The sequence below is a fragment of the Aplidium turbinatum genome, chromosome 3, assembly GCF_918807975.1.
Source record: "Aplidium turbinatum chromosome 3, kaAplTurb1.1, whole genome shotgun sequence".
NCBI classification, from domain to species: Eukaryota; Metazoa; Chordata; class Ascidiacea; order Aplousobranchia; family Polyclinidae; genus Aplidium; species Aplidium turbinatum.
Genome location: NC_137474.1, coordinates 30,105,804 through 30,177,892, shown reverse-complemented (window position 1 = coordinate 30,177,892; position 72,089 = coordinate 30,105,804). Strand labels below are relative to the sequence as shown.

The window sequence follows — 72,089 nt, the reverse complement described above, 5'->3', positions numbered from 1 at the left end:
GGATGCGTCCGAGGCGTAACCGGTTCGAGCGCCGAGGTATTTATACGTCTCGCCTTTGGGGATGACTCGAATTTCCTCCCCGGCAAGGGAGAAAGGTTTCGGGTCGACCCGCAGACGGGACGCCGACACATTCCCATAGTACAGGGTGCCACACTTGCGTGGGTTGAACCGTAGCCCGGACCAGGAGGAGAAGGGTTCAGTAGCAGATAGGAGAGAGATCATCTGCTGGCGATCGGAAGAAACGAGACAGATGTCGTCCGCATAGGCCATACAACGTATTTTAATATCTTCTTTGGCAGGAAGGTTGTAGCCGCAATCCGTTTTGTCACGGACGCCCCTGAGGAGCACCTCGATGACCAAATTGAATAGCAACCCCGACAACGGGCAGCCCTGACGGACTCCCCGCCCCACAGGGATACGGTCGGTTTCACCATTGCCGCAGCGGACGGTGCAGGTGTTGTTGACGTATATGTCGGAGATGCACTCAATAAGGTCTGTGGGGGCGTCAAAATGACGCAGGACCTCGGCTATGCATTCGTGCCGGACACTGCCAAAGGCGTTTCAAATGTCCAGAAACGCAACCGACACAGGCCTTTTGCGTGACTGTGCATCCGAGAGGATGGTGTCGAGCATGAACACATGCTCATAGACGCCCTCTGTGGGCATGAATCCCATTTGCTCTCGGCTGATAACATTCCCCTCCACCGCCCATCGCTGCAGGCGCCGGGCCAATACGGCGGCGTAGATTTTATAAATATTTCGGCAGATGGAGATGGGCCGCCAGTTGCTGACGTCGTGCAGGTCACCCTCAGGGTCTTTACATATGAGTGTGATCCTGCTGGTTCTCCACTGGTCCGGTACACGACGGTTAATCCGGCAGGCCTCGAAAAGGCTGGCCAAGAGTCCCCCTCTTGGGTCCAGGGTCTTCCAGAAACCGTAGGACAATCCGTCAGAACCAGGGGCGGAACCGACATCAAGCGACTGGAGGACCGCCTCCACCTCCCGGGCCGTAATGGAACCTTCACCGTCATCGATGAGGGAGAGGTTTACATTGCCATACTCGTAACGGTGGGCGTTCATCCACTCAGGCATCTGCGAGCAACTCCCAGCTTCAGGAGCGGTCATGTCGCGTCGAAATCTCTCCTCAATTTCTTGAGGTGGGATTTCGCAACGACGGTCACTGTTTTTTCCTTCAACGATCCGGCGGACTGTTCCCTTCGCGTCCCGCGAGAAGGCGGCTCGCAACTCCACGCCTTTACGATATCGGGCTCCGTTCCCGCGCGAACCCCCGCCGTCCGACCGAGGAGAACCCCCGTTCGAACGACGGCGAGCCGTGCGAGCCCGGGCGCCACGATTGAAGCGTGGTTTGCGAGGACGTGTCCTCTTAGGCGGCGAAGTGCCAGCGGTCCACTCTTCCAATTCAATGCAGAACCGGTCGAAATTTATGCCACCCGCTAAAGTAAGGTTCACTAAACTGCAAAGAGCCCGCCTGGAGCTTTTCGTCTTACTTTCCCTGACTGGTTCAACAGGGTCTTGGATGGATCGTTGAATGTTGGGTGAGATGGACATCCCTGGGGTAGTCTGTGGGAGTCCGGAGTCAATCGTGGCTTGGTTGCATGTCATGGTGTCACTTCGGGTCGAGTCAAGGTTTGGGAAGAGATAGTTGGCAGGAATTTAGAGTGGGTGGTTTGGGTAGGTGGGATAAAAGGTTGGGCTTCAGCAGACAGCGTCGAGGTACAAGGTTGTATAGGACAGATGGGAGCAGGATTAAAGGGTAAGGAGGAGTGAGATGAATAGCGCTGAAGAGAATTAGGAGAAAAGGTTTGCAAGGGCGGCTTGGAGGAGCTGATGGGGTCCCCAGCTTCAGCTCCGGTGGTAGCCGTCAGGGGCAGAGAAGAAGAAGGGCGCGAAGCCGGCTTGGATAAACCGAGCGAGTCCACTGCCACGGCTCCGGTGGAGGTCGGCTTGCGCAGAGGTACATGTAGAAAAGGGTTCGCGCTAACAGTAGGGCCGTAACAGTCCGTGGTCGGGCTATCGGGCGAAGAATTGGAGGAAGAGGAAGGAGATTGGCTGTTCGACGAGTCAGACGAGTCGGAAGAGTCCCCACTTTCCGACCCAGGTCCTGCCGAAGACAGATGAGGAAGAAACAACACATCTAGGTCAGGCAAGCTGTCAGTGTCAGCAGGGCTGAGCGAAGTCTTGCCTGGATGAGATAGAACAGTACGGAAAAGTTCAGAGCTCAAAGTGCTAGTGTCGAACCGACCCCCCGTCCGCAGGTCACTGGCCAAAAAACGTCACAGGAAAAAGGGTTAAATTGTTGTCTGTCATTGTGGTACGAAGCCACATGTTTACTCGCCTCGTGGCGTTAAAACTGCGTTGAGCATTCAATTTTCCTAATTTGACGCTATTCATAACGGCTTACTTACTCTTTCTTTCTAAACAATTTTAACTTCCAGGTTCTCACACTCTTTGCTATGCTAAGACATTTATACCATTCCTTAACTTTCCTACAATTCTGTATCACTCAGATCTTTTTTCTAACTAAAACCAAGACCACGACAAACATTTTCTTTTCTCATAAGTCTGCCATCAAAAATATCCCGACCATCCAGCCCTACCTTTAGTCCTATGCAATGCAAAACGGTCGTTCTTGGTGCCTCGAATCATTGGCGTTTGATTTTCACAGCTGGTGGTAGCCCAACATCAAACATAGGCTAATTGTGACAAAACTGTCTTTGAAAAAGCACAGGAGTGGTAGAATTTCAATAAATTATGTTTGTGACCTACGCAATAGCGCATTATCGAGTAATGATACAAGAACTACATACCGGTGTACAAAGAACAATAGCACGAATGGGCATCATGCAACCTACTGTGATACAGAATTTGTGTGTGAATATTATTTTGAGTCAAAAATGAAAGATTGTAATTAAGCTAAAAGCGAATAGCAGAAATTGTTATATTGAAAAATGTGCAGTAGCTCACATGACCCTAAAAGAGCACCATTGCCCCCCTTTCCCCCATCCACAGAAATTTTGAGAGCAGGGAGGGCAGGCCTGGCAGTTTTGCATACTTGTAGGGGCTTTGAACCACTGACGCAACGCAGGCCCGGTCACCAAGATTGACAGAGTGAAGCTTCCAATTGTTGAAGTCTTGTTGTTTTCCTACCGTAGGCTAAGCTATCTGTTTAAGAAACATGTGTAGTCTAAAAACATGAAACATGTGTAGGCCTAGTCTAAACTAAAATTACATTATTTAAAAAAGACGACAAACCAGTTCTCTACGGCACCTGAAAAGCAACTTAGCCTACCTCTACAAACAAACACTGACTTATTGCCGTTTATTGTTTAATGCCATTCAGGGGCGTTGACAGGGGGGTCTAGGTGGTACTTTTGGACCCGGGCCCGGAATATTTAAGGGGCCGGGATTTTAAAAATTCCCGCGACTTCAAACATTATCAAGATCTTGATATAATCAGATCTAAAGGAATTGCCATCAGAGGTTAAAACAGCCGCCAGATGGTAAAGTACCGAGTCCCCTTCTGGGTACAGGGCCAGGGGCGCCGGAAGCGATGGAGGGGCAGGGGGGCAATGGTGCCCTTTTAATGTCATGTAAACTACTGCACATTTTGCAATATAACAATTTCTGCTATTCGCTTTTAGCCTAATTATGATAATCTTTCATTTATGCCTCAAAATAATATTTACGGCACAAAATTTTGCAACACAGTAGGCTACAGGCCTTAAAACTCGTTTTTTTTTCGGCAGCCATCGTGGCCTACCGGGAGCTCCTTCTCGGCGGCCAAATCTGCGTGCTTGGAGGCCAAAATACAAATTAAAAATAACGATGGCACAAGTAAATAGAATTAAACTTGCAACAATGCTAAAATGATCACATTAGCGTTGTTGAAGTCTGGGCCTGGGCGACGTCCTACAATAGAATCATTGCACCACGCAATAACTGCTTTATCGGGATTGTAATCCAGTACTGCGGGACCATCTAACGACACTCGCACGAGTGCCTCAGTGGCTTAGCTAGGGCGGGGCGAGGGGGGCGGACCGCCCCGGGCGGCACGTCTGGGGGCGGCACTTTCAGACTACGATTTTTGATTTTGATTATAATCTGATAAAAAAAAGCATTTCATTTTCACATGCTTTTTCTTGAAGGGGCGGAAAAATCTGAATCCGCTTCGGACGGCACATTCCCTAGCTACGCCACTGGAGTGTCTCCAATGTGGCTGATTTTAAAGGTTCGCCACTACCCTAGAATTCTTTTTAGCAACGAAAAACAACGTTCAACATGTGTTGACGATAACGGCAAGGTAATAAAATAAGTATTTCAATGATGTGAAGGACATTACTAAAAGAAGCATAATTTTTGCATAATATGATCAAAAAATATTTTCTCCTCGGATGTCAACTAATCTAGTTCTTCTTTTTAACAACGATTCAATGTCCGACAACATCGAATCGACATAAAAACAACAATATTGCCAGCCGACGTAAATTAGCACTTCGGATTAAGACTTTGTTAAATTAAACGTCGAGAATTACAAACAAGACTTACAGCGCTGGTGATCGCAGATGGATATATTCCATCAATAACAAATATTCCCGCACAATGCAACAGTGGCAATTATGACGCGCTGACCTAATTTTGCGTCACTCTTTGATACTACATGTTTTCGACAGTTAATCCACAATCATTTTATTGCAAAATTAAATAATTGGTTAGAAAAGACTGGCGGCCAAACTTAGCCGATTGAGGAGGTAGCACCGGCTGTCATTCAAGCACTACTTAGCGGCCATGGCCGCAGGCTGCTTTAAGGCTTGACAGTAGGTTACATCATTATAACATAGCATGATGCCCTTCTTTGTATACCGGACACTTGTAGGCTATCATTATTCAATACATAGTGAGCTGATAGATTAGCATTATCGCTATAGCTTATCTTAAAACTTGAAAAAAAATTGGCCTTTTAGTAAACAAAAGTGCCCTTTTTTCGTAATCTTGCCCCCCCAGTCAAAAATCGTTCCGGCGCCCCTGTACCGGGCCCACTTCAGCTTTCTGGTGGTAAAATAGCCACTTCAGCCACCAAACAGTAAAAAAAAAATTTAGTCTAGTATAGTGATTTCCCTAACCACGAATATTACCCGAAACACGAATTTCAAAATAAACAGGCTAATATTTGTTCAAACTCAAAAACTGAAATGGCACAGGTAAGAAGATTGCTAATCCTATTTCTGTACTAAAAATTAGACCAAAACCGCTTTTCAGATTGCAGCAATCAGCAAATGTTTGACAGAGGCCCAAACACCTTTCCCATATCAAATTGAAAAGTTTCTGACTGTCTGCACTACCTTTGCTGTAAATTCTCTTCTGGTGAGTCTAGAATGACCAGTGAAACATCAATGGAATCGGGAAGTATATAATACTCTAGCGCCATGTGACAAATAAAAGTTCAAAAAAATAACCGCTAGGTAGAGATAGTAAGTTTTGCGGTTCAATAAATTATAGATTGCACAATATTTTGTTAAATGATCATGCTTAAATGACATCAATAGGCTAAATGTTTGTACACAACCTTTATATTTATAACATTGTCGATGAAGGGGGCCCGAAAATAAATTGGTACCGGGCCCAAGAAATCCTGCCAACGGCCCTGATGCCATTAGCTAATGCGAGTGCTTTCTTCAATCCATTTGTGTCTTCATTAATGACCATTTGGGAGCAGCTGACCAGACGACCAATTGGTCTTTCGCTGCTCCTGGTTAATCAGATTGAATTTGTTAACACTGAGTGTAGGCTACTTATGCGTTCCTCTATGTTCATGAACTGTTTGTTATTGTGATGTAAGCTTATTGTGTATCGTAGGCTACTTTTATAGAATCTGATTGGCAAATCTGTTTTATTATTATTTCTCTGAAATTATTTCTCACTTTCTCTCTCTAGTCCCCCACAACCCACATGCCTGCAAAAGTTTCCAGCTATGCATAAATGAGAATAAAAAACCGGAACAAAAGAAAACGGGAAAACAAAACTGGTCAACCACCAAGTAAGAAGTCTATACAGATCTCATTGAAGAGCTGTAGCCTATGGTGCAAGTCCAGCCTAAAGTTACAGAAAAACAAGGTGAAGAAACTAAGACGGCTCTGCATTTCAAAATAGTTAAACCTATAGACTACAGAACCACAGCAATTTCAACATCGATGATGAAGCAAGTAGCAGCGACACTAATGTTGACAGGCATGAAACAGATAACTTTTTTGCCCCGTTCTTAGAAAACATAAAAAAAAGGAAGCGAGTGCCGCAAAAACTTAAATGAATTTTACGAACGTAACCCAACAAAGACGGTTACCCCAATGACGCTATGAGGCGTTTGTTCTTGCAATATCATACCCTTATCCCCTCCAGTGCTGCTGTTAAAAGACTGTTCTCCCTTGGAAAAGACATGTTGAAGCCAAAGCAAGCTGGACTTGGCGATCAACATTTTGAAATGCTGACGTTTCTGAAAGGAAATTGATGTTGTGCCTCTTCTCTCATTTTAGATACCCCCTTGGTCTTACGCCTATAAAAAATATTGACACGTCTTACTGCTTATCAGTGGTGCCGAAGTTAGTTGAGGATTGGGGGGGATAAATCTACATTTTATCACATTTTTGACAATTTTGAACATTGGGGGGATGCAAATTTTTATACACAATTTTAGTGGTAGGCCTACTGGTATTAAGTTTATTAAACAATCACCGAACCTTGATAAATTAGCTGCTAACAGCATAATATACAGATAAAAAATCATGTAGCTAGATAAAAGTGCTACCAGTGCTCTTGTGAATGGCTGCTGCAAGATTAAGAAATAAGCAAAGAAAAATTGGTAGACCTACCTCCATCGGGATTCGAACTTATGACTTTCCTAATGAGTACTTAGTTTTAGACCTAAGACCTAATGAATAGCCTACCTACTTCGTTTTTCCAAAAATAAACAGAAGTTATAGCCTACTTTTCTTCATGCCCTATCAGTTCAGTTCAGTTCAGTTGTTTTTATTTCTGACCATCATATCAAAAACAATACACGTCAACATAGCAAAGGTCGAGAAAAAGGTAGAAGCGACAAAACGCGAACGTTAAAACGTGCTTGTGACCAAAGTAAGTTATTGAGTTGAAAAAAAATTTGGCACGGTCGCAACACCTTCAGAAAAATTTAAGATGTAAAGGGAAAATAGAAAAATAAAATGTTACAAAAAAATAAAATAAAAAAACATAAATTTAGGCTATAGCTTTATTAGCCCACATAGTTTTACCTGATATAGGCCTATTTAAGATTTGTATGGACAGTTGCTATGAAGATCGGCCATGGTGCGTTATCAAGAGTGCTGATGGTCGTAAGGGGAACACGTCTTGATGCGTTTAGCTCATAGCAAATAAGAGCAAGGCAGGCAAAGAAAACCCCACAAAGAAATCCTACCACGGGCAGAGCCATTTCAAGCGCAACGCACCATAGGCCTTGCACGAATCACAAAATAGATAGGCCATAACTTGCTGACGACATGAAAACAATGACAAAAACAAATAAAACAAACTAGCAAAAACAACATCATCATCTTGCGGAAATCCAATTATACCCAGGAAAGTACTTATGTCTTGAAGATATCAAGCGTGCTTTGTTACAAAGTTGCGTTGATAGAGCGATAATTTTAGACCCCAGTCAGCTAAACTCGTCTCCTCCACACCGATCCAACGTTAGCAAACGTTGAATTAATGCAAAAATGACAGGCATCGCTGGCTGGGATGTAGTAGTGGGGATATATCCCCCCCATCTCCCATACTTCGGCACCACTGCTGCTTATATATGGAGTGTCCTGCGCATCAGTGGCGTATATTCAGGGTGTTCAAGGTGTTCACTGAACACCCCAAGAAATCCAGAAAAAAAGAAAATTTCCATCGGTTGGCGATGTTCTTTACTGTCATGATATTCTAAACATCTTGCTGCATGCTGATTGCTTTCTTTTCAATTGCAAAACTCGTCCCCTTCTAATTTTAATACTCCAACGTTTGAGGTCATTGCCTTTAATTTTTTTCGGTCATTACCTTTAAGCTGGGTGTGCACTGACAGCTTGGCGAGTGCTATTTAAAATAAACAATTAAAAAAATGACGTCACAAGGCAGCGAAAACAGCAATGGTTTTAGTTCAGCCAGGCTGTTCAGTGTTCACTCGCTGATCTGAACACCTTGGCACGTCATTGGGGAAATCCCAAGCAATAGCAAGTTTTAGCTTGTTGGATTAGAGCAGTGGTTCCCAACCTTTTTGATCTTGCGGCACCCTATCAAAGAGATAAATAGTTTGCGGCACCCTGGCAAAACTGGATCAATTTTATGAGGTTTCTGTATTTCAAATAACTGTATGAATCAACACAGAATGAGTTATACAGTAGCCCAGTGGTTCCCAACCTTTTTGATCTTGCGGCACCCTATCAAAGAGATAAATAGTTTGCGGCACCCTGGCAAAACTGGATCAATTTTATGAGGTTTCTGTATTTCAAATAACTGTATGAATCAACACAGAATGAGTTATACAGTAGCCTATAGCGTGCGTAAATAAATGTATTTATTCAAAAGTTTGTGTGAAATTTAGGCTGGACTTCTTGCACAAAGTCCCGTAATATCTGGGGGCACATTCGGTAAAGCCACCGCATTTCTTCCTCGATATAAGTAGTGGTTCTAGTTTTTTAGTTTGTTAATACGAAAATCCACTTTCACATAGGTATGACGTGGAAAACTGCAGCAAAAGCACAGTAGCTTTTTTTCCACCGCAAGGATATTTATTTTGAATTTATATCCAGAACTCGTCAAGAGGTATCTGCTTGTACATAAACTTAAAATTTCCATCATTACGAATGCCAATTAATTCTTCTTCTTCTTTAAGATTCAAAACAATATGAGAGTCCAGAAATGGATTTCTTAGCCATGCGTAATTTTCCGTGGACAAGCTGGGAAAATACTTCTCAATTTTTTCTTCCAATGATTTTAGGTGCTGAGTTATTAATGAGACAACTTCTTTGTTTTTCATTTCAGAGAAATGTGAAAGCATGTCAAAGTTTCCATTCTCCACTTTTAAGGAACACATTTGCAGTTTTTCTCTCAGTGCTTTCGTTTTATCGGTTGAAGGAGAGTTTCATTTTTGCCCTGCATTTTGGCATTCACGTTATTTAAATGGTCGAAGATATCTACTAAATACGCTAATTTGGAGACCCAATTGTAATCGCAAAGCAATTCACAAAATTCCTTTTGCTTTTCAAGGCTGAAAAAAGAGAGCATTTCACCCTTCAACTCATATACTCGTGACAATGCTTTTCCACGCGACAACCATCTTACTTAGAACAGCAACGAGTCAAAATCTCTTTCACGCTGTTTTTCCAGGGCGAGAAAACAAACGCTTGCCGCGGATTATCTATTTACCGCCAGCGACTTCCCCACTAAGCAATTCTACAGAAAGGAGCCGGGAATAACTGCGAGACACGAAACTTAATACACGCTGAAACTTGATTAGAAATAAATAAATTCCACACTTAACGGGTTAAAGTTAATATAAAGAATGGGCCACAGTATTGCAATATCTCAATATCTCGCGGCACCCTTGAGCATTGCAATTGGCACCCCAGGGTGCCGCGGCACCCCGGTTGGGAACCACTGGATTAGAGTTTGAGGTGATCAGAGTTGGAAACAAGATAAGATAAAATGTTTTTTATACACCAAGTGCCAGTAAATTAGGACTAGCTTGTCTGAAAGCAAGCTGACTGAGCTCGCTCAGCTTGCTTTCAATAAAGAAGGAACTTTTGCTAGAACTGAAGCAAAAGCAAGCTTTCTACGACGATGTAATTCAAAAATTCATTGCACAAACAAGAAGAATCGAATTATGCTATAGATGAATTTTCCTTCTGTAGTCGAGCTGTCGAGGTGTTAAACATTTTCGCTTTTACTAAGTAGTACGGCGGATAAAAGTACAGCCGACCAACATAGCAATCGACTTTCTTTTCTTGTTTATTATCGAGTTGCTTTGCTATTGTTTTTTGTTTGAACTTTCACCTGTTTGTTTTTAATTCGCTTGTACTGCCTAATCCTTGCATGAAGTAAATCATTTCCATCTCGAGCACGCTTTAACTTTCGCGTTTTTTCAGACTCCTGCTGTGTTTGTGTTATGGCAAGTAATATTGTTCGTTTTGATGGTCGGAAATAAAAACTGAACTGAAGTATGTGACTTTAGAAATGCAACTTAATGTTTGATATTATTAAGTCTTTCATTCAATAGGTGCTGTCAAATAAATATCTATTTTGTATTCCTCTCCATTCCGACAACATTATTTTTGTCAGCTCTGTTCATGTTCAGAATTTGTGCTGAAAATGCTCTCAGAACGCACCAAATTCAATGTTAGTTTTAAAAATTTTCTGGGGGAGGCCCCCCAGACCCCCGCCGCTGTTGCTTTGCCGTCACTTAACACCCTGTCAAAGTGGTCACGGTACGCCACTGCTGTGCATACCATTTTTTGGTTCATATTTGGTAGGCGGACGTTTTGGTCTTAGATTATGGATTTTTAGAAGAATTATAGTAGGCCTACGCTATGTGGACAGCTAGCAGAGCGTGGTCGCTGTTTTCTACTTAGGCAACAGCTACGAACAAAGTATCATCATGCTCTTTATCATGTATTTTTCAACTTGTAACCTACTTCATGCGAAGAAGAGTAGTTGTAAGTCAGAAGGCTACACATCCATTTTCTTTGAAAAGTAACTGTAACTGGTTACTTTTTAAAAAACGGTAACTGCAACTAGTTACTTTTTGAGCGAAGTAACTGTAACTCAGTTACTTTGAAAGTAACTAGTGCCCACACTGACCAGCGGTCTCGAACCTTTTTTTCTCACGAAACGATTAAAAAAAAGTGTCGCGAACCGGCCATAGGAAAAACGAAGTTTGAAATTTAGGCTATTTTCAGAATATTTTTTTTATAGCGGTTTAAACACACTTCTGGCAAGGTTCGTAAAATAAAATAGACAATGTAAAATCAAAGTCGGAAAACACAACTGGTTTAGTAGGGGCCTGGGAGGATTTGGTTCCAGAAATTTTTGACTAACTTAACAGTGTTTTCATCGCTTTTAGTGCACTTGTAGGTCCGATATAATCATTTGATCAAGACGCACATCTTGGATTTAATAAAAGACCAATATCATAAAAGAAAACTAATTTTTTTAGAAGTTTGAGTAACAAGGTTTCATTTAATTGAGAAATTATTTTTTTAAATATATTCACGACTACAGAAGGATTTCAATAATTTATTTGTTGAAGGTTTGTATAGTTATAGTAGGCTAATTGTGTGAGCTTGAAGTGAAATTTCGAAAATCCATCTGAGGTTCCCCACTTTTCGTATGGGCTTCTAACATATTAAGTTATACAAGACACATTTCACTTCATACATGAAATAGGTGAAATTAATTGTTAGGTAGTTGGTGAGCAAGGTGTTTACTTTAAAATATTTCATTAGTATCATACTTTTTGAGGGCCCTTTAAAACTATACCTGCACTATTCTTTAAATTCAATCCTGAAACTATGCGTTCACAAAGCCACCGAAATGGGATAGAGCGAGAAAATTATGCAAAAAGTAGACAATTACCTTTCTTGTCGATTTTGGGGGGTCACGTGACCAAGTACCCTTCCTTGAATCTGTTACTACTTAAATTTTATACAAAAGAGTGTAGATAAAAAAAATTGCGCGTATTTAGTGAATAATCAATCTATTCTATCACTAAGAACATAGCCTCCTTTCAACCATTCTCCACTACTGACCACCATTTAGGACGTGTGTTCTCGCGGCCTGGTGACTATTGAAGGCTACGAATCAGTAGAGTTGACAGGAGGTACTTTCGGACTAGAGCAGTAAACTTGAAGAAACCACGGCGTATTCTTTGGATAGTAGGCTACATTTTTTTTCGAAAGTGTCTTGATTTGGGACCAGATAAGCCCATTGGTACCGGGCCCAAATTACCCTCTCAACGACCCTGCTTAGCCAACCTTTGAACGGATCATTAAGTGCACTGCCTAAAACACAACCGCGTGCTTTTGGTGGCTAGCAACTTTTTAAATAACACCCTTCCATAAAAATAAAACTGAAACAATTAGACTGCAATTTTGAATTTAAACACATCGTATAGCAGTTCATTTTTTTCTATTTTATTACGTAAACTAACACAAATGAAATACAAAACTGTTTACGGCATTACAAAGGTCACCAAATAATGCAAGTCATGCCAGACGTGCATGCGTGAACATGGGATGTAGTTTATATTGCGGCAGACTTGTTACATAATAAAATAATCTAACTTGTTTAAGCAACACAAAATCGTACAATTCTGAAATCAACTTCGATCGGTAAATTCAATCCTAAATAGACATGCGATGCGATGGAGCTACATTAGACGCAATATCTGACAAAACTGTGACAGAAACATCATTTAACACAAAAACTAGCTCCTCTAGTATAGTTTGAGTATCGATATCACTTGAACAGCAGCTTGCTCAGGTGGTGTGTCCTCAAACTGTATCGCAAACGAACGCACAAACGTTTTCTCAGAGACGAGGGCTGAATTGCCATCCGGAAGAATTTCAAGTTTGGACAAGTAATTTTATATTTACTTAAAATTGTTATTGCAAGTTTGAGTAAATGGAATATGGATATATTAAAATTCGTCAGCTTTAAACCTCAAGCCGCATCAAGCCCAACTTCAACCCAACCACGATAACATTTAAGAATTTGAACGTTAAGATATTAACCAGGATTGACAAGTCTGGGCAACAAAGGGTTAAACTTTTTACCAAAGTTGAAATCTTACTCATAGTCCCAAGTTGGACCACATTGAAAGTTACAAACAAGTTGCGCATAGCCGAAAAGCTTCGTAAATTTTTTATACTTTTTCCATATTTTTGTAGTGGGAGAGCTCGACAAGACAGTGTTGTTTTGTTGTCAATGCCAACCTTGAAGAGGATCTATTCTAGATCGTCTTTCGCATCCAAGCAACTTTTACGTTTCGTGTCATCATCAGTTGGGAGAGTCCTGTAAGCAGCAGTCAGAAAAGTTAGATGATACTTCATTCAAGGAACCAAATCAATAGCACAATAAATTAAACATTTGCGCTGGCGAGTAATCCATGCGCAATAATTGAAGGTGGGTTGCTGTACAGTGTACACTAGGGTGGGTCAATAAAATCTTTTTCTTCCAAAACATGGCGGCAACCCCGTCAGTTCAGTTTATTTTGTTGGCGAAAAATAAAAAAACAAAACAAAAATACAAATAATTCGCACAACAAGAATGGCAGCGAAAGACCAAAAGGTCACCAAAGTCAGCTGCCACCCAAACATTTCAACAAAACACCCAAAATTAAGAACATTAACACATATACATTATACAGTATAATATATAGCACAATACCAGCACTTTACATAATACATTAACAGTGGAGTAACACAGGGCAACATAAAAAAAAAACTGTGCAGAGAAATAAGCAGATGATATGTTTCAGGAGTGATCATAGTACAAATTCTTTAATAAACATTTATATTTAAATTTAAAAGCATTATAAGACTTTTCTTGTATTTCTTTTGGTATTTGATTCCATAGTTTCACTCCATTAAAACATAGCATCTTCTTACCAGAGTTTGACGTTGCAGAAGGCACAAATCATTCTTTTGGTTCTGACGAGTTTTATGATGGTGAATTTCGTTTACAAAAATAAAGCAGCCAGCAAAGGCCCGGGGCAGCATTTTGTGCACATATTTGTACATAAATTTTGCAGTCTCTAATGTAATAATATCGTCAATTCTGAGCACATTAAATTGGTAATAAAGAACAGTTGTATTTGTTGACCTCGGCAAAAATAAGCAGGATCGGATGAACTTGTTTAGTAACACTTGCAGTGGAGTAAGCAATGTAGAGTTTGCTCTTCCCCAATTTATAATCGAGTACTGGATCTTGGATTGAAACAAAGCAAAATATAAAGTTTGTCATATTGTTAATGGAGCAATGTATCTCAGCTTAAATGCCATGCCGCAGACCTTTGCAAGCTGCTTTCTAAGATTAATAATATGACTAATTGACTATCCCATGTCAATCGCTCATCCAAAGTTACACCTAGGTAGTTTATACTTTTCTTCCTTTCGATGGATCGGCCGCTGATGGACAGACTAAAATCTTCTGCTGCACTTTTTTTGTTGCAGAGGATCATATAAGTAGTTTTACTATAATCTAATGAAAGTTTATTGGATTTCATCCACACATCAATTTTTCCTATTTCTCTATTGACATTTTTTTGTAGAGATGACAGGCATTTATCTGACATATGAAAGTTTGAGTCATCAGCAAAAAGTGTAGTTGAAAAAGAAGATGCATTTGGAAGATCATTCACATAAAGAAGAAAATGCAAGGGACCAAGTATTGACCCCTGTGGGACAGTGGGACACCACATTTAACAACATTGAAATTAGAATTCTTACCGTTAATTTTTGTACTTTGCATTTTAGACGAGTCAATATAAGGTTGAACCCCAAAAAAATTGATACAAAAGGTTTTTCAACGGATTCTGTTATCTATGGGCCTACTAAATAACATACTAAAAGTCTACCAAAATCGGACCTCCAGAAAGGGGTCATTTTCAAGATGGCGTCCAAGATGGCCGCCGGGATGTTACATTGCCTATATCTCAATTGCTATTTAAGCTAGAAAGGCGGTTGAGGTGTCTATCCCTAGGTTTTCGGGGTCAATGAATCGAATTAAATAGGTTAAATTACGATAGGCTGATTATCTACTGAGATACGTATGATTTGTATATAACATACGACCTGGGGGAGCCCGGGGACATTTCGGACGCAGCGATAGGCCAACATCAGACAGAGCAGAGCACGATATTAGCAAATTCACTTGAGGCTTGTGATAAACCGCAAACAAAATCATCTTGACTTCCATTATGCAACACGAGCTTGAGAAAAGTGGTTTTCCAACATTTCAGTTTCTATACTTTTGGCAGCTTGATAAGCCGAATAGTGGTAAAATTTTCAGCGACAACTCCTCACTTTTCATCTGAATAAATTCCATATGTATTGGTGCAAAACGGTTTCCAGTGCACTTTAAAATAAAACATTTTTTCGACAACAAAACACTCGAAAATCCGTCCGTAGTATCCCCAATCTCGAATCTCGAATATGATGGAATTATCATAACAGCATATTACATGCGGCATAACAGGTACTATCAATACAGGCATCTAAGAAAAACTGCAACCAACAGGAGGCTCATACTTGGCCTCCTACAGTAGATGAATACAGGGGATTATCTGTTCTAAAGAATGGCGTACCATTAAAGTCTGGACACAGACACATGCAGAAAATCATTGGAATTACAACACTAGGCTACAAAGGTAAATCATAAACCAGGGTGATCAGCCCGTTTGTTGTCTTATTGCCTAAGGCCGTCTCTATTCATCATCTTCCGACTCGTCTAGAAGAAACTTGTTATGTGGATTGTCACATCCTTGCAGTTGGCATGGTCTACATGCAGCGGTACATGGTAGTCCGTATCCTCTACAGGAGCAGCGGAGTGTCTTACAGGCAGTGGAGCAGTTGCAATGAATGACCTTCAAGAGACTGTCTGGAGCAGCCTTCATTTTTGACATAAGTAGGATGAGCCGATTCTTTTGCAGGTTCTACTCCCAATTCATGACATCCATACTCTCTGCTTTTCCCATCCAGACCATTATCTGGTAGTAAACTCGACGACAGTGAAATTGGGTAGCAGATTCAGTTGGTGGTTGACTCTCGGGCGTTACAAAAGATGAAGCAGAGACAACTTTCTTGCTGAAGGTGTTGTATCGCATTGTCGCAAGGGAATCTGTGCTCTGGCCATCAAAAAAGACAGCCATAACTTGGCACCCAAGGTCATCGATTATCTCTGTGGTCTGGTTTGGGGCAGTGAATGATTTAGCACAAGACCGAAGAACAGGATCTCCGTGCACAAGTTTCCGAAAAGCAGTCTTCTTGCCAACACCGAATATCCGAGACGTAGTGTCACAACCAGTCATGGCATGGATAAATATCAACTCAGAACACATGTCATGTCCAAAGATTTTTTTCAAACGGTTGATGTTGTATACTTTGGTACTGCCATCAGCTTTGGACTTGTCTGACCTGAAATAAAGGCCCTTACTATCTTCTTGTGCATAGTAAACAATTAACACAAGGAGATCGGTATCTTCTCCAATCAGCGTTGTTGTCTGGAGAAGAGATGTCTCCACTGCGGCCTTCGCAATTTCTACATCAGCATACCCAGATGCATTTACCACGGTGCAATTTTGTTCCCGAAGTTTACCACTTATCATCCAAACCAAATTTTGTTTATTGGCATCTTGTGAAAGGAACTCCTCCTTCTTGCTTGTGAACATAGTCTCAGCTGTAAAGTTGACAACGGGATGAAGATTACGTCCTCTTCTTTGATGCATGTTGTCTTTAATGGTCGGCCCTTCTTCATAACCGTCAAACACAATGGTCGTACCGGATCCATATTGCGGGATGGTGAAATCAACGTATGACCGTGCTATTTCACCATAGCTTTGTCCAGGCTGCCATGGCATGCGGTGAAGGAGTGAACCGCCATCAAGTACGTGGCACTCCGTTTTTGGCACAGAATGTAGGATTGCATTACTTGCGTGATCACAGATCGTGTGTGCTAACTGTGGCTTATCAGCTTTTCGGAATACATGTCTCGATTCAAAGAGAGCAGGAGGGAAAGGACTAAGCTCGTAACGCATAACTTCCTCCAGTGATAGATGTCCAGCTTGGGAGACCACCATGAAGCGTTGAAAAAGAAGTGCAGTATCAATGGTTCGATGAGAAGCGACCTTGATAGCAGATTTTTGCCCAAGGGTCCTGGCTTTATCCTTTCTACTGAATGAGTATGCGAATGCAGGTTGTCCTGTCATTTTTTGTCCAACAGTCTCATATTCGTGCACGTTCACACTATCATCGGCTACAACACCAGTGACAACACCCACTACGGAACGACAACCGAAAATACCGCTTGATTCTGTACAAAAAACGCCAAACTAGCCAAAGTCGGCGGGAAAATAGCACGCCTGGCAGAACTCTTGCAACTAGCATGTTGCTCCAGGAGGGTCAAAATAAAACTATGCAGCAAATATCGCGTCGATGGCGCGATAAAATGTTGCTTTTTTTCATAACTAACTTTCTTAACACTATTAGCGTTTTAGCACTAAAATATCATAAAAATAGCAAAATAAAAGCCTATAAATTATGGTCTAAAAACCCCAGACTCAAAAATAAAACCACAGAAGTGCATTAAAAAAACAAGCTATGGCAGCCCTGAGTGACTTTGCCTGAATAAATCTTTTTGACTTTAACAACGATTGTAACAACCAATTTTTGTAAGGTCAATAACGGACCCTGCATCCAACAGCTGTGCCTTATTTTGCTCGACAGGAACGGCTACCATTTAGGCCTCAATTCATCACATCTGACTCAAGCCGACCAATGTTTATTCAAGTACACAAAAACACTTACTTGTAATCCACCCGATAGCTCAATTGGTTAGCGCGTCACTTCTGGAACGAAGAAGCTTCAAGATCAAGCGGCGCTGGTTCGACTCTCGGGGTGTGCGCTTGAGCAACGCACGTTAAGGACTGCTCTCCATTCAGCGGCATCTAATGGATGGAATAGTTCCCCGGCAACAAGACTTCAACAATCGGAAACTTCACTCTGTCAATCTCGGTGACCGGGCCTGCGTCAGTGATTCAAAGCCTCTACAAGTATGCGAAACTGCCAGGATAAAGCTCTGCAAGAAGCTTTCCCAGTCCGAGGATAAAGATTCAATCAATCAATCAATCACGCACACAAGCCAACCATCATCAGAAGGAAATTATTGAAAAAATATGCCCGACCACCGCTCTAGTCCAAACGCAAAAGAAACTTTTCGATAAATGAAACAGGACGGAGATTCAAAACTCATGCGGCTGGAGTTCACTGAAGCATGAACGCAAAACAAGAACATTCAAAATAAGAAAGGGATCGCATAAATCGTTTCTACAACGATAACTTCGTTTGCATTGTGATGCAACTATGCATGCATTCATGTGATTATGATGTCACAAACACAAGAACAATAACAACTTGAATACCACCAATACGCAAAATTATTTAGAAATATGCCGTATATTTCCTTGAAAATGACCCTTTTCTGGGGGTCCGATTTTGGTAGACTTTTAGTATGTTATTTAGTATGCCCATTGGTAACAGAATCCGTTGAAAAACCTTTTGTATCAATTTTTTTGGGGTTAGGTGCCTTTTTTCCGTATATTGACTCGTCTATTTTAGTTGTTAGATAAGATGTTAAAACGTTTAAAAACTTGCCACGAAAGCCATAGTGGTTAAGTTTTTTGAAAAGTATGCCATGATCAACTGTATCGAAAGCTTTACTTAAATCAACAAAAACCGAGCATGTGCATTTGTGATCATTCAAATTAGAAAGTAAATCATCATATATTTTTGTCAATCCTAAGCTTGTTGAATCATTTTCACGAAAACCATGTTGAGCTGGAGTTATAATATTATATTTTTCAATAAAATTCATCATCCGTTTATATAAAAATTTTCGAAAATTTTAATCCTAGAAACTCACCAACAAAAATTTGAGCAGGTTTGTTCAAGTATTCGCCAAGCAATGGCCCTTTGAAGTTTTCAGTATAGGCCATATGGGAAAACGCATGGTAAATTTTTTTTTAATTTTTTTTGGGGGGTTTTTAAGTGATTTTTTTTATCTCTATGCCCTTGCTAACATCTAAAATAATCATTTCTGACTGAAATCACCACATATCTGGTATCAATCGATGTTTAAAAGACACAAGAAAAGTTTAATTTGATCAAAAATAATAGCAATATTGTGCCTATTTTTGTAAGAGAAATCTTAGTTGAAAGCCTGAACATCGCGTCAAGGTGTCGCCCATCATCCAGGTTTCTCTTATTTGCTGTTAAATCAGGCAAACGAAACTGAACTAAACTCCCAATACGTCATTAATTACATCTTGGAGGATGACAACGTAGCTTTTTTGAAATCTGAATAATCCCATCTTGCCCTTTCTACGCAATGAATTACATTTCTTTCTTCTGCATCCTGGGTTAAAACCCCTTTGTACTCTTCCATAATTCTCACCTCTCAGTCTGCCACATCGTTTACAACTTTGATACTCTTTATCACTTTTTCCAATCTTTTATAATTCTGAAACTCCGGCCATCTTTCTACTGCATACTTCAAGAAACCAATGTCTTCCATACTGAATTGCAGCCTATGAAACAATAAAGCAGATCTTGCACCAACAAATTCATGCAATTTTGTGTCTATAGACACCGAAGGAAACACTGGCTTTTGTGGAGCCAAATGAACAGCATGATTTTTTTGGTAGTTGTGTGATGTCAACTAGAGAAGGTATTCCACCGTCCGTAATGTCAACACCTATTTACGCATTGAAGATTCTGTAGTTGCGAAATCAACTAGACTTGAAGCCACACATTTTGCAAAGTCTTTAACAATTTTGAAAATTTGTTGCTATTTTTTAAGCTCCTTAATGGTCCCAATGTCCCATTGCTTCTGAACCGGCTGTCAATGATTTACGTTTTTATAAGAAAATGATGGAGTATACTTTTGTAACTGAATTTTCAGGAATTGCAAATGTCGCCGTACAAGCCTTTACGGCCACATGTGGTATTTCACAGAAGAGCTGGTACCATTCGCTTTATGCTCACATCAGCTTTCCACAGAGGACAAAGAAATACTTGCTTAATGCTTACAAGCTGTATCACAACTACCAAAAAAATCATGCTGTTCATTTGGCTCCACAAAAGCCAGTGTTTCCTTCGGTCTCTGCTGACACAAAATTGCACGAATTTGTTGGAGCAATATCTGCTTTATTGTTTCATAGGCTGCAATTCAGTATGGGAGACATTGGTTTCATGAAGTATGCAGTAGAAAGATGGCCGGAGTTTCAGAATTATAAAAGATTGGAAAAAGTGATAAAGAGTATCAAAATTGTAAACGATGTGGCAGACCGAGAAGTGAGAATTATGGAAGAGTACAAAGGAATTTTGGGTCCACGTCTTTTAGGCGCTGACAGTTAGGCGCTGGTCTAATAGGCGCGCACACTGTGGCGTCTGGATATTTAGGCGCGTAGCACTGTGGCGCCCGGTCATTTAGGTGCTATTACTAGTAAAGTCTGTAGATTGTATCAGCTTGGCAGGTAGGGGCTTTTCACACAAAATATTATATTAAACAGGAAAATATATTGTTCTGTTAATGCGTGTGTGTTGTTGGTCATGGCTTCAGTGAGTGAAGCTGCTTAAACCGGGAATGCTTTTTCACACAAAATGTTATATTCAACAGAAAAATATGTCATGGCTTCCGTGAGTGAAGCTGCTTAAACCGGCAATGATTTTCATATAAAATGTTATATTGAACAGAAAAATATGTTGTTTTGTTAATGCTTGTGCGTTGTTGGTCATGGCTTCAGTGAGTGAAGTTGCTTAAACCAGCAATGCTTTTTCACACAAAATGTTATATTCAACAGAAAAATATATGGGTGAAGCTGCTTGAACCGGAAATGCCTTTCACACAAAATGTTATATGATTGAAATAGTCTACCTTTTAACCTTGGACGTAGGGATACTTCCTTGGGCATCATGGCAAAAATCCCAAGACGTGTGTATACGTCCGTGGTCGCGAAAGAGTTAACTAAAAATGAACTCAATAATGTTCGGAAGCTTGAATAATTTATTGATAAAGCTTTCACCAACGCAAACTTGGACTAACAACAAATAAAACAATAATAAATCAATAAAACAACAATATATTTTTCTGTTCAATATAACATTTTGTGTGAAAAGCATTGCCGGTTTAAGCAGGTCTTCACTCACGGAAGCCATGATATAATTTTCTGGCAAGCTGATACAATCTACAGACTTTACTAGGAATAACACCTAAATGACCGGGCGCCACAGTGCTCCGCACCTAAATATCCAGACGCCACAGTGTGCGCGCCTATTAGACCAGCGCCTAACTGTCAGCGCCTAAAAGACTTGCTCCCGGAATTTTAACCCATGATACAGAAGAAAGAAATGTAATCCATTGCGTAGAAAGGACAAGGCGGGATTATCCAGATTTCAAAAAAGCTACATTGTCATCCTCCAAGATGTAATTATTGACGTATTGGGAGTTTAGTTCAGTTTCGTTTGCCTGATTTAACAGCAAATAAGAAAAACCTGGATGATGGGCGACACCTTGACGCGATGTTCAGGCTTTCAACTAAGATTTCCCTTACAAAAATAGGCACAATATTGCTATTATTTTTGATCAAATTAAACTTTTCTTGTATCTTTTAAACATCGATTGATACCAGATATGTGGTGATTTCAGTCAAAAATGATTATTTTAGATGTTAGCAAGGGCATAGAGATAAAAAAAATCACTTACAAACCCCCCAAAAAAATTTTTTTTTTTACCATACGTTTTCCCATAATAATGGCCTATACTGAAAATTTCAAAGGGCCATTGCTTGGCGAATACTTGAACAAACCTGCTCAAATTTTTGTTGGTGAGTTTCTAGGACCAACCTCATAATCTGAAGAAGTTGCCGCCATGTTTTGGAAAAAAAAATTTTTTTGACCCACCCTAGTGTACACTGTACAGTACACCCTTTCTTCCCACTACACAGAGTTGAACTTTAAAAAAGATGTAGTTGTAGGAAGCTGTTGAACGCAGAAAATTACATTTTTGGGCTCAAATCTTCGGTTTTTCATCAAGTTTTCTGGCAATGCGATGCTTAAAAGCTTTATTTCTTTATTAAAGAAAGAATTTACAAATTCGGTTTAAAATTATTTCAAAAAACATTTAGACTCCCTACAATGGGTTATTTTATGACTGATTATCACAGGTTAACAAAATTTGAAAAAAATTTTTAATCGAGAATGAGAGTAACTTTTCTTAGACCACAATTTGCTGCTGATTTCAAATCTGGCGCTAGTTTCGCTCTAGCACATCAGGTTTTAAAGTTATTGGTCTGAAAATTTTTGACCAGAAACGTCAATATTGCGTTCAAATACCGATTTTGTCGCTACAATTTTCAAATTTTGATTAGCTTCAGAGAGCAGACTGTTTCAGATTTGTGCATTGCTTTCACAGATTCAACACTATTTAGTTGCATATGTATGCATACTAGACACTAGAGTGCAAAAAATGCCTCTTAAACCTTGTCTGAGGTACTAAATACTTGAGCTAGCAAAATACTGAAGTGTCAGGTTTTTAAGCTTCCTGTATTATATTACAAAACACAAGAAAAACGTTCAGCATGATACCAAAGATAGTGTTTAAAATGTTGCAATGACACTTAGACACTGCTGCATTAAAATCGCTGGGCATAGGTGTACATGTTGGATCATCGCGATGCAGCATCCAGCAGTAATCACCCATCATTCTTTCGTTCCAGAACCCTTGATAGCGTGCTTTCATGCTTTGGATATCTTGGTGAAACCTTTCACCTTGTTCATCACTTACTGCACCAAGGTTCTCAGGGAAAAAGTCCAGGTGGGAATGAAGAAAATGAATCTTGAGGGACATGCGGCAGCCCATGTCATTGTAAGTTGAGAGCAACCTTTCAAGACCTTTTCTGAAGGAAGCAGCCTTGAAATTTCCCAAAAAGTCAAAGCATAACCATTTAAAGGATTACCATGCTCGACATTCTGATGAAGTGAGTGATTTTTTAAAGTCAGTATCTTTTAAAACTTCTCGAATCTGTGGACCAACAAATATTCCTTCTTTAAGCTATGCATGACTTAGTTTTGGAAATTTCTTACAGAGGTACAGAAAACCGTTTGAATTTGATTTGCCCATTGCTTTCACAAAATTCTTCATCAAGCCGAGTTTGATATGTAATGGCGGCAAAAGAATTTTGTCAGGATTAACTAGCGGGACATTTTGGACACTTTCTCATCCAGGATTGTAGGAGCTTCTTGTTGGCCAATCCTTTTTCTGGTAGTGCTCAGTAGTAGCGCAACTATCCCACAGACACAAGAAACAACAGTACTTTGTAAATCCCCCTTGCATTCCCATTAAGATTCCAATCATTTTCAGGTCTCCACAAATACTCCACTCATAATCCCTGTGATTAATAGCATTGAGAAGAATTTCGATGTTTTCATAAGATTCCTTTAGGTGCACCGAGTATGCTATGGGAATGGATGGCTTTTCATTTCCGTTATGTAAAAGAACAGCTTTCAGGCTTCTTTTCGAGAAATCAATGAAAACTCGCCACTCATGAGGATTGTGAACTTCTCTCAATTTGGGAAAAAGTTCTTCAATATCATGACAAAAGCACAGGGGCCATCAACTTTAAACAAAGCAGCGAGGTCTTTGTTTCGTTTTCCGCAAGGATTTCTGACTTTTGCTTTGAAAGGCCAAGGTCTCTAATCAAATAATTGAGGTGCTCCTGGGAAAATAACTGTGGCCTGCCTTCTTCTTCTTCTTGATACTCAGAACTTGTTGATGAGAGTTCGCTTAATGAAGCGACGTCATCACCATCATTTTCAATGGAATCTAGGCCTCCATGTGGAGGTAAAGGTGGCGACATGGTTTCATCATGAGGAACCGGCCGGCGAGCAGATTCCAAGTTTGGATAAGTTATTTTGTCCCTTTGCTTGATTATGACGTATCATTGTTTTATTGTTTATATCATTGTTTTATTATGACGTCACACTTAATTTGCAAATAAAAAAACTGCTTTACTTGCCTGTAAATGTGGCATGTCTTCAAAATTTTAAAATTGGAATATCTAGAAAACATGATGTGCTAGGAAAAAAGTAAAGACATTTTTGAAATCAGCGCACAAAATGCTTCTAGAATCAATCAATCACGAGCTCGATTAAAATTTGCTGTTGACCAGTGTTATTATAGTAGTCAACAGATTGAGAAATCAAGCCTTGAAAAATATGATAGGAATTATCCTTACTCTGCTGCCTCAGCTTTGGCAAAGGAGGAATTGAGGGATAAGATAGCTTTCGACTTCCTCCTCTTTTTCTTTCCGGTGTAGTATTGGCGTTTCATTCGTTTCCTTCGGACGGGTGAAGATGTTGGCGCTCCAAGCTCCTCCTCAGTTTCTGGGGGAAAATATCGAAATTGAATTTTACTTTGCAACTATTTCCAGAACACAAATACCCTTATACAGCAAAATCCGTCATTTTTCCATTGATTCAACGACGTCTGTAAACGCTAAATCAAAGTAAAAATGACGAATTTTGCTACCTAGGAAGTCAGATAAGGACACGTGTCCCGAGCATGACCCAATAACGCACCTGTCTCGTTTAAAGTAGCAGACAATGCAGCAGCGGCGGTGGTTTCTTCTTTCATTTCAAGCGCTGCTGCTTCTTGCTTTACTTTTCTAACATTGTTCCTGAAAATGTTATAAAGTTTTTCAAAAATTCTTTACTGACTCATTTAAAATTTTACGCAAAGGCAAATCCCAATTCGACATGAAAATTCAGGAAGCGCTTTAATCAAATGCCACAATACACAACATAGCACTGACCAAGAGTGGTGGTGGCTTACTTTTTGCGACGTTTCAGTTTCTGCTTTGCAACAAGCGCCCGTCTCCTTTCAAGACGACTTCCCTTCTTAGGGTTTTGTTTCAGGGTAAGTTGCACTTCCTTCTTCTCAACTTCTTCTTCTTCTTCAGGTTGTTTCGCCTGAAACCAAATGCATGTCCCAAGCAGGAATAATAGAACATAGCATTAAACTATAAATAAGGGTGCTATGACATAGTGCCACTTTTTAACATCACAGAATAAATGAAAACTTTCTGTTCGACCACTGGCTACATAGTAATTTCATGGACATCATGCATAAGTCTGCAAAGAGAAAACTCTACTTGATATTTTTATTGCGTTTCGTGCATTTATGAAAGTTAATACAAAACCTTTATCTGTAACTTTTGCAACACTCTTTAAAACCAAGTTCAAACAGCCAGCTGTGACAATAGAAGCTGCGTCGGTGGTTCAATGTCTCTGCAAGTGCCAGGTCTAAGACACAACGCTTTTCTGTTGAAGCCAAATATGTCGTGATCGATCGACTCACATCAATATCTTCATCCCAGTTCTCTTGTGGCGTCATAGAGGCGACCACAGCGGCGATGGCTTCCTCCATCTCGTACTCAGCGACGTTAGGATCATGGTCGGTACAGCAGTCGTACTGGTTCGGCAGGCTGGGTGTCAGCTGGTTCGTTACGTGGGAGCCACAAAAGGAGTTTGGACAGAAGTGGCAGAAGCTTTGGGCCCGGCGCCCGCAGAAGTCGCAGTGGTGCCATGGGCATTCCCATTTGCCTTTATAACATATTATAATCTTTGTAATATTCCCATGCCAATTGCAGATGTATCATGCTGGTGAGATACAAAACAGCATACGATACGACCTGGAGTGGTACCAACTGGTATAGAACGCACTACATCAAGGAACAACATCTAACTGATAAATCGCTCGCACCAATGACTACAACCTGCTGATGTTAATCACATAGTCGCTGCAGCAAACTCACCAAAAGGAGGCTTCGTCAGTCTGAGGCAAGAAAGGCAAAAAGCTCGTTGGCAACTCCGCACGTCGCAACACACCAACGTGCCGACTTGCCGGCACCGGAAGCAGAAGTCGTCATGCTTGGGTAGTTCTCGTTGGTCGTGTCGTCTTCTTTTCTTCTTCGCTTTCGTGTCCACACTCTTTCCGTTGTCGATAGAAGGCTGTTGATAAAATAATGCAAAGATGACACATCGGCCGAAAACAAGGCATCGGAATATGGATTTCAGCAAGAAATACAGAATTTTCAAAAAATGGAATGGAAAAGTTCACACAAGAAATCTTTGTGACAACACTACAACAGCAACACCCACCTTCGGCCTCACACCAATGAACCCGCTGCAATTGGCAGCACCACACATGCATGGCGTCTTGTCGTTCCCAAGGCAATCCAGATTGTAGTTGAAAGTCAACTCTTCACCTATAACATGATTCATATCACGACTGACAGGAGAAATGTGAAAATTGGCATGAAAAGATGTGATCACTGATCACATGAAGAAGAGGTAACGCTATCTTCAGTTATGGAGCCAGAAAGCTTTCATTGATGCATCATCCCGGCAGCACAGCAATAGTGCATAAGGTTGAACTATTGCAATATGCAATTCACGATATGAAGAGCTACCATCACATGAAGAACTCTCTTATTCACACAGGCAATTGGCACCACACAGGTTTAAAGGATTTTCGTTCTCAGATCAGAAAGGTAAGTGAGTTTACTTTACCAAATTAAGCGTGGTATAAACTTGCAGCGAGCATCAACAATCAACATGCATGCCAAACTGCAAGGATGTGACCAAGAAATCAGCGGCCCGATTCTATGAAAAATGGTGGTAGCAACTTAAGGCCTAAACCACGGAATTAACTAAACCACCGTATCTGTGGTTTTTAATTAAATCATGCTTTTAAAGCGGGCATACGCAAAAAGTACCACCAGCCTACCTTCGGCAATCTCTTTCCTGGCAAACAAGCCCACCCTAGTGTCCCCGTTCACCGTCCACTTCTGGGTTTCGCAGCTGGGATCGCAGGAATGGTTCATGAAGCGGGAGTAGTTACCCTTGGGACCGGCATCGATTATTCTGTCCTGTTTGAAACGAAGGCTCATCAGTTATCAATGCGAAGGATTAGATTTGTATGAAGACGAAGAGGTATCAAAAATATAGTACACAGCAAACCGATGTATATTAGACCAGAAGTTAGGTTCAAACACGGGTGTTATCATTTGTTTTTCTTTTGTTCGTCTTATGCTAACTTTTTAAAGATGAATTTACAACCATTATCTCTAGACTAGGCATTTATCTACCGATTTAACTAATTTAAAATAGAACTTTTATGCGTGTTGATAATATCGAAGTTTGTTTTATTTGTTTGTTTTACGTATTTTTCAATTTTTTTTTTTACATGTGCTAGCTGAAGATGCTATTACTATAGCGAAATTGATTCTTAATCAATTACACTAAGAGGTTAGATTGTCGTGCAAATGCCAGCATTTGATGAATGCAAACTACCAGTACCGATTTAACTAGTACATTGACTCACTATTATCAAAGTAACCTGTACAGTCTGTTTTACCCTTTGTGGAATCGTCAGAAAGTGCTTATTCTTATTCTTGCGTACGAGGTGGTAGCAGTCACATTACTGTGTTTCATCCAGGCACTGCAGCCATTGGACTGTGTTGCTGTCAAGCGCTGTAAGATTGGCATTTCCATTATGAGGTCCATAAATCGGGCAGTGATGAATGACGAGTTGTGCGGTTTGGGAGGCTGATCCATATACATAGGATGACGATTCGCAAGACCCCATTGAAACATATTATAATTAAAACGTCCCACTCCAGTACAAAGACGATTGAGCTTCACCCAATCTTTGCGGGGTAACTCTAATCTTGGCGGGAGTGAGGTGTTTAGAGGTATTGTCAACTGCTCTGGTCATGTAGTCTCATCCCAACGTTTACTCCAAACTTTTTAAAGGTTAAAATTAGAATCATAGAGATCTGTAGCATGGCGAAAGAAGGGTTTGCGAGATTTAAGACGTAGCTAGAAGCTCCAAATTAAGTTGTTCCTTAAGAATTAACTGATTTAAAACATGATCTGATCCAATAGAGCTCGTTGTGTAAGCTGGTGCACCAATTTGTCTTTCCGCATGTTGGCTGGGGGAAACCCTGACAGTAGGCTTCAAGTAGGAAGTCAGTAGGAATGAGGCGAAGACAACCAGTGATCATCCGCATGGTGTCATTGAGGGTAACATCAATCTTGGTAGCATGTGAACTGCGACACCAGACCGGAGCAGCATATTCGGCTGTTCTATAGACAAGCGCAAGAGCACTTGTACGAAGTGTTGCAGTGCAAGCACCCCATGAAGATCCAGCCAAGCATCTCAGTAGGTTATTTCGTGTTGACAGTTTGGCTCGTAGAGCTTCAATATGTTTTTGACACGTAAGTGATGGATCTAGCTTCAATCCTAGGTATGTGTTTTGTGTATGTTGTTTTGAGTAAAAGTGTGTTACCGCCGAGATGAACAGATAGTTGCCGTCTGGATTCTCTGTTGTTCAAGTGGAATGGTGTTACCGTGGTTTTGTCCAAATTCAATCTGAGTCTCCACAGCCTCAGATATTCTAAAATTGGGGCCATATTGGCCGGAATGGCCCGTTTCGGTGAGTCCGATCCCTATTCGGTGATTTTTTCAATTTTTTTTAAATTATCGGGTACCGTAGCCTAATTATCATTGCCGTTTTAGGGTTAGGGGTTAGAGGTTAGGAACTCACCGAATCGGACTCACCGAATAGTAGCAGACCCATATTGGCTGTGAGAACTTTTTCCACAGGGCTTTCTCAAAAATTTTTAACTAGCCTCTATGCGGCCTTCCCGTACAAGTAACTTCGACCATAGGTAACAAGCACCAGAAGTGAAGCCAATGTCTTCACCACGTCACATGACCACTGTACCGACACAGCACACACTATCCTGTTTTAGCTGCTAGCGCATTAACCTCCTGAACAGATAAAATTGATCCAAGTTGGAATCCTTTCTCTAATCCCTTCCTGGAAGAACACAGGTCACCAACATTCAGTGACTAGGAATTACTGGATAACAAGTAATTAAAACAACAACAAGCATTGATGAACACCCAAAGCAATGCTGTACCTTGTCAATGGTGAGCATGTAGAAGTTGGTGATGTTATTCTTATGAGCATGCTCGATCCTTCGAAGGCACTCCTCGCTGTCTACAAGTTCCCCCACATACTCGTTGACGAACTCCCCCTGGCAAGCATATCATATAATCAGTAAACGTCTAGTTCACTTGCAACTACTGTGATTTGGTATTTCCTTAAGCATACCAAAGTTATATCATCCTATCACTTTACGTCATCAGCTTTGAATCTTTACTTTTTTTTAGTAATCCACTCTCCACATGTTTAAAAAAACAATTTTAGCTATTTTTATCAGTATTTGCTATGGACAATAGTTAGAGAATTCAACAAGGGGCTTGGATTTAAAGAAAAGGGCTTTGTCGAGTGAAAAAACTCAATACATCGTAAAAACGTTTGCTGTTTCAAATGGTTTACTTGTGTGATTAATATTTGCCTCCTTTTGTAAGATTACCAGTGGAATTGGTTGAAATAAAGCGATTAAAATGTTCCAAGTGTAAAAAAGTACTTTGTAGAAAGTACCAACCAACAAACAGGAGTCACCTTCTTGATTGCAGCTTTAGTTTTCAATCCCCATCCTCCCCAAGGTGTCTTGAAGACTTCCGACGGAGGATAATCTCTCTTCTGGAAATGCTGGTTCTGACACTTGTCTCCTACAACATCATGAACATAAGTGAAACCAGAATCTACTATGACTACATTAAGAGAAATCGTTTCCTCGACTTCACAATTTACCATCGACACTGTCTGTTGCTCATCTACATCAAAATCATCAATATATTAATCATCCAAATATTAAATAATAAACGATTTTTTTCAATTAAACGAATCAGTATTGTGCCCACCTAAAGAAAATCGGCTACCATAATCGGATATAAAGTAACTTCAAGTATGAGTGTTCACTATGCGAACAAACAGCTAACGTGTTTCTAAAACAGGCACAACAAGAAAGGCATGAGTGCAAACGGAATGTAACATGAGCATTGAGCACAGACTCATTGGGGGCATGACTAATGACTGTGCAAGTGTGCAGTTACATTCGCCCTTTGTTCTCGAGTTGGCTTGTAAAAACTACAAAGGTGACATGCAACCTTGCACAAGCTTGCCACCCTCTTGGTTGCTACTTTTCAGTCTACTATGACGCGATATTGCTTCGATAGAATAAGTCATTGTGACATCACGCGGGATTCTCACCTGCCGGGCAAAAGCCAGGATGACATTCGAACATGAGCATCCTGTTCAGGCATTCTGAGTCAGGACCGCAAGGACTCCGGTCTGTTCTCTTGCAGATGCAACGAGCTATCTCGCTCACATCAGCTACGTACACCTGCACGTTCCCAACTGGCTTGTTGACCTGGAGAGGAAACGGATGGCTTCAATGAAAATTACGTTACGATAATGTCCTCAGTACTGCAACAGTGCAACAAACACCTATGTGCCACTACAGGTTGCGTGAAAGAAAAAAGCTACCAGTCAAAAATATGTTTCAGTATCACTCCAAAACTTACTGTGAACTAATGGCATGTCACAATCACATGAATTGTGAAATAAAGAGAGGTTATTGTATGTTTACCTGACTACATTCTAACTATTGCTGCTTGTCCCTTTGCCATTATCGTATCCAAGAGTCACGTAATTAAACGGAGTCCTTTCCTGAAGCGCAAAAGCTACCGAGCTAAACAACCACTAACAGCTGAAAAGCAATATGACAATTTCTTCTAACAAATTCAAGCCTACAATCACCAGCAAAAAACGTTTTTTCATCATTAAAACTTATAGATTATACTTTACTTTGATGTATTTATATTGTGGACGTTGCTTTTGAATCTTGACGTCCTGTATCTTCTGTCGTTGGCTGGTGAGCTCGTCGAACTTCTTGGAAGCATCGCGAAGAGCTTTGTGGAAGACACTGCTGATCCCACGCGAGCACTGGCCGCTAGAAGCACCCGTGTCTCCCTCCTAGTGACAACAAACAAGCAAATAGAATCAGTCGCTTGAATGGCGAAATGGGAATATGCAACCCATAGCAAGAATGCTGCGAGTCAGACTTCAGTCAACAAATGTCCTTTTTTCTACATTGATTTAACATCTACAGACAGAATCAATATAAAAAAAGAATGAGCTCAAGCAAATCTACAACTTGTTTAGAATTGGGATGAATGGAGTTAAGCTATAATGGGTATTGGGTATGGAAAATTTGTGGCGTAACAAACAAACATCTCAAGAGAAAAATATCTTGGTGGTGGAATGAACAAGTAGCAATGGCTATTAAACAGAAGAAACTATACAAGATTTGGCAAAAAAAAAAAGGATAATGTGTCAAACTATTGGATGAAAAAGATGGAGGTGAAACGCAATATATCTGCTACAAAAGTGGAAGAAATCAAAAGTACAGTGCAAAAGATCTCTTCTTAAAGAGTAAATGGCCTCCGACAATTTTCAAGATTGCAAAACAATCTATGAAAGACAAAATGGATGTTGTAGAGATCCCATGTTTACACGGCGTGGATGGAAAACTAAAGATCTTGGCAAGACAGAATTGATACGTGGAAAGACTACTCGGAAGCGTTACTAAACGAAGAAAATGAATGGAGTGGTGAACTGGATGCGTTAAAAGAAACCAAAGGTCCATGTAAAAATGTTAACGAAAGAGCAATAGAGATGTCGCATGACGCCAAGAAAAGTTGCTGGGCACAGTGGAATCACTGCCGAAATGTTGAAATTCATTGGGCAAGAAAGTGTAAAACGACTAGTAAATATTGCAAATGGTTTTCTGGATGGTTTAAAGATGTCAGAGAGTTGGAGGAAGGGTGATCTAACACCAATATACAAGGGAAAAGGTGATACAAGATCGTGTGGAAGTTACAGAAGTGTCAAACTGCTAGAACATGGAATGAAAGTAATTGAAATAGATTTGAAGAACAAGGGAGATGGCAAACTTGGATGAAATGCAAATGGGATTTTTCCGGAAAAAAGCAAAATGGATGCAAATTTCTCAATACGTCAGTTTATGGAAAAGTACGAAGCGGCTGGCAAGAACCTGGTACATGGTATTTGTGGACTTAAAAAAGCATTTGATCGGGTCCCATAAAATGTTATGTGGTGGGCTTTGAGAAGAAAGGGTTTGGTGGAATGGAAGATTCAGGCTTTAATGGAGATGCACAAATATACCACGACTGCTGTAAAGTTGGAAAGAAAGTAAAGATCAGAACGATTTGAATTAAACGTGGGAGTTCACCAAGGCTCAGTTCTCAGCCCTCTCTTATTTGCTATTGTACTGGACGAAGTAACAAAGGATGCCAGAGAAGGACTTACAAAGAAACATTTATATGCGGATGATTTGGTACTTCTTGGAGACAATTGGCTGGAGGTGGAAGAGCGATATGCGAACTGGAAAGATGCTTTAAAATCTAAAGGCTCAAATATAAATGTGAGTAAAACAAAAGCCTTCCATACTGGTGAAAAGACCGTCTATCCAGCTAAGGTGGATCCTTGCTCAGTACGCAAGAAAGGAATTGGCAGCAACTCCATAATATGTAATTGCTGCAATGAATGGGTTCACAAAAAATGCACAGGAACTAGCCAAAGCCTGGTAAAAATAAAAGACTGAATGCACACGTTGTCAAGAAAAGGTACACGAAATACATGAAGAGACAGTCACTCCAGATGGGGAAAAAGTGGAAGTGGTAGAAACGTTCTGGCATCTAGATGTCCTGAGTATGGAATTATGGATGGAAAAGTGCAAGATTCCATAACATCAAGAATAAGAGCTGGTTGGATAAAACTCAAGCAAGTATCGAGGTTTCTCTGTAAAAGAGTGCTTTACCAGAAAATGAAAGGCATTGTGTATAAAGTATGCATGATAAGTACAATGTGCTACGGAGCTGAAAGATGGGTCATTAAGATTGAAACTATGAACAGGTTGGAAACAACAGAAACGAAAATGCTTCGAATGACGAGTAAAAAAAAACCTTGAGGGATAGAATTAGAAATACAAGTATTCAAGAGATGACTGAAGTAGAAAGCATCAGTGAGTTTCTTAGAAGCCACCATTTGCGATGGTATGGGCAAGTGGAACGTATGTCTGATGACCATGCGCCAGTGATGGCAAAGAACATTTCTGTCGAGGGAAAGAAATAGGCAAGACCAAAAAAAGATGGCTACTGTATAGTTGGTGAGAGACGACATCAGAGCAAGAAACCTGGACAGAATTCACCCTAACAACAAGGAAGCATGGCAAATGGGCTGCAAAATCTGGTGGACCCCTGCTAGGTCTCATCTACGGAAGGGACAAACGGATGATGATGATGATAAAAAAGGAGTAATTTGCTGTTTGGGATCCTCATTCCGGTTAAAATTTGGAAAAAATTAAGCCAGCTTCAAGATTTAAGTTCGTAGATATTTATACCGCCCATCTCGTTTCACGACGGTTTTTCAACTGCCACAAGAGTGAGCCAATTCCATGCATGAAATATAATTTTTCCATCTATTTTGGCTTTCAACAAATTTATGGGTCCGGCCTAAAATACAGAGCCCACTTATAACTAGGTAGTAAAAATAAACTACGCCGTTGATCCATACTGCATGAGAGTAAGAGAAATAATTTTTAACACAACTTGAAACACTGCTTAAGTTACACCACATTACAGAAAGTGATACTTGTTAACAATACAAAAGATTGTGTGTTTCACCTGGTAAGCAAATACCCGACGTTGGTTCAGCCAGAAGTAGTCGTTGGAACCAAAGAAATTAACAACAAACTCCCCCACCCCGTGTCGGAGGTGACGTATGTTTTCAGGGATGTCGTTTGGATGAGTGATCTCACCTGGCCACCACCTAGGTAAGAAAGAAAACATGCAACTGATGATTCTTAACATCAGGCGTTGGTAAGGACCCATGATTGGAACATGCACTGATAATCATTAACGAAAATACGAAACGAATATTTCACTGTAAAGGTAGATAAGAGAAAACAGGGACGACCAAAAAGACCATGGAAAACAACAGGTGAAGAATGAAGCAGATAAAGTCCGACTGAAAGAAGATGCGATGAGAATAAAAAAAGAAGGAAAACAAGAGTAAAGACAATCGCTCCAAGGAATGAATACGCCACCCCCATTAGAGGGGACAAACCGAAGTTTCGACGATGATAGCATTACAACAGGCTTCAAAAACAACAGTAACATAGCTTTGTCAACTTCATCCAACAAGAACTTCACAATGTGATAAGTTCTATTTCAATGATACACAACGACAACACTTGCATTTTACAATCCAGATAAGTTTGCCGAACAAAGTTGAAACGCAGCAGCATAAACATACCTGTAAGAACCCAATTTCACCCACACGATGTCGCCATAGAGCGGTTTCCGGCGGTATTTACAATCCTTGCAATACCACTCCCCCTCTGGCGGGGCGTCCATGCCCACGCAGTTGGGATGGAAAGCAGCGGGGCAACTCTCGCAACACAACAACTGACCGCCTGGTAATGAAGCAACACAAGAAGTCCATTTTACTTTAAGAAACGATAAGTTACATAAAAACTATCTGCATCTATTTGTTTGTCGTATCCAGGCTTACACCTGGTGGTTGAAGATTTAGATTAAGTGGACGGGAAGGCAAGGAAGCCAATCTTCATGTCCACCTTCAGGCATGCCTTTAAGTGTCCTGCCAAAGACACAGCCGCATGCTCTTGAGCGGTGTCAAACCGGCGCCCTTTCGATTGCCGTTCCAGGGCTCTCACCACTCGGCTATGCAGCCGACATCAGCCGTCATCTATTTATGCATGTTTTAACCTTGCAGACTTTCACAGCATTTTTCGGTTCGTTGGTAATATCGTTTATTGCAGCGATTCCCCAAGTAGGTTACACGGAACTTTTAGGTCTGTACAAAAAATCTAAAGGATTCAATGAGCTTCTACCTACTTTTAAAGGGTTTTTGTTTTTTGACTGCGTTGATGCATTGAAGATTTCTTGTTAGCTTTGATAACCTCTCCACGTTCTACGGGCAAAAAAGTTTCGCAAACACTAGCCTTCGGACACGTTCAGAACAGTACAAAGCCAGCTTGCTAAAAGCTACGAAAACAAAGTATTGAGAAATGATTTCGATGAACTAACCTTTAGAGCAGATAAAGCACCAACTGACATGGACAGGCTGATGGTAAGGGGTGTTCTTCATCGGAACGAAATGTTCCGGGCAAATGATGTTGAAGCCAGGGAGGATGAGAGAGCCAGCAGTGATGCAGTCATCTCCAGCGTGGTATGCGGTTGGACATCGGATGCATCTGGAACGGATACACTAGTTTAAAAGTGTGGCATGTATTTTAAGCGAAAAAGGACTAAGATGAGTGTAAATTTTCTCTCACCACCTTTACCATCTATTTTTTGGTCTTCCAATTTTCTTTCAAATAAGTTTATTTCCATAAAAATAAAATCGCATTTTCGATGAGCCAAACGAACTAATTTGCCGAGTAGAAGTGTCCTTCATCTGCGCCTACTAATCTACGATATCATTACTTGCTACATATAAGTAGTAAATTGACTTAACTACCTATAAGTAGTAAAATGATACATGACTTACTTGAACATGCGGCTTCCAGCAACGTTTGAAGATGACACGACGTTAGTGACTTTTGAGGCACAGGTGGCACAGTGATGCAGGGTGCAACGGGAATTACTTAGCATGGCGTTTCGAAAGCTGTATGTCAACATCATGTATAAATAGAAATATTGCAGCAACAGAAACTTCGTTAACTGGACCTTTTCAAAAATAGCTTGCTTCTTGCTTTGTATCTACAACTTCACTAACTGGCTGGGACACAACACAAATACATTAGCGAATTCCCGCTTTAAAATCGCAAGGCTTGTTGAGCTCTCAGAACTTTGCAATCAAGACAAACGTTGTAAACTAAACGCTACAACGTGTCCTTGATAACAAACTTCAAAGTGTTGCAAACACGATTCAGTACAAGTGAGCATACCTGTCCAGTGTTTCATGTCCGCTGTCTTCTGCAGCAGCCACGATAGAAAGCTTTCGCACATGGAGGCAGGAGGTGTGATACGACCTGCCGCAGTTCTGAACATTGCACCTCTTGATCTCCCCTAACTCTTTGTTGGAACTTTCAGGCCCTTCTTTGCATATGAAGCAAGCATGGGTATCTAGGAGTGACACAGATGAAGATGGGTTCTGTTGCTAATTCGCCCGCATGGCCAATGCACTCAAGGATCGCCTACGATTCGATAGACGTGGGTCCGATGACTCACCAGGGCAGCAATAACTTATGTAATTATGATTTTGTGTGCAGCCGACACAATTAATTTCAGGCAAATACCCAGGCACGAAATCAGTCGGTCTTTACATTGATTCAACGTCTACAGACGTTGTAAAATAAAACAATGTGAAAAAACGTCTAATTTGCTGCTTGGGGAGTAGTAACTTGCCACAAAGACTGCGTGGTTCCGGCATGATTAATATTGACGACGGCATCAGCCAGTTAAGGAGGATATCGTACCGAGTTTCTCAGACAAAAGCACCCGGAAAATTTCAACCATTAGTTTCATGGTCAATACAATCAAGATCGTATGAAGGCACGGGTCTGGATCTTGAAGAAGACAGAATGGAGACAAAAGTGCTTACGATTGGCACAATGATGACATTTGTAACGTTCTTCATCTTCCGGCTTCTCGTCAGCTTCGAGGCAATTTGAGTGGATGCTTTGGAAACATCCCCCGATGCATGTTATCAGACCGGGACCAGCAAACTCGCATTTCTGTAGCCAGATGAAAAAATGTTTAAAAAAGTGTATGCAGTTTGGTCAGCAATGCTACACGTCGGCTGGTTAGGCGAACATTCCAGACAGCAAATCAACCGTTTTTTACATTGATTCAGCGTCTGCAGACGTTCAACAATGTAAAAACGACTGATTTGCTGTCTGGGGAAAACCTAGCAGGAAAGCGAGCAAATACGTAATGCCAGCAATTTTTTTTTACATTAAGAAGCGTCGATGGATCAAAAAGTCGCGAATAATAAAATAACACAGACGGTGAAAAGTATGTGATTTTAGTCGTTTTGATGTAAAACTGAAGTAGATGGAGCCTTTACAAAACGCTAATTGCAATATTAAGCTTTGCCAAGAGATAGCAACGATGGGAAATGAAGAAGATACGTGATGTTAAACCACTTTAAAAATGCTAAGAGGGCGGTTCAGTTGGTCTGGGCATAAGTAACGAAAAAATGATAAGAGAGGCATAGATAGTGATTTTTAAAGTGGAAAGTAACAAAGAAAGACTCGGAAGATTAGAAAATAAATTAAGTAACACCGGTGAACCTAAACTAAACAGAATAAACCGGTATAATACGTGGAATGAAGGAAACTTTGCTTGAAAAAAACCCAGAAACAATACCATGCAAATGTTCTCCTTTTTTGATGTTGATCCAAGCTGAGGCCGCCCCCGAGGTCGAGAAGGTCTTCGCATTAATGGGGATACGTCATGCAGGTTATGCCCGTCGGCACTGTCATCGCCGGTGATGGTGGGTTTACTGGATGACGGACTGTCCTTAGAATTGCTACCGTGTGGTGATCTATGAAGTAGCATGGTGGAAAGCTGTGGCAAGCTCTTCGGCGATCGCATGTTCTTTGACTTATCCTTTCTTACTTTCTTCATGGAGAAAGCGGCCGAAAGATCGACGCTTCTGTTTGCTGCAAAAGATTATTAATATCAAAAAACACCGGCTCCATAGCCGAGAGATTAGAGCTTGGTTCGACGTTCAAAAAGAGGCTGATCCGACACCACTCAAGTGCATGCGTCTGTGTCCTTGGGCAATGACACGTAAAAGTGTGCCTGAAGGTGGACAAGAAGATTGACTCCTTGCCTTTCCAACTACTCCATCTTCAACTACCAGGCATAAGCCTCATTACGACAAAAATATACAATATTAATATCAAAATGCAACTGTTCGCTCTCATTTTTAATGAGCCAGGCCATTCATTCACTGCACATCATACTCTTTTAATGTCTTGTCCTCATTTGCCAATGCGACCATTTCGCTCCCATATAGTCACACTCACGGCGTGTCGTATATGGCATCAATAATATCAGACCAAAAAATCCTATTTCATTATACAGAAATGGTTTATTTTGTTTAGTGTACTTTTTTAGAACTCCAAAAAAATGAAATAAATTGAAGACTTGGTAATTGAAGCAATTAAAAAACATTTTTTTTCAGATCTAATTATACTGTACAGGCCTCGAAATTCGTTTTTGTTGACGGCGGACAAACGTGTCCGGTCTCGGCGGACAAATTAAATCTCACGGCGGACACACCAGTTTTAGCGTCGATCGTCATGCTTAATCACTTTGTCTTGATAAATCTTCGCCATTTGAGAACTATAGCCAGAGTTGCCATACCGTCCTTATTTCTAAGATTTGTCCTTATTTTCGACGTTTGTCCTTATTTTGTCTTGTTTTCAACAATTACAGAACTTCGATATTTTTCCTTTGGTATCCGGTGTTGCATAATATTCTAAAATTAGTCTAATTAGTTTATTCCAATCATCAGATTCTTCAACGCCAAAGTTGGAGTGCGAGTGCGTCTTCTTGACCTGCGATCAATGCCAGGCGAGACCTCGGCTGAAACGGCCTTCGTTGAAACATCCACCAAGAATATTGGAGGATTTCTTTAAATCAGAAGAGTCACTGATCATCGTATCATTCCTCCACAGCGCTCTCTTGCTCTTCAATAAACCGCTGTTACTCCTGCAAAGTCAACTGCATTGTTTCCAGAACTGGCAGAGATAATTGAATCTTTCAATTGATCAAAATATTGCAACGACAGTGTTTAGGGTTTTTCGGAGCAACTACAGACGAACTACTAAGAACAGTTGATGAAGAGCATGCTAAGGTTCTCAAAGCGAGCTTCCAAGAGTTCTACAGCATTACTTTGAAATATATCAACAAGTGGTATCGCTTTGAGAAGCATCCAATGCACATCAAGTGGACCCTGCTGAAAAATCAAGCAATCGAGTACGTGGAAGTCAAGGGGTTGGCAAAGCAAGTTGACCCATTAATGGCAATGAAAGATGAGTTATTCGATAAGGTCTCAGCTGTTGACGCTGTGCTTAAGAAGATTCCAGATGATGTGTTCAGCAAGGATGAACCTGAGGCCAAGTGGATGAAAATCTTTACCGGAAACAACTCTTTTCCGCTGCTCTACAAGCTGGTTAGCATCATTTTCTCCCTTCCGATCAGCAATGAGTTTGTGGAAAGAGTATTTCGGCGCAGTGGACCAAGAAAAGGAACAGACTTAGTGAAATGACAATCAAATCCCGGCTACACGTAAAGATAAACCTGCACCTGAGCTGCCGTGAGATCCATGAAGCAATTTTTAATAACAAAGAGTTGCTGGAGCAGATTGTTTCTGGCAAAAAGTATGGAATGTGATATGACATGGCTCGTATAAATACAAAGTATGTCCAAAAACGATTTTTATATATAATTATGCTAATCTATTTTTTCGGTTGTCCTTATTTTTGGTTCCATGTCGATGGCAACCCTGACTATAGCTACGGTCTGGAAGGCTTTTTAAAATTTCAGCCAAGTCACTCTGAAAGGCTTTTATCAGACTAACAACGTGCGCTTGAAGAGTCAAAGCGCCGTGTAGCTGCTTAATACGCCGCGTAACTGATTAATTTCCACCGAAAGAGGTCGTGAGGCTTCTTGTGTCACAATGCTCTGGGCACGAATCGGAAAGCTTCTACACTAACGCTACTATTTTCTGCTGTGCAAAGTTTCACTAGGCTTTTTTCTTTGGGTTTATTTTTGCGTGTCATGTGAGTAAAAGTGAATTTTCCCTGGGCCTTTTCCTTCTTACTGTAATACCAAAACTTAACAAATTTTGCTGCATCTTACTGTAATAGCCTACTCGTATAATTCACCTTTACTACGCTGATTCAATGTCATCAATCGTTGAAGCAACGTAAAAATCGAAAGTTTTCCTGCTTGAATGTAAGCTAAGGGATATGTACAGTATTCTATTCACATTTTCTAGATGCGCGCTAGAATGCGCGGGAAATTATATTCTCGCAACAATTGTTCGTGCTATGACGATTTTTATCGCTAGTTTCTGTGTTATTTCTCGGCGTACAAATATGACCGATCTAGATGGTACTTCCCGCGGACATTACATGCTGTGACGGCGGACAGTCCGCCGTGAATTTCGAGGCCTGCTGTATAGTTGCCTAAGTAGCTGCTTGAATAACAAGCGCGAAATGATTAAAAAAACTCTTCACAGACAGGAGGCCAGGACGTGACAAACGAGGAGTAGTGCTCTCACATTGGTCTCACCTGAACAGAACTTCCTGTGGATTTGCAATGACTGTTCACCGAAAAACTTCTCGCCACAGCCCACGCATGTGAATGTGCGCTCCAGCGACGGTGAATCTACACAATTTTACGTGTAATCAATGCAAGGAAAATAGTTATATACTGGCTTTAATGCAGAGTATAAACTGAATTGTGTGGATATATTATGACAAGTACCATAAAACAAATCTATGATACACAAAAAAACAGTGTAAAAATGCATTTAGGTTAATACTATCATCATTCGTGTCACACAGTGGAATATGACATGCTCTAACTTAGCGCTTCTGGTAATGCAGCTAAAACATTTGTTTCTATGACTGTAAGTGTTTTTGCAAAGACTACAAAATTAAGATGAAAAATTCCTTGAGATCCCTTCCCAGACTACAAAACCCATCATTTTTACATTGCATGTAACAATGGCGGATTTTGCTGCCTGAGTTCATGCAAACGAACAAACCCCAAACAATACCAAGTCGCTGCTTACCCATCAAATCATTTTGTGGTGAAGAACTTTTTTGGGGTGAATTTTTTCGGTTTTCTATTGAACATGCAAATATCATTAAGGAGAAATACAAGGAGATATATAATACAGATAGCATCCACAAGTTCACTTGCAGTTGTCAATAAGAACAAACAACGATTACAAGATTTAAAAAAATAATTTGGGAGACATCAATATAGTTTTGCACGCTTGCTTGGTAGGTATCGAACCACGTAGTCAATGGGAATTGTGGGTAGTTGGAATATTTCGAAAAATAAGAAACGGCAGAAAGCCAAAAGTATGTGACGAGATACATCAATGTTCATAAAGCTGACCACGCATCAAGATAAAGAAAGGTGTTTCATGTTTTCCCCATTTTTTTGATGTGGTGGGGTTCTGGGTATAAACGACACCTACAGTTTTAACTCATTATGATGTCATAATGCAATAGAGCTAACATGCGTGGCGAGTATTTAGTTCTCTCAAATCTAGAAAAACTCTGACCTGCTGGAACGTCACTGCACCAGCGTTTGTGCTGAGAGAGGGAGTTCTTGCTTGGGTAGCTGATGTTGCACACAGAACACTTGAAGACGTTGCCATCCTGAGAAGACCCAGAAAGGAAATGACAATCTTCCTCTGTTTCCTGAAACGACAACAATCGGTTCATGAAAATAACTAAGAGTTGAGTGTAAGAAACAAACACATCACAATAGAAGACTTTTTTTTAAATTGAAAGTTTTGCAAAGCTGTACCATTGTGTACCAAACCTCTATGGTGGGATGGCACAGTGGATAAGACACTCGCTTTTAAATCATGCGATCCTGGCTTAAGCTTATTGAAAAACACCGCTCCCGCTATACCAGTGGTTCACAAACTTTTTTGAAGGCCAGCAAATCTGAGTTTGGTGAACATCTCGCGACCCAAGACTCAGACAACATGTAACCCGCAAACAAATTCAGGAATCTAGTCTACTATGTTTTCATTGTATTTTTGCTATACAATAGACACAACACCAACAATCTGACTGATTTTGTTTACTTAGCCTAGGCCAGTGGTTCCCAAAGTGGGCGCTAGCGCCCCCTGGGGGCATTTGCAACCATGAAGGGGGGCGCCGGCTATAAAGTAGGCGATTGGGGGAGGGCGCTGAGAGTAAATCGGGGCAGTTACAAGAGGATTGTAAACCATTTTTTTTGTCATGTTTTGCTTCAAACAAGTGCAAAAGAAGATGGTGGCTATAAGAGCTCTGTGGCAGGTATTGTGGCAATTATGTTGGCAACGTCGCTTCGCAGTGCCTTAGTTTGTCGTTGAGGTCGCAACTTATGTTTGTTGAGGTCGTAAAACGCATGACTTACTTTGAAGCACTGCGATTACGCAAATCCGATCTTTTGAGCGCTTACTACTCCACACCGAAGTACGATGGCTTTCCATGGAAAATAGCCTTGCACGAGTTTATTCGCTGTTTGAAACTGTCGTGGGATTTCTACAGAGTTGTGACCCTGGCCTTGCGAATGACGTCCTGGTTGTAAGAAATGATATCGCCTACTTGTCAGATATATTTTCCAAATTTAATGAAGTAAATTTATCCCTTCGACGTAACGACGTAAGGGTAACGACGTAAATCTAAACAAGGTGAAATCAGCACTCTCTGGGTTCAATAATAAGCTCGTGTTGTATCAGCGAAATTAGCCAGACGAGAATCTTTCCAATTCTCAAGCTTGCACCGACTTGATACCAGTGAAAGAAGCATATCTGATGTTATGTACAGCAATCACCTTCAAGAAGTATACAAAGACATGGGAGTTCGATTCCAGGATGTCTTCTAGTTAAAAATCCTTGACCGGAGTGGATAATCGACCCATTCTGTGATATTTCCGAACATGGAATCCTTGAGGAGGAACTGAAGACATTGCAAAGCGATTTTTCACTCAAAGTTCAATATCTCGTGTCAATCGTTTTGGCTACAAAACCAAACCAAAGAGAAATATCCTCTCTCACATGTGAAATGGGGTCTAAGTTGTTATCATTGCCTTTCCCAACTCATACTTGGTGGAGCGTTTTTTCAGTGCTGTGACAATGCTTCTGGATAACAAAAGAAACCGTCTTGGCATAGTTAGACAGGGAGACTTAAGATTGTTCCTATTCAAACTGGAATCCGATATCAAGAGGCTGATCACATTGCATCGGCCTCATCCATCTCATTAGAGTTGGACTTTTAGTTGTGATAAATGGATTATTACTTTGGTTTTACTTTTCTTGCCGAAGGGGGCTTTTGATACTCTGTTCGTTGTCCAGGGGGGGCGCTATTAAAAAAAAAATTGGGAAACACTGGCCTAGGCCATTATGTTTAATCGTTCGGTTGTTTCATAAATGCCAAAGGATCCTTGAAAAACGTTTCATCCTTAATAACATCGAAGAACCAGAAAATAGGTTAAGAGACATCATCGTTTATTTCAATACCTATAGGCTACCAGTAACCGGTTGTAGGGTGATATATTATAGCTCGACTTGCTGAAAGGCTAAGTAAAAGTGCTGATTTCCTTGCTGAGTCAAACAAGCTTCTATTTGGTACCAATTCTTGATGCTTAAAAAAGACGCTCGTTTTTCGCATGCTCCGTCTTCAGATGTCTGTTTGACGTGTTCTTCTTTAAAGATTCGTTTTACAACATTTCACAGCACATCCCACAATGGGGCTTCACAGCACCAGGATCGCGGATAAAAATGAAATCCAAATTCAAAAAAATTATTTAGAAATCTTGAACTGTGAACATACAGTAAGCTAGAGTTCTCATTTGTTGTGATTGAAAAAAGTGACTTCATTGCTAGCAAAACTGCTTATTCAAACAATAATTGATTTTGATAAGAGGAGCCGAATAAATACGCATGATGCAAAAATCCAGTCGATGTTGAGATTAAACCAACTTGATAAAAGAAAAAACACAGTTCATTAATAGCCTAAATTAATTTGCAACAGTCCTCATTTTGGCAGATTTGGATAATCCCTGCCTGGCCCATTGCTTTACCCTTCGTGACCCATAGTTTCGGAACCGCTGCCCATTACCCAGGGTGTAATAAATTGGGATTGCGTATTTGCTGAAGTAAAGGCGGCCGAGAGAAAGGAACTAGCCCCCCTGCTCTCGTTAGTGGCAAAGGACGAGTATCTTCTCAGTCTCCAATCTTGAATTCAAGTATGCCATCTTTTTATGCTACATTTCTATTGAACAATAATACACGAGCGAGTATTCGGAATCAACCGTTGACGAAACAAACTTTTTCGTTAAAAGATATTAGCTTTGACCAAATGATAATTATATATTTAACGAAGAAAAAAAGCACAAGCTGTGAGGAAAAAGGAATGTGGTTTACGATAATGAAAGATAAACTAAGAGACATTTTAAAAATAAATAAGAGAATAATAAAATAAAAAACATTTCAGAAAGAGAATAAACAGCAAGATAAAAAAAACTTTTTTTTCCTTTCAGCTAATGCTTCTCTTTGTTAAATCGATGGTCATGTGCTATCGCGACAACCGACCAAGTTTAAATTGAAAAACGAGAAAAAATTGGTAAAATTGTGAAACAAAAGCATTCTGTCAAAACTTCATCCTAAAACGCATTTGAACAAGTCATGCACCTGACAGTTAACAAGAATATCTTTCTGCTGCTTTCCGCGTTTTTGTTTTGGAGAAGGTGAGATTTCTGGTTTTTGCTTTCTTTTAACTGCTGTGGTTGTTTCAGAATTACGTTTCTTCCCAAACTTTAGCTGCTTATCTGGAGATAAAGTCTCCCATTCCATCCACATCAGCGCTTCCTCCTGTTCGGGAGTCAGGTTGGGGTGTTCAGCCTTCAACTGAAGTATAAACAAAATTTGCAAAACAAAAACTAAAATCATTTTTGTTGCAGCGTACTCAGCATAACAATATTATACAACGTAAATAACAGCAAAGATTTTTGTTGCAAATTTTATAGAGGTAACTCTACAAGTCTACAACTATAACTTTTCACGCACGACAACTGTTAAACAAGATTGAAGTAACTTGAAACCCACAACTTACTGGTCCTCGGCGTTTCTCACAGTAAAATTTAAACAGTTCCTTGTTTGGTGTAACATCCGGTTCCATGAGCGCAGCAAGCATATCTTTCTTCTTCAGCTTACCAGTACGACCACTTTTTCCTGGGTCAAATACAGTGTTAAACGGCTCTTTGCAGATCTTCCATACATGAAAATTAACTTTTAGGTAGCTTCAAATCTTTGGTAGAGAGTTTTATTTCCAGTGACACCAACGGTATTAGATTACATATACATCTCATGCAAGATATCATAACAATCCTGTTTTCTTAAAGTTAGATCAACAACAACTTTTACAGACATCACGGCAAATGTCTGGATATACCGTGCAAACATGAAAAACGTTACACTACCAATAAAACCTATACCGCATGGTATCTTGAAATACACAATTGTTTTCCAAGTTTGAGGAATAAAAAGCTCATTCTAATTCAAAATTATTTAACATAACGTATTTGTAAAAGTGACAAATCTCCCAAACAAATACAATGCAAGCAAGGACACCGAAGTATGCAATGTGCATGAGTTTTATCTGACTTCTAAAGTGTTAAAAGTGGCAGGACAATGTGAAAAGCTACCTTGAATATTGGATGGCTTCTTGATTCTTGCATTTCCTTGAGCCTTAGGATTTTGTTCGGCTGAGTCTTTGGTATAGGCAATTTCATCGTTTTGAAAAGAACCATCGGTTTCAACCCTGTCATCGTCTTTAGGAGTGGTGATTATCACAAGTCCGTGCTGAAAGTAATGGCATCATTAGCCTACATGACAAACTGACAGTTACGTGCGATGCTTTTGAGCAGCAGTGTTTGCCAGAGGTTCCAGATGTGATAATAATCAGGAAATTTGCAATATCAAATGAAAAAAACATCAAGCACCATTCAATGTAATTTTGCTGTCAAGATCCTCAGACAAACACTGCTGCACTATTGAACTACAAACTAACCTTAACAAAGATAAAAGCAATACTCTTCTACAACAGGTTAAAAAGTATATAATGCATTTAACAACACTACGATAACGAAATAGAATGACAACTACTACACACAGCAGTAGCCTGACCCGGGATCTTGACAAGCAAAATACAAAGAGAGTACAAAAACACAAAGTGGAAACCACGGCACGTGACACAGCAATCTGCTCAAAAATATAACAAAGTAGAACACAAATTCACAATTCAAACAAAGTAGAACAACAACTTTGACTATCAACTTGATGGATACACTGATAGAGGACATTCCACAAAACGTACTTGATTGTCTTTCTGCGAAGAGGTTTGAGGTACAGCAGCTCCGGCTAGTCGAGGAGACTTTCTCTTCCCTTGACTGGCGGCTGCAACCTTGTTGCTGATTTTGTTATTTGCTTTGTCACAAGATGCTTCAAACGGAAACTTTTCACGGTCAAAAGGATAAATTCCACTGTTTTCAAAAGCAGCCTTTATTTCTTTAGGATTGAAGCAACTTCTCCATAACTTGCTGACAGATTCAATTACATCAGTACGAGAGTTGGTGCTTTCAGCATAAGTCTTTCTAAATTCGAAATTCACTTTATTGATGGCTTCTGCATACGGCAGTGGAAAAGATACACTGGTGGAATAAGGCAACTTCAACAAAGGAGTGTTGGCTTCATGTAGTATCCGCACAAACTCTAGTGGGACTGAAGTTGTATCGCCGTCATAAAGCAGTAACTGGGGTGGTGCTTTGCTAGATGTACAAAACGTGGTAAACCACTCTCTCCAAATAAGATTAGTTATTTCTCCTGAAGAAGATGAAGCAAACTGTGCTCCAGGATAACAGTTTGGACTGCAGCACCAAAGACTGGTCCCTTTGAAAACCATGAGAGGAGGATATTTTCTTCCAATGGCATTCACTGCAGCAAGCACACGCACTTTATAAACTTCATTCGGAGGTTGTAGCACAAATTCATGAATCATATAGATACTGTCGGGATTGTCTTCTAGTAACTGAATGTGTCGTTTCAATTTATTAAAGAAACAAAACATTTTTAAAGGATTTGGTTTTAACTCGACTGTTCCGTCCTCCAAACAAGGCAACAAATCATTCTTTTGCAACAACGACTTCAACCAAATATTTGAAACAGAGTCTTTTTTGAGTGTATGAGCAGTGCATTCGTTGAGATACTGCGATACACAGGACTTGATTTGGTCATGAGTTAATCGCCAATTCCATGAAAACTGAATATTTAAGGCATGGACAACAGCATTTTCTTCATTAGGACTAACTTGCAAGGTGGCATCTTCAGTTTTATCTCGAACACCAAGAAATTCTTCCGATGGCGTCACAGATGATACATTTTGAATAGGAGTTACTGGCTCAACTGACTCCGTTTTGCTGATTTTCTCCACATCATTCTTGGTACTGCATGTTGAGCTACCAGCTTGACTAAAATCTTTTACTGCTGAAATCTTCTTTCTGTGACAAGGCAAGACAACACTCTTCCTTTTCTCCACTACTCTTCTAAGTGCCCCCACAGATATACCAAACTTATAAGCAGCATATTTAAGACAACGATCTTTTACAGCTTTATTGGTGGCGTTTTCCAAATCCTTTTCAGATATAACCTTTCCATATCTTCCTTTTGTTTCTTTCTTTGGCAGATTTGTTTTTTTTTGCTGCGAAAGTGCGAGCCGGGAGACTTTACCTCGCAAAGTGGACTCAGGTATCCCATATTTTCGTGCTACAGGGTAAACCTTTCCTGTTTTTGTCGCTTCCGCCACAGCAATCCTTGCAGTTTCCGCAGTATAGTTATGATTTCTTGCTGGAGCTAATATGTTCCCAGGTTTCTTCGTTTCAGCAGCAAAACTGTGATATTTTCGTGCAAAGTGTTGTTTGTTATCACATTTTGATTCAGAACCTTGCATGAAAGTAGAAAGATTAACTCCTTTTCTTGCATCAGGATTAAATGGGTCAGTCATCGGTGGCTTTGAACCACGAACACGTAAAGTTTCACAATGTTTTCTTAAAATACTTAAACGTTTCTTCTTAGTCATTTTTTCATTTATATGCATTTTATACACAGGTTCGTATTTTGTTGCATTTTTGCGTAATGTCGATAGCGGTATGTTGTATTTTCTACTAATGGCGGTGTACCTTCGACAAACATCATCACTAGATAGTATTTCATCAATTGCGCATAGCAAGTCTTCAAAAGAGTATATTTCTGAGGTGGGAGTAGATTTGTCCGGCTTTGCAAGATTTGCCTCACCATCTTTTGAATTGTCTGCTCTGACACAAACTGCTAAAGCTTCAGCTTTCAGGTTCTTATCAACTCTTTTTATTACATCAGATTGCGGTTGCGATACGGAAGAGTGACGTTTCAAAACTACAACCGGACTTCCTTTTGAGACAGCATCATCACTTGGTGGCTTGGCAAGGCGGAGTCGTCGACAATGGTCAGCACTCTTGATGTGTCGAACCAAACCATCAGTGATCACTGACACACCATCCTGAAACATCTTGCAATTTACATGATGCTTTACGGAAAATACTGGACGTTTTTTCAAATCTTGCAGAGTTGACCTTGGAATATTGAAGTTCGTGGAAACAGCAGAAATTGAAAATCCATTGTCAAGAGCATTTATGGCATCTAATAAAGTCTTTAGTTTGTAACTAATCCCTCCTTGAAAACCCCGAACTTGCTGTAGAGCTGTACATGTACATCGTTTGTAGGAGCAATCCTTGACTCCAATCCATTGTAAAGATGAAGCAGCTGTCTCTGCGAATTTCTTTGATATGACATTTGATTGAGATCCTTTGACAAGTTTCAGACAGTTTTTAAACATTTCGACCTTTTCCTTATCACCATGTGAGTCAAGCTCATTTGATTTCTTCTGTGATAACAAGCTGTCCTTCTCCTTATCAACTGTAGAAATATCAACACGACTTGATCTTCCTGAAGATTTCAAACACTGAAGCGAAAAACCAGCAAATGCTGAAAAATCTGTTTGACAAGGACTTATCTCCCCATCCATCCTATTCTTCCACACATAAATAGGAAAACAGCATGAAGACGACTTGGCAGATGCACAGTTTGTTTTCTCTGGGGAATCCTGCCTTGGATTCATTAACGCCACACCACTATCTAAACTTTTTGCTCTACTTGTAGTGGTTTTTAATATTGCACTAGTTGTAAATTCTTTGCAAAGCTGAGAAAAACTCGATCGTTCTTCTGAAAAAGAAGAATTGCATTTGGGTTCTTGAACGCACTGCATTTTAGATGAAGCTTCATCAGACGGTGTTGCATTATCAGCAACTTGTGTAGTGCGCGAGTAAGTAAAGTTCATTGCTTGACATTCTGAAACAGGCAGGTGCTCTTCACAAATATCTTCAATATCATTGTCAGCTGATATGAGCTCTTCAAGGCTTTGGCGTTCTTCTCCGGGAATCTTTAATTTAGTTGATAGATGTTAAAGTTGCAGTATTATACAAAAAAGTTATTTCAGTTAAAATGACAGTACTAAATGAACATACGTAAAATAGCAAAGCAACACTACAACAATAAGTATTAAATATATGTGATCAGTACTTGGCGGCCGAGAGTAAGAAGAATTGACCATGAAATACCCAGGTGTCGAACGCATCCAAATTGTGTCACTTGTATTCATACCACAAGAGATTGTTAGTTACACCAGTCTAGTTATGAGATGTCAAATAAGTTAATAGACAAAATTTCCACTAGAAAATAATTGCATCAAAACATGCCAAGAAGTGTTATTGGTATGTATAAGGAACATAGTGTTTAAAAACTTCAAATTGACGCATTATCTCTGGAACAAGAACTGGAAAGATAGCAAGCTACTGCTGTGAGTGGTAGATGGTGACAACACTTGCCCAAAGACATTCTCTGAAAAACCTGAATGATAACCCGTTTGCCACCATACTCAAATGCAGTAAGGCCGTAATAGAACGTTATTCAAGCAGCGTCGTGTTGGTATGAAGGGGTTGTGATAACTCGGCAAGTTAAGCCATGCACAAAAAAGTCTTGCAATTAGATGTGATGTTTACTATACGATACCACTCAATTTTAATATTATACATAGCCTACCGTACCGATATTCAAATTTTCTATTTGACTTGTATAATATATATATAATTTAAGCTATTTTTGGAGAATATCAAAGTAAACCAATCTCTATACATTCAAGACAGGTTGAATCAAAAAACAAATGATCTACAGATTGTAAGTAAAAGACAACACACCTTTTTTTTCAGCATTTTTCTCATATGTGGTCTAAAGTCATATCCAAACTTGTTTATTCGTTCCTCAGCTGTGTATGATACTGCTTCAATACTTTCCTCCACACCTGACTCCCAGTCATCTTTCAATCTGATTTAATAAAAAAGACTTGGTTAAACACACCCTCGTATTTTTTTCAAAACATAGTTTTCAGTGGAGATGATGTTCCACAAAAAGTCCACACTTTTTCATACCACATTGTCACCATTATGGTGCGGATCTAATTATTCAGAAATAATAAATATATAGCAATATAGCATATTATTCACCTGGTTTAAGTGAAATACCTACATTTTTGTGTGAGCTTAGCCTTGATGTAGAGTTCGTAGACTAATTGTTTAAAACTTACACAGCAAAACAAGCCTCTCAGATATAACATTAAACACTAAATATATAACGCTAATTTCTTTGCACTTCATTTGGTGCTTCACAAGCATTTTTAATATAAAAAGCTCAAGTATATGATTGAATTTATTATCACACAGACTGTTGCACTAATATGCCAAACTGAGCTTTAACTTTTTTTTTTCTGGCTTCACAATTTTTTTCTGGCTCCCAATCAAACAAAAATGGAAGACGCCGTACTCGAGCTTCACCCTTATTTGGACCGCAACTGATCTTGACACATGGATTTTGGATATGTACAATAGGGTGGCTCTTATTTGGCAAAAAATGAAAAAAAATTGAATTTTGTGTGGGACACCCTTTTAAAAGGTGAGGTTGTAAGAAAAAATAACACCTGTAAAAAATTTTTGAATTTCAAATTGATTTAGAGGTGGCCCTCCCCCCCTAAAGTTTTGCGCCCTCCTCCAAAATACAAAACCTGCATATCTCAAAAACTGCTTGAGCTAGAGATACGGTTTTTGTGTCAAAAGATGCAGAAAGCATGATTTCCTATCTGCTTTCTGAACAGTGATTGCGTCTATCTTGAGTAGAAAAGCAGTTATTTAGAAAAAACCTGTTTTCGGTATTCTAGCACAAAACAGTGCTAAACAAGTATTGTGGCCCAACCTATTCAATTAACAAAGTTCATAAACTAACCTGTAAAACTGGTAAAGCAATAAACGAAATAAGTATTCTTTAACTTTTATGCATTCATGCATAGCTAAAATAACCGTTTTTTATCATATTCCTTGGAGAAACTCCTGAGCGTGGAATCCGCTTTCCAGCTTCAGGTGCTATGCATCGCACTTGTTGGATGGCGAAGGCGATTTATGCAAAAAGCTTGATTTGCATTCATGGTATCTGTCCGAAGAAATGGTTGGACTAGCCTTGTTTGACTCTTGATTGTCTGTGGAAAGTAAAAAGCTAATGGTGGCAACCATGTTAGATGAAACAGGAGAACGTCCACCAAGGAGACCAAGCATCAAAGTAGATGCGTTTCTTAGCAATAAGGGTCTAGAACAGTATTACACCTCTAATTCAAAATGGCTTCTTCAGCTGTTGGGTGAAGATGAAGCAATAATTATACTTTCAAAGGATCTTGCTCATTGGACTGAAGATGGTGCATTTATTCAAGCTTTACACATGGCGAAGGGACTTTCAGTAGTGAATGACAGAGCAGAGAGAGGAGTTGCTCTAAGTCTAATCCAGGATTTTAACAAAATCTTAACTGAAGATGAGCCACAACTTCAGTTTCTTTTGCAAGTTGTTACTGAACACAGGAAACTGTTTCCAAATTCCAACAAGAACAATATTGTCGATTCTTCTTCGTTTAAACCTTCTTTGTTACTCCAGGGGTCAAGGGCTCTGTCTTTTACCACTCTTGGGCAGTGGCGATGCGGTTTAGATGCTTGAGCAAGTGTCGAGCAGCAATCCTTTGATTCGTCCATTTATCCATTGATTCGTCATCCAGTTCAAGCAGACCACGCACCCCATTTGGCGCAGTTACAGATGGTGTGGTCTGTGGTTTGTTCCTCTTTGCCACACTCACAGATTGCGGATGGAGCCATCCCCCATTTGTGCATGTTGGAGCGGAATAGTCTGACTCCTGTAGGCTAGCCCAGTACGCAGGCGGTTGAGCCGCACCCAGGCCTTCCTTGGCAAATTATGCATTCCGGTTGGATGGGGGCTGGTGTCGGAGATACAACTTTAGAGTCTTGAGGAGTTCTTCTTCCACTCTGAGCTCCATTTGTTGTCCTCCCAGGTAGTCGCGCTGATGGATTGGTCTTCAGCGGTTTTCATCAGGAGTTGTGCATCACATACAAATGGTTGTCTCGATTTCAGTTGCCGAGGATGCTCGATTGCTCGCTCATAGACTCATAGAGACTTGAGTGGAGCAAGTGGTTGGGGTTCGTAGTGCGGCGAGAAAGAGACAGGATGGCTTCTTCGCGACGAAACTCAGTTGGTTGGTTGCCTGCAAGGACAGGGAAATTGTCCGATGGTGTAGGTCGCAGACATCCTGTCACGATACGCAAGGCAATATGTAAAATATTGTCGATAATATCGCTTCTTCCAGTACTGACCAGAATTACATTTTGAAATGAATATTGTTACCAGTGTTCCCTCTAAGGTGCAAAAATTAAGACAAAAAAACGAAATTTTGTAGACGGTTTCGTGGTCACAAAAAAGGTTGTAAAATCAAGATTTGGTCAAATGCGTTTTTTCTAAATAACTGCTTTTCTACTCAAGGTAGATGCATTCAATGTTCAGAAAGCAGATAGAAAACCATGTTTTCTGCATCTTTTAACACAAAAACTGTATCTCTAGCTGAAGTGGTTTTCGAGATATGCAGATTTGGTATTTTGAGGGAGGGCACAGAACTTTAGGGGGGGAGGGCCACCTCTAAATCAACTTCAAATTTAAAAAAAATTTGCAAGAGTTATTTTTTCTGACAACCTCACCACTTGAAAGGGTGTCCCAAGCAAAATTCAAAAACTCAATTTTAAGAGCCACCCTAATGTACAAGTACAACCGATGATCCCAAACAAGGGTGAAACTTGAGTATGGTGGCGTCCCCATTTTAATTCGATCAGGGCCTTAATGACTTTTACAATCTCCATTTCCCCAACAATCCTCTTCCTTTGTTTATTTCCAGCCGAAGACATATTTTTACCGGGTCTGCTACTATTCGGCGAGTCCAATTCGGCGAGTGCCCTATTCGGCGAGAGCCCTTTTCGGCGAGAGCCCTTTTCGGCGAGTTCACTATTCGGCAATTTTTTTAATTTTTTTTTTAAATTATCGGGTACCGTAGCCTAATTATCATTGCCGCTTTTACATCGTTTTAACGACGCTAAACGTTAAAATAAGACCCCAACCCCCTAACTCTAAAACGGCAATGATAATTAGGCTACGGTACCCGAGAATTTAAAAAAAAAATTCAAAAAATCACCGAATAGGGAACTCGCCGAAAAGGGCTCTCGCCGAATAGGGCGGTCGCTGAATCAGACTAGCCGAATTGAACTCGCCGAAACGGGCCATTCCGATTTTTACCACCTATCAGTGTCAATTTCTGCCTGGACTTCACTGAAAAGATTATATGGAGAACTCAACCTTTGATCTCGTCTTCTAAAACATGCAAACCATTTTATTCTGGTGAGTAGGTGCGGTATCGATTGGCAATGACAGTTGTGGCATACTAATTTTACATGCAATAAAATGATATGCACATTGCACAACTGTAAAACACAACTTGCCTGAGACCTCGACTCAATTAAATGAAGAAATAATAATCGTTGCTTGTTCAGGTGTTTGGTTGTGTTTTTGCCAATTTGTGATTGATGTTGTACAAAGAAGCAAATGTTGCATTATAACAGATATTCAAAGCATTTTAAGCCGAAAACCAGTTTTCTAGGTTAACCGGTTCGAAAGTTAAGCAATTTTTACCTATTTAGAAAGTCACATGACCTTTCGGGGCATTTAGCCACCTGGGCGCAGGCTTTTTTTTTTCGGTCATTTATCGGTCATTGACCGAATTTTTAGCAAAATGTCCGAAAAAAATATAGTCAATTCGGTCAAAATGTCAGAAAAAATATATAGTCAATTCGGTCAAAATGTCCGAAAAAAACATTTCGGCAAAACTTAATGTTGTAGCTAGTCAGGAAGTGCAAATTTTGGTTTGTATCAGCTACTTGAAAGGGAATATTTTCATCAGAAAAATAAACAAAAAATGACCGAATTTTTTCAAGTCACTTCGGACAAATGATCGAAAAGTCTAAGCGAAAAAAAAAACCAGGGGGGCAGATGACCAAAATCACTTTGAAGGTTGTTTCAAAGCCTAAAAATGCTACTTTAAGACAACTGGTTTTTCAATATGAAAAAAAAAATCACTCCACCCTCTTGTAGAAGCTGCATAATGTATTTGTATATTCAAATCTTAGTCAAACTAATCCAAAAATAATATAAATGCCTGTATAGTGTATATAATAAATATGAAAATAAAAACAATTATGATTAACCTAGCAGGGATTTCCAAACGCGGAGCTTTTCCTATCTTCTTGTGTTTGGCAGCAATCTCTTTCACAATTCGTTCATAATCTTCAGGACCCGTAAATGGAAACACCTTTGTTTCTCGAATCCAACCATGCTCAGGGCTATCTCCCAAAAACTGAACGTGATAAGCTCGTGCTGATTTGCAACCACCACCTAAGGATGAGTGCATTTCAGAAATAAATATTTATGCTGGTAATATATTATGTGCAATGCGATCACTACCCAGAATTAACATAACTGGACAGTGGACACATTTAAAATATGTTGAAGCCATATTAATTGGTCTACTAGTACCATTATTGTATGTACTGTATATTAGGGTGGTTCAAAATGATCGACTTTTGAAATGTTAAGTGTTTACGGCCACCTTCCCAAAAGCTTCCATTTTATACAAAAACACCTTGTGTAAAATATTGTTGAAAAATAGTAATGGTTAGGGGTGGCTCAAGGCCCTCAAAATTTTGGAATTTATGACGAAATACTGCAGAGTTAAAATGGCAATATTTTGAAAACCCTTGATGCAAACATATATATATAATAAGTGTTGGGATTCATTTTCATCAGCACGGTGTCATTATTGGTGAGCACTGTCATTTGGTGCACAGCAACAGTTCAAAACTAAACATATCCGATTTTTTTAATTTGATCAAAATTCTTGATAATACAGTTATTTTAGAACTCAACTCTACCAGTACGGTACATGCTATTTAGATTCAATGGTGCCGGTACTGGTACAACAATTGTAATTGAATGACTGGAATGCTAAGAATAAAGAAAACCACAGAAAAAAGATATTGCAGCACCCAAGTCACCTACTTCATCAGCAAGTCTTGACTGCGCCAATGTTTCAGATAGAGCTGATATGTACGTTCATAGTCAGTGAAACTGAGAAAAGCCTTGGACACAACATTTAAGAAAAACCTTTTGGGGGCCTTGGGCCACCCCTAAATATTAATATTTTTCAAAAATATTTCTCACAAGGAGTTTTTGTAGTAAACAAAAGCTTTTTGGAGGATGGCCTGTAAAAATTTCCAAAAAAATAAATTTTACCCGTTTTGAATCAGGCAAACGTATATGTATCAATGCAAAAGGCTCACTTACCTTGCATTTTTGTGTAAATAGGTTGCATTGGGTCTTTGAGCACCATGCAAGGCCATAAAGGATGTCCTGGGACATGCGACCAAACAAGATCTCCAAGATTATATGCAATTGCAGTTTCGATGACGGGTAACTAAAATATAGCACATGTAAAAATATGCATTAATCTTCTTCAAAATTGAGTATGGAAAAGAATATAAAATAATCTTTACCTTCTCTCTAACAATGGGTGAAGCAATTTCTTTCTTAACTTCATCCACTATTTTTTTTGGTATTCTCTTGCGTTTGGAAACTCTGAAAAAGAATACTGCAATTACTCATTGACTAATACAGAAAGATGAAAATATGAAAACCCAACATTGTAAGAGAAATTCAATCAAAAAACGAAATGTCAATGTATAATATATGCAAAGATAACATGGAAATTGAAAATTCATCAGAAGTGACCTATCTTATTGTTTCAAAAGAACCAAGTAATAAAAAGCTTTTCTAAAATGATCTTATTTTTCTTAATGTGAACAATACTTAAATATTGCAAATGTTGACATCAATCTTTAAGCTGACGTTGACATCAATCTTTACAACTTCATTTGTATAAGATGTATGTCAACAACTCTTCGAGAGTTTGAATAAGAAATCTGCGTGCAGGGTTCGATCTTAAGGCTAGTCCGCTAGCTAATGGTTAGTGAAAATTTGCGCGGACTAGTAGAAATGTTGCGGTGCTAGTCCGATCGGCTAGTGAAAATGTTAGCCGGTGAAAAGTTTTTTTATGTTTTAAAATTGCATTGTTTGCGTCTGTAGTACGAGAAGGTGTTTTTGTGCGTATTGTTGCTCTCTTGTGCGTAGGCTACTAAAATCTGAAAGCCTTTCTTTTAGTTAGTTTCAGTCTAAGCCAAAACACTTATCTTAATACGTCATCAGACAAGTGAAAAGTCAGTAAACTGGTCTGGTCGGACTAGTGAAAAATCGTGCGGGCAGGTGAAAACGGGGAGCAACTAGTCAAGTGGGCTAGTTAAAAAAAAGGTTAAGATCGACCCCTGGCGTGAGACTTGATCAATGGCCAAAAGAAACCATTAGCTGCGCAAAGCAAAAAAATCTGTCCAGCATCTCTAAATACCCATTGTCACGATTGCAAGTTCCAAGCAGACAAATTTAGGAGATTACGACCGTTACGATAAAGGATTAAGGAATAGCAACCTACACAGGCCTTGCCAACGCGTTGACCTATATACTAATAGTAATTAGAGGGCACAATGGCACATGCTAATTTAAATTTTGAATTCTGTATGTACTGTTTACCTAGTTGAAGTGATAGTTTTGAAAATCCAAATCGTCAAAGTGTTATCACTGCAAAACTCTTAGTTTTATGTTTAAAAATGACAAATTTTTCTCTGTTGTCAGTGTTGCTAGATGCTCTTTGGATTTTAAGCACAAATGCTAAAATCTAATACATTAAATCTATGGAAAAAATACCACAAAGGCAGCTCAAAAACAAACAAAATGTGCTAAAAAATATATTCATGCTCAGACTGCAAATCTTTCATTTCTGTACGGTACGAAATCTGTAAAGAGTCCCTGTATTATAAGTCTATTTCTTAACTTCAATACATGTAGATGTTGAAGTTTGTTTTTGTGATAGCTGTTAGTTTCAGTCATCCCCGCATTGCTTCAACAATTGGCACTCCAGTTGTTTTAGGAAGAGGAGACGTTTGATTGTTTCAACTAATTCATCAGGCTACCTGTTTCAATATTATTCGATTATTTATCATTTTCATCGTTTATCATTATCATATTTATCATTTCATCATAGATTATTCGACATTTTCATCGATACATATACCATACAATGAGATCTTGTACATGCACATCTTAAAACATTACAGTTTTGCCACGTTTTCCTTTTGTTAGTTTGTTTCTACAATACTAGCCTATATTTTTTCACAGTATCGTTTCTTTTGTGCTTCAACAAAAAAAAAATTGAATGAATTACTGCGCTGTAGAAAGAAAAAAACATTTTCAATTAAAAACATCCTGCAACACACAGTGAGTATTTTGAGACTCATTCTGTGTGATTGGCCTCCAAACACATGCATTCATGCAACCAGCTGTATAAATAGATACGGTACACACAAGGTGGGAAGCGAAATGCTACTTTTGTAGTAATAATAATAATATGTTCCTTAGATGTTGTCAGCACTGAGGAGTTTTTCTCATCTTTCTGATGTATATACATCAGTGCTCTTCAACCTTTTTGTCAACGCGGAACCCCTCATGTACTTTCGCGTTTGTCACGGAACCCCACTAAAAAAAATTTACAAATTATGAATTGCTTGGTCAGAAAATTAAATATTTCGTTATTACACTGTTACACTTCAAAAAATAATTAGACATTTCAAAACATAGACAGTTATTACAAAAGTTATAAAGTCAGACATTTAATGACTCTGTTGTTGTTGCTTATCTTTTATAGGCTAATCTTCTTAAGTCGTGGTTCAACGTTGCTTAATGCAATTCTCATACACATATCGACACCCTTCAAGCAACTTCTGTTTTTGTTCTTAATTGTTGTTAAAGCAGAAAATGCTGTTTCACACAAATAGGTATTTGGAAATTGACACAATAGTTTCAATGCTTCCTTTGAAATTTCTGTCCCTTCTTTGTACAAAAAAATTTCCTCCAAATGACTATTGACTATCATTGCAGATATCCAGGAGTTCTTCATGTTGTTGGCAAGGGAAAACGAAGGATTAACCACCCACTTTCAACGGAAAATCTCAGATTCTTCTTCAGGAAAGTAGCGATTGAAATTCATTCAAAAACCGAACAGGAGAATAATCATTTTTTGAAACTTTATTGGCCCAGCAGTCAATTTTTCTTTTAAAGCCATCAATTTGGCCAACTTGGGAAAATATATCTGATCTTTTCCCTTGAAGGCTGGTGTTGAGTGTGGACAACATATCGAATATTGAAACCAGATATGCCAGTTTGCAAACCCATTCATGATCAAGAAAATTGGTAGCATATTCATGAATTTTTTCTGCAAGAAATACTGATATTTCCTGTCTTAATTTGAACACCCGAGCCAAAACTTTGCCACGAGATAGCCAACGCACCTCTGTATGCAGCAAAAGAGTGACATTATCTGACTCCATTTCTTCACATACTTTTTGAAAAACTCTTGCAGATTTGCCTTTACCACCACATTTTATGTAATTCACTGTTTTCACAATTATATCCAAAACCATTTCTAGTTCCGTTTTTCTCTGCTTGTCAGAACTAAGCGGTTTTACAGCCAGAGCTTCACGATGAATAATACAATGTTTTAATACACAGTTAGTAGCAACTGCCTTGACACGAACATCTTCAATGTCGTGGCGGATTGGGTGGGCTCGGGGTGGGGGTGGTGGGACTGCGAATCCTCACTGAACTAATCAATAAGTGGTCTTGTTGCGCTTGGGATGGCGACCTCATTGTGGGGGGAAGTTTCCTTTCCTGCTGTCGGCACGGGGCTGGGCGCTTACTGGTGCGGCGGGCTGTTGCGATTCGCTGGCCATAACGGTGTAGCTTCCACGCTAGCCATTTAGATCATCCAATCAACTAATGTTTCTCGGCAGCCGTTTTGTAGCAAAAATTTACATCGACAAGAATTGAAATGGCTAGTGTGGAAGCTGCACCGTTGTGGTTGGCGGGTCGCGGCAGCTCGCTGTGCTGGTGAGTGCTCAGCCTTGTGCTGGTGGCCGGGGGGAACGCTCCTTTTTTTGCAATGAGGTTGTCATCTTGGGCGCAACGGGACAATTTTGATTGGCTTAGTGAGGATTCGTGGTCCCATTGCTTTCTTTTTGGGCCTACTTATTCTGCCGTGACATTGTTTGGGCTTGGTGAGTTTGTTGCGGCTAAGGGTGGAAGTTGAATTGCCGACTGGTGGAGCCGGCTTGCTGGGGGCAGCCGAGTTGCACAGGTTTTTTGAGCGTTTGGCGGGGTGGGAGCGATGCAGAATTGTGCATTTTTGCTATCTGGGTAGTCTTGGCCTGGCAAAAGCTTTTCAACCAAACGACAAGTGCCCTTAGGTTGCACATGACTTGTCGAATAGTTTTTGTACGACTACACAAATCACTTGGTTTACATTTTACATCTTATTATCATATGTTAGCCTATTTGGAGAGTTTGCGCAAACACTTTATTAATTTTTCAGAAACCCCAAATGTGATGTAATGTTTCTTCCCTTATACCCCAATTACGGTGGCCTTTCATTTCTAAAACCTACTATTATGACACAACAATGGGGTTGAGATTTGATTCTTGAATCTTTAATAAATCATGCCAATTGAAAGCTTTTTTTAATAGTTTTATGCAAATGAGGTAAAACTTAGCATTTGATATAATTCCTTGCAAATACCAAAATTGCTTCTTTTTGTAACACCAAAGTATCGGCCAAAATATCGGTATCAGTATCGGTATCGGCCTAAAAAAGTTATATCGGTATCGGGATCGGTATCGGCCAAAATATTGGTATCGGTACATCTCTAATGAGAATATTATCTTCTCATTCCCGACACTTTAAGTATTGAGACCACCTTTACTTTTTTTTTCATTAGAACAATAATATGTTTCACTTTAGCATGTGGTTATGTCAGATGCAACATATTTCATCCCCTGAAAAGATTGAGAGAAAAAATAGAACAAAGCCGAAGTTGCTGATCTGAGTTACCGCCAGTGTTGGGCGCGATAACTCATTTTTCAGTTAAGCGATAACGATAATCGATAAACGAAAATGCCTAAAGCGATAACGATAAACGATAAATCAAAAAAAAGTTAAGCGATAACAATAAACGATAAATTATCGCCGATAATGTCCGATAACGATAATTTTTTTTTTTTTTGATTAGCGCTGCCCCATCCCATGCAGCACGAACTGTTTTCATCAACATGACGAAAAATCGAACATAATATACTGTAAAGGGACAAAACTTTTTGTAAGTTATGCATACATAGAATCGCAATAGCGGCAGTGGGTATCGAATCTTCAACCTCTTGATCCAGAATCAAACCACTGAGGTAACCGTTGTGCTTATAATTATAGTAGAGGTAGGGGATAAAGTGTGACCTTCTCAGATTTTGCTCTGTCCACATTTTTTGGAAAGTATTTATGATAACTATCAACAATATGCAAAAATATTTGAAAAATATTTATTTTTCATCAGTAGACACAATTTTTAAAATTTTGACCATATTTGTGAGAAAAAACGTAAATATTCGGTTTCGGGATGTTTTGATGAATTCATAATAAAGAGTGTAGAGTAGAGTGTAGGTCCTCTACATGCACGTATGCTAGGTACGTTCCACCTGACTCACTTTATTCTTCCACACATCCTTAATTTTATTTTGACCTTAGTTGACCCCAAGAGCAGAGGCTTGACCTTTCGTTTCGTGACCTTTAGAATAGTAAAAATTTGAACAATTTTTTTTTGTGTATGAAGACAGGAAGAATATTACGAAGTTAATAGTTGAAACCTACGAGAGATTGGCTACAGCAGCCTCACTGACTACATCTTCTATTGTCACAGCCAAGCAATTATGGGACAAAACAGATAGCCTAATGGCTGATGCTGCACTGTTGCAGCCCTGCAAACAAGAACTTGCAGGTGGAAGAGCATGTTGCAATTGCATTGTCTTTTGACCATACCATTTGCTTTGCAAAAGCCATACTGTTGAGAAGCTCAACGAGTCAAATGTTAAAGTTCTTGCTGATTTGGCAAAGAGAATAGAAATTAGGGGAAGTTGGAAGACTGGAGCAAAGCTCTACGCCCTATTTTTAGAGGCAAAAAGGCTATTGTTGTGTCTGGTATAATTGCAATATTAAAGTTGGTTACCCATGATAAATCGGGTAATTCAACTTCACTTGCTGATGAATTTGATCTTATTGTGGAAAGAGAACAGCAAATCAAGCACATGTCACTATACCGCGAACAGCATTTCACCAAGTTGAGTTATTCAGCAGCCTCAATTCTTCATGTATTACCATGGCTTCATATGCTACTGGACGAAACATCCAGGACGAATTTGTTGGTTTAGGCATGTAAACTCTATTTAAACTGTGAGCTTTTTAATCACAGAATTGAAGGTCTTATCTGTTTTTATGCACAAGATTACTCTGCCTCTCTTGAACTGTGTGGAAGTTTCAAACCAGCCTTACCTTTTGAAGATATTCCCACAACTACAGGGTCATCAATAATTAATTAACATTATAACTTCAAACAACTGTATTTAACAAATGGTTGACAGTTTTTGAGTAATAAACATACAACATTATTGTCTAAGAAATAAATATTTAGGAAAAACAAGTTTTACTCAATGTGTTCGCCATTTGCGTCGATAACAAGTCGGAGACGCTTCGAAAAGGACCTGCAAGAGCCATGAATAACTATTTGAGGTATTTTGGCTCACTCTTTTTTCAGATTAGCCTTCAGCGCTTCCAAACTTTGGTGGTATTTAGTCGAAACCTTGCTCTCAAGAAGACCAGATGCCAAAGTCTAGGGGTTGAAGGAGGCCATTCTTTCTTGGAAATGAAGAACGGCACATTGGCTGAAAGCCAGTTTTGCATTCTCTTAGCTCCATGTGAAGGGGCAGAATCTTATTGGAATGACCAATTACGTTTTTTGAAGTGTTTCTTTTCCCAAGGCAACAATGAACCCTCAAGAATATCATTTCGGTAGTTTTCTTGGTTCAATTTCACTCCTTGATCCACAAAAATCAATGGACTCCTTCCTGATTCGATGACTGCGTCACTGATGCCGCCCCTTGTCTCCGAGTGACTACCCGGGGTTCCACGTCACCATCTCTTGACCAAGCACGATCATTCTGAGTTAAAATGATGCTAGACATTAAATTTCTTCACTTCGCTGAACACAAGGTATGGCAGCGTGCCTCTTCCTTCAATGCGTCAGAGCAGAAATCTGACTCTGGAGGGACGTTTCTCAATGGTATTGGCATTTAGCAACTGTTTCTTCATGTGTTTGAATGGGATCATCTTCAAATCCTTCTTGAGAAAGTTCTGTGAAAATGGTTCCATAGGCCATGTTTGCCTCCTTTGCCAGTTTTTGAATTGGATCTCTTGTAACGCTAATTATTGATGACCCTGTATTTAAAGATCTTAAGAATGGCAAAATGGATACTTTGGGTGATTTTGTTGTGCACTATTATACACGTTCCCACAAAGGTAACATGGTGGTAGAAGTTAAACATTTGCATAGAGTACAACCTAAAAGCAGCCTGCTATAGACAATTAGACATACCTCGAACATAATGACATTGAGGATGTTGACATGGAGCAAGTGTTGGCGTGTTGCCATGTAAACCAGATGGGTCTGCTACTATTTGGTGAGTCCGATTCGGTGAGAGCCTTTTCGGTGAGAGCCCTATTCGGTGATTTTTTTGAAAATTATCGGGTACCGTAGCCTAATTATCATTGCCGCTTTTACATCGTTTTAACGTTGAAATAAGACCGTAATCCCTAAGCCCCAACCCCTAACCTTAACCCCAAACCTTAACCCCTAATCCTTAACCCCTAACCCTATAACGGCAATGATAATTAGGCTGTGGTACCCAATAATTTAAAAAAAAATCACCGAATAGGGCTCTCACCAAAAAAGGCTCTCACCGAATAGGGAACTCACCGAATCGGACTCACCGAATCGGACTCACCGAAACGGGCCATTTCGAAACCAGATGGTGATTGGGAAATGACTGGTGGACGCATGATGAAATTCACGCTTAAGAATGCAGATGACATTAAAAACGCATTTCTATCTTTAGGCTATATTTTCGAAGTGACTTTTTTCCAGGCTCTCCTTGCACGAAAGTGTGAGTTTCACGCTACGGACCTACATTACCCGGATTCCTGCTACTGAAGCGTAAAACTCATACTTCCGTACACTTCCTGCTATGGAAACTGTGAAAACTGCAACTACGGTACCGGTACCCGAAAACTGTTACGCAGTGTGTGTTTTCACACTTCGGGGAAAGGAATCAGGCAAGCAGCTACCATTTTCACATTTGCGCGCCCGAAAGTTCTGCTACTGAACTTCCATTTTCTAGCTTCAGTTCCAGGAAAAAATGGCCAATTGGTCATGGTCATACATCTGGGGACCGAATCTGGGAAACTAGACTTGCGTACCTGATTTCCTTGAAAATTAAGGCTACCATATATTTTGAATTGTTGGTGTGAGTTAATTGTAAACATCATTGAAATTTAGCTTTCTTTTTTGTTATTCTTCGTTTCGCAAATTTAAAAAAACTAATCTTGTAAATGATGTCTACTGATGTGTAGTTGACAGATTTTAATATTTTTTGCAGTTTTGAAGCCGTACAACAAAACTGTTTCCAAAATGGTTGGACACTGATGTTTTTGACACTACCCCCAAAAAAATGTGTTGTATCCCCTACCTCTAATTATAGCCTACCTTCAGATACCAGTTGGATGCTTTTATCAATTGAGTTACACTGCCGCTTACGTGCAGTTGGCAAAATAATTAAATCAAATGAAAATACCATAAAAAATTCCAAACTTTGTATTTTGCTTTCTGCTTAAAGGGCTGTTTACAGCAAAGTCAGCAGTAATTGAAAAAATTCCCAAAAACGCAAAATGCTTGAAAATTTATCAGTAATCTTAAGCGTTATTGGTAGTAAAAATGTGCATACTGTGAAATCCATCATGCTTGTCAAATTAGTCGTGTTTGTTTAAGAACAATAACATAATTATCGTAACTTACTGATAATTTCAGATAATTTTTTTTTGTTTTTTTTGTGAACACCATCATTAAAGCAATGGCAGAACGCTGAGTTGTTGAGATAAGAATTACAATGTAGGCACTGTATTAGTGGGAATAAAAATATTTGATTGAGGTAGGCTATGTCGCATAGGTAGGCTACAGTAAATGAGAAAGGTTATACTGTGTTTAGCATAATTTTACCACGTAACTCGATCCACCTATTGTCATGCAAAAACTACTACAAGATGCAAAAAATGTGATGTCGGTCTGCATGTTAAATGCTTCAAGCAATATCATATTCCGCAATGACTTGTTTTAGTGATGTTGTGTTACTTTGCTAATTTTCATCTTCATATTTTTTGAAATTTCATTTCAATAAAATGCTCGATGACAATAATGACATGAACAAGACATCTCCCATTTATCACTTTGAGCGATAAGTAAAATGTAATAACGCTTAAGCATTACGCACAAGACACTTGTAAAATTTGATAACGGATTTGTCTAGCGTCTTATATATAGGACGACTTTTTTCTCAAAAAGTACGAACACAATTAGAAAACAAATAATTGTGATATGTTTTTTAGGTCATAATTATGCAATATTTAAATTTTCCAAAAATTTTTTTAAGTACTTTCACTTTTGGCACAAATGGGTTAACTTTTTAAGTTAAATGGCACTTACGCATTCGGTTATTATTTTTGGATTAAAGTTATATCGCCAAGCTAGAAAAAAATCGATCTTACAGTCTATAACCGATGTGTTGTTATTGTGTGTGAATTTTGTCTTTTAATCTGAGTTTGTGACGTAACCGCACGTCTCAAGGCAAGTTCTTGCAATTTTAGTTAATCTACTCATCTAAAGATTTAATGCGCTTAAAACAGTAAGTTTCATGTTTTGACTAGAAAGATATTTTTTGACAAAATTATTTTTTTACGACAATTACTAAAAACTAACACATCCAACGAAAAAAGAAAAAAACAAGAATAAAATAGTTGATCGTGAGGTGGCGCGAAAGACCATGTTTTCGATGTAAAAGCGGCCTCGCATTGCGACACTTTCACAAACCACTTGCCAATTTCTTTCGCTTTGCTTCAAAGGAAGTTGTGCCGCCTGTGCGCTTACATTTTAATTGTATAATTCACTCGCGATTGCCCATTGCAGCAAAACAACAAGAGACTTGTCGCATGCATTTCATTGCATTGCAACTCTAAAAATTATTGTGTTTTCAAGGCCGTCGCTGCAGGGGGGCGTGCCCCCTCCCCTGATAACGACCTGTGTACACACACTTCAGGCACTGAAGAAGAACTGGTTTTAATTTTAGTTTCATTAACTAGGTGGCTAGTAAAAATATTACTTTTCATGATCTTTCCACTTGTGTGTTGATCCAAAATAAAATTTATCGGCGATTAATTATCGGCGATAATCAAATATTGCCTTTGGCGATAACGATAAACGATAAATGAAAAAATAATTGAGCGATAACAATAAGCGATAAAAATTTATCGCCGATAATTATCGTTGATAATGCCCATCACTGGTTACCGCAAACATTTTAAAATTGTCCCCTTGTTGAATTAATCATTGAATTTTTATGGGCCACCACAAAATAAGTGTGACTTTTTCTTTGTAATTATGTCCAGAAATGTCAGTTGGAAATGAATAGATCATTCCATTGTGGCAGCTCATGATCATTTGTAATGGAGGGGCTACAATCTTAATTTGATAACCCTAACCGGAATGTGAGGTTCAGTTTATCAACTATTATATATTTCAAGATACTTAGCATGGTCAACTGTTTCAACAACTCCGGTCAGCAACTTTGGCGCTTCTGTATTTTTTCTCTCAATCTTTTCAAAGGAAAAACTTTGAAATGATTGCGGCAACTCCGATCAGCGACTTTGGCTCTGTCATATTTTTTTCTTGATCTTTTCAGAAGACGAAATCGGGGGAAAAAGTGTTCAGGGGATGAAATAGGTTGCACCCCTTTATATCACTCCCAGCAACTCTTTGTTATGAGCACATATCTTTGATACTTTCCTCACACTCAATCAGCTGTCATCAAATATATATATATCACAATATCAAGTACATGAACAAATATAATATCTCGCCTATGGAGTTCTGGTGTATTGTCCGATTTAACTTCCGCAGATGGATCAATTTTCTTCTTGGTTTCTACAAAGATATAAATAAATATTAGAGATGTACCGATATATCGGTATCGGTGATATCGACCATTTTTTGAGTATCGGTATCGGCAAAATTTGGCCGATACTGTGGCTGATACTAAACGTGTAAAAAAAGGCATTTTCTGAGGATTTTCTGCAGAAGCAAAGATATAGATTTTTTAAAGTAGTAACTTACGTCAATGTCGTCACATTGAAGTAGAAAAATAACAACCTGATCAAATTTTTGATACCTCACACTCCCATGACTTCATGGGCGCACCTTTTGGCATTGTTTGCTTACAGTGATTCTTTCACTCAAACAAAACGTTTTGTTTCAGCAGTTTTGTGTTGTTCGATTCTTAAGTTGTGAAGGAGACTCAATTTCTCCAATGTTTATCATTTGTGTTTCTTTTTTACTCTCAGCAGAGGATAAAACCAGACCAAGACTACCCAGTACCCAGGTGGCGGGAATGTGTAGGTTTGCATCGTTTTTGCGTTGCTGGACGTTTGAGGGACCCGTGTGGCTTGGTTATTTTGGTGGGCTGGTTCTGTCAGTTTGTGATTTGGTTTCCGCCTTTCGTTGAGGTGGACTCACCAGGCTTGAACAATGTCGTGGCGGATTGGGTGGGCTCGGGGTGGGGGTGGTGGGACTGCGAATCCTCACTGAACTAATCAATAAGTGGTCTTGTTGCGCTTGGGATGGCGACCTCATTGTGGGGGGAAGTTTCCTTTCCTGCTGTCGGCACGGGGCTGGGCGCTTACTGGTGCGGCGGGCTGTTGCGATTCGCTGGCCGTAACGGTGTGGCTTCCACACTAGCCATTTAGACCATCCAATCAACTATATGTTTCTCGGCAGCCGTTTTGTAGCAAGAATTGATATCGACAAGAATTGAAATGGCTAGTGTGGAAGCTGCACCGTTGTGGTTGGCGGGTCGCGGAAGCTCGCTGTGCTGGTGAGTGCTCAGCCTTGTGCTGGTGGCCGGGGGGCGCTCCTTTCTTCGCAATGAGGTTGTCATCTTGGGCGCAACGGGACCATTTTGATTGGTTTTTTGAGGATTTGTGGCCCCATTGCTTTCTTTTTGGGCCTACTTATTCTGCTGTGACATTGTTTGGGCTTGGTGATTTTGTTGCGGCTAAGGGTGGAAGTTGAATTGCCGACTGGTGGAGCCGGCTTGCTGGGGGCAGCCGAGTTGCACAGGTTTTTTGAGCGTTTGGCGAGGTGGGAGCGATGCAGAATTGTGCATTTTTGCTACTTGGGTAGTCTTGGCCTGGCAAAAGCTTTTCAACCAAACGCCCTTAGGTTGCACATTACTTGTCGAGTAGTTTTTGTACGACTACACAAATCACTTGGTTTACATTTTATGATAGCCTTATTTGGAGAGTTTGCGCAAACATTTTATTAATTTTTCAGAAACCCCAATTATGATGTAATGTTTCTTCCCTTATACCCCAATCCTCAATTACGGTGGCCTTTCATTACTAAAACCTACTATTATGACACAACAATGTGGTTGAGATTGGATTCTTGAATCTTTAATAAATTATCCAAAGTTTTTTTTAATAGTTTTATGCAAATAAGGTAAAACTTAGCATTTGATATATTTCCTTGCAAATACCAAAATTGCTTCTTTTTGTAACACCAAAGTATCGGCCAAAATATTGGTATCAGTATCGGTATTGGCCTAAAAAAGTTATATCGGTATCGGGATTGGTATCGGCCAAAATATTGGTATCGGTACATCTCTAATAAATATGCAATCAATAAAATAATGTGCATTTGCAAAAACAAAGATATTACCGGTAGTGTAGTGTGGGACGTGGGTGCAACCTAGTTCATACCCTGAACAGTTTGTACCCTCAGTTCATACCCTGAAAAGATCAAGAGAAAAAATCAAAAAAAGCCGAAGTCGCTGATCGCAGTTTAATAGCACAAAGTCAAAGTCATTGATCAAAGTTTCCGCAAACAACTCGAGGGTTAGGGTTAGCGGAAACTGCGATCAGCGAGGGTTGTGGTTAAAGAGCATAGATTACTCGATGGTTAGAGCTAGGGTAAGTGGAAACTGAGGTTAGCGGAAATTGCAATCAGCGAGGGTTAGGGTTAGAGCGTAGATTACTCTAAGGTTAGGGTAAGGGTTAGCGGAAACTGTGGTTAGCGGAAACTACGAAAAAGTGTTTGCGAAAACTGCGATCAGCGAGGGTTAGAGCACAGATTAGTCTATGGTTAGAGTTAGCGAAAAGTGCAGAAAAATGTTTGCAGAAACTGCGATCAGCGAGGGTTAGCGTTAGGGTTAGCGTGAGGGTTACGGTTAGCGGAAACTGTGATCAGCGACTTCGGCTTTGTGTTATCTTTCTCTCGATCTTTTCAGGGGGAAAATTTTTAAATGTTTGCGGAAACTGTGATCAGCGACTTCCGCTTTTTTTAATTTTTTCTCTCGATCTTTTCAGGGTACGAACTAGGTTGCATCCGTGTAGTGTAGCTAGTGGCTATCTCACCAAGACGACAAGTAGGTACGGTACAACAGCATTAAACTAAACTTGATGATGAACCCAATTCATCAATGACATGTTGATCATTGAAATAGGCTAGTTTACACCACTTTTAAGCAAAACTTAAAAAATAACAAGTTACTGTGCTACAGCTATTTGGGTTCACAGCAAAAGTATATTCAGTGAAACTTTACAGTACTGGTAACTCGAAGCTTGTACAAGCATGCATAACTTTATCTAAATTGCTTGTAAAGATTTATAATGTGACATAATGTACCGGTAATTCATAATGTGACATACCTGTCATGTAATGCAGGGTTTAGCAAATAGTTACCGTACCATAATAAACAGGTTCATGACTGAGAAGTCATGAGCTGAAAAATGTAACTAACCTGGATCTGGCACAGTAAGTTCATCTTCAATTGCAACAGAAGTAGTTGAGGGGATAAATGATTTGTTTGGACCCACCTCCACTGTCTTTTGGATCTGTGCTTGGCATGCCATGATGTCATTTTGTTTATCCGATAAAAGAGGTGTGCTTTCACCAGAAGTGATTTCTTCGGCTACTTCAGCAGTATCAACTTTTGTTGATGTGATTGCTGTTTTATGTTTTATCAACGTGTTTTCAGAAATTTCAAAGTTAACACCAGTTCCATTACTCACTGATTCCAATGTTACAGTTTTGATGAGTGAGTTGACAAGGTCAGTTACAACTGTTTTGACAACAAACGCAGAATTCTTTTTATCTAATTGCATAGAACTGTTTTTATCTAACTTGGTATGATTTTCTAACGAATTGATTTCATCTTTTTTATCACAGTTAGTCATATTATGTACAACACCATTTGACAAAGCGATACCTCCCATTTTTTTGTTAGCACCATCTTTGACTGTGCCAATAGCATTGGCATCCACATGTTGAATTTCAGCACCATTACCATTTAATTGGCAATCTTCCTTCTTCTCACTTTTTATTTTGTCACACTCCATTTCTATCAAACTCAAATTGCAAGCATAGCAGCCTACAATACATTCATCTTTTCATGACACTAAGTCTGCCCCGAAAAAGAGGTGTTAATATTCTTTGAAAATATATATAAACTTAAATTATAATAAATGCATTCACAAATTAGCTTTTGCTTGTCCATTCAATTATGTACTAAATTAAGCATTCCTTTGATCATTCATATTTTTACATAACACACAAGGAGAATTTGGAAACAGTACTAAAATAATGAGCAAAATGAAGCAATCATTGTGATAAATATTTCTTTATGTTGACAAATGCTACTTCTTTTTAAGAGTATTCTTGTATTCACAAAATAAAAACGAGAAATAAACAGAAAATTCACAAATGTTTCTTCATAACAAAAGGAAATTTACCAGTGCATGAACTCTAAGGAGTAAGTAGACACACATTGTGATTTTTCAAATAACATCACAAAACATTGGAACAATACCACATTCAAATCTCAGCACGCGGTGAAGTCAATAGCTATTTTCTCCCATGAAACATGTGCCCGCGCAACTGGTTGGCCTCTCATCACGTGATCAGGCAAGCCGTACGTTTTGCTAGTCTTTCTCAGCTGATGTGAACGCTGCTAGAATTTTTAGCAATATTTTGTTACTGATTTCAATCTAACGAAGGATTAGCTGGGAAATTTACCTTTCACTTTGCTTCATGTCATGTAAGAAGTATTATTTTACCTAAAATTATTCTTCATTTTGAGAAATCTATTTTATTTTATAAGATTAATGATGTCAAAGGAATTGAGCTTTGTCATCATGTCTGCTACCAAAGCGACGACGACGAAAAGCGCCATCTTGCCGTTGCAAGCAAACACATTCATTTGCTTGTTGAAAAAAAATGTACTTGTATTATTTCACTATGTTTGTGCAACAATGCATTTTTGTTTTGAGAAGACGTTGGACATGAACCTTTGAATGCTCAACAGCTTCACAAACGAAAACCACAATTTTCATTTTCAAGCTTGTCATCTGTAGACCTAGATATATTTTACATTCAAAGATTCAAATGGTATCAAAGTGTTCATTGTCGGAGTAGCAAGAATGTTGGTTAATAATGTGACGAGTAGACTATGCATCACCGCATTAAACAAAGTTGGAAGATAATGTTACTGCAAGAAATCTCTGTGGCTTGATCACAAAAACAGGTAGCCTGTGTTTGGAAAGGTTTGGAATCCCTTGAAGTGTTTTTGCCTCAAATGGTGGGAACATAGCCTATTACGACTTGTATTTAATGGACCCCAAAATTATTTACTTCACAATACCGTAGTCTATTGATAACTCTCAATTAGTTTGTAATCATTTTTCAGTGGCCTGCATAACCAAACAAGATCGTTTTACGTTGCAGTGGTGTAAGATAACGTAGCAGAAACGTACAATTACGCACGATGTTCATCGAAAGTTCGAAACTATATATAAACCGCTCAGGAATATAAACATATTTAGCAAAACTGTCTAATGTAACGCTGATCAATTTATTATTTTTTATAACAAAGTATTTTTCCACCAATTTGTCCAATAAAACGTGTTTAGAATTGAGTCTGCGTTCAAGCCAATGTTCGACCAGCAACAAAAAGCATAGGCCAATTGCCAGGCATTTGCCCCAGTAAAATTTCAAAACAAAACTTCGTTATTAAACTTTTCATCAAATCCTGTTATGATTTAACTGATGATCCGATTAGGATGCGTAGTTTTCTTAAAATATTTGAAAGAAAGTAAACAGTATCACACTAAATCAGAAAAATTATAAATAAATAATTATTTTGATTTTTCTAATTTAGTGTGACTGATACTATCCACTTAGTCCCAATGATTTGAGAATATCGTTCTGGCCGAGGCTTAGGCCTATATCAAAAATTTCAGCAATTGGAAAAGCACTAATTTATCATTTTGTTATTCATCAGGGAAATGTTTTCAATGTGGATTAGTTTTCAAGAAAATATTTACGCGATTCGCGAATGCAATCGTGCGGAATAGGTTAGCGAAAACACAGCGCGTAAAAAAAATAATTTTATGAAAATTGAAAATCAGCGTGGCTGTTAAATTTTCACATGGATAGCCTACATAGAATTCCACTGAGAAGCGACTCCGGTA

The 72,089-nt window shown here is 39.5% G+C and overlaps 1 protein-coding gene across 2 annotated transcripts; it reads right to left on the bottom strand.

Annotated features, from left to right (window-relative positions):
- Nucleotides 1-12,202: 12,202 nt before the first annotated feature.
- Nucleotides 12,203-70,006, bottom strand: LOC145767513 (histone-lysine N-methyltransferase NSD2-like). 2 transcript variants are annotated; one of them, XM_082579348.1, is made up of 32 exons: nucleotides 69,362-70,006; nucleotides 66,426-66,489; nucleotides 55,756-55,837; nucleotides 55,547-55,676; nucleotides 54,412-54,598; nucleotides 49,978-50,104; nucleotides 46,011-49,163; nucleotides 45,340-45,496; nucleotides 44,748-44,866; nucleotides 44,327-44,542; nucleotides 41,201-41,339; nucleotides 40,700-40,753; nucleotides 40,195-40,290; nucleotides 37,255-37,550; nucleotides 36,488-36,620; nucleotides 35,832-36,009; nucleotides 35,432-35,548; nucleotides 34,969-35,135; nucleotides 34,175-34,334; nucleotides 33,544-33,688; nucleotides 30,644-30,811; nucleotides 30,047-30,206; nucleotides 29,396-29,505; nucleotides 28,848-28,964; nucleotides 26,647-26,788; nucleotides 26,019-26,125; nucleotides 25,673-25,868; nucleotides 25,216-25,460; nucleotides 24,691-24,827; nucleotides 24,438-24,535; nucleotides 24,095-24,242; nucleotides 12,203-13,098 (listed from the first exon to the last, which is right to left on the bottom strand). In XM_082579348.1, exons 1-32 carry the CDS (start codon nucleotides 69,957-69,959, stop codon nucleotides 13,032-13,034), a joined length of 8,013 nt encoding a protein of 2,670 aa, XP_082435474.1. In that variant the 5' UTR covers nucleotides 69,960-70,006; the 3' UTR covers nucleotides 12,203-13,031. The 2 variants fall into 2 exon arrangements, with proteins under 2 accessions (XP_082435474.1, XP_082435475.1); XM_082579349.1 differs by lacking the exon at nucleotides 46,011-49,163 and having other exon boundaries at nucleotides 69,362-69,993.
- Between the last annotated feature and the right edge of the window lie 2,083 nt (nucleotides 70,007-72,089).

What these genes read in the sequence shown, in the direction of transcription:
- LOC145767513 (XM_082579348.1), bottom strand. Translation starts at nt 69,959, where the DNA reads ATGGAGTGTGACAAAATAAAAAGTGAGAAGAAGGAAGATTGCCAATTA. An exon ending in TATTTACACAAAAATGCAAG is followed by an intron (nt 54,599 to 55,546) that starts GTAAGTGAGCCT and finishes ACTCATCCTTAG; the next exon opens with GTGGTGGTTGCAAATCAGCA. An exon ending in GTCGGGTATTTGCTTACCAG is followed by an intron (nt 30,812 to 33,543) that starts GTGAAACACACA and finishes TGTTGTCACTAG; the next exon opens with GAGGGAGACACGGGTGCTTC.